We start from the raw sequence: 72,089 nt of genomic DNA, 5'->3' as shown, positions 1-72,089 counted from the left end.
GCAATTCTTCCTCAGTTGGTCAGTTGGTATGGGTTAAGTTAGAAGAGGAGCTTTCCTGGGGTCATATTGCAGGTCCTTTTTCCGAGAAACCTTTTCCTATCATGCATTTGGCACCATTGGCAGTTGTTCCCAAGAAGATTTCTGGGCAGTTCTGTTTGATATATAATTTGTCTTCTCCCTTGGGTCGGTCTGTGAATGATAGCATTCTGCGTAATTTCTGTACGGTGAGATACGCATCTTTCGACAGCGCGTTGGCGATCATTCAGCGTTTAGGACCGGGTGCTCTGTTGGTGAAGGTGGACAAAGAAGTTGCTTTTCGGTTACTCCCCGTGCATCTTGACTCTTACCCTTTGTTGGGTTTTTGTTTTGAAGGCTATTTTTACTTTGATAAGTGTTTGCCGATGGGTTGTTCCATCTCGTGCACCTATTTTGAGACTTTTAGTACATTTTTGCACTGGGTGGCTGTACAGCAGGTGGGTCTCAACTCCTTGGTCCATTATTTAGATGATTTCTTGTTCATCGGTTCTCCAGGTTCTGGGGAGTGTAATGTCTTGAAGTTGACATTTGAGATTCTGGCTGAGGATTTTGGAGTGCCGTTAGCTGCAGACAAGTCAGAGAGGCCAGTCACCTCGCTCGTCTTTTTAGTCATCGAGTTGGACACTGTAGCTATGGTGACCAGATTGCCGGAAATCAAGATTCGCAAGTTGTTGGTTCAGATTCAGCGGGTGTTGGGGGTTAAGAAAGCCACCTTATGGGAAATACAGTCCTTGCTTGGTTTTTTTGAATTTCACATGCAGGGTGTTACCAATGGGAAGAGCTTTTTTTAGGTGGTTGACGCATGCTAAGACTGGAGTATGTCTTGCCAGGCATTTTGTACATATTTCTGCAGGGATCAGGGCAGACCTACAGGTCTGGTCTCGTTTTCTGTTGTCTTTTAATGGCATGCTTCCTATTCAGTACGAGGAGGTGTCTAATTTTGACCTCGAGTTGTTTTCTGATGCAGCTGGTGGTGTAGGTTTCGGTTTGTATTCTCAGGGGGATTGGTGTGCTGCACGTTCGCCCGTTGAGTGGCAAAGTCAGGGTGTCATGAAGAATGTTACTCTGCTGGAGTTATTCCCTTTAGTGGTGGCCTGTGAGCTTTGGCCGGATAGCTTGAGGGACAGGAGAATTCTCTTCTGCTGTTGTTAATAGGCAGACTGCTAAATGTTTACAGATTAATTCTCTGATTAGGGAACTGGTTTTTAGATGTTTGTCTCTTAATCTGCTCATTAAGGCGCTTCATGTGCCTTGAGTTCAAAATGGTATCGCTGACGCCTTGTCTCATTTTAACTTTTTACAGTTCCATGGAGTTGCTCCTGGCGCTCAACTCGAATGCCGGTCCATGTTGGAGCATCTGTGGCAGCTGGTGAGACTTCCATCTGGGACATGCTGAAGCGCTCGGTGGTCTCTTCTACTTGGTCTTATTATTGAGTGGGCTGGATGGCGGTTTCCTCGTTCCTGCAGAGTAAGGGCTGGTCTTCAGGCCCAGTTTCTGATGAGCTGATGGCAGAGTTCATGATGGATTGTTTCCGGTTGGGAGCTTCTTGGTGTTCTGTGGCTGGGAAGTTAGCAGATTTTGCTTTCTTTTGCAAGGCGTTAGGTTGGGGCAATCCTTCATCTGGTTTCTTGGTAAAACGGATGTTGGCAGTCATGGGCAGGCTCCGATCGGTAATTCCTGACAGTAGGGTACCTGTCACCCATGACTTGGTACGGTTGCTTCAGGTCCTGGGGTCAGTAGTCCTCTCCTCCTCTGAAGAGTGGTTGTTTAAGGTATCATTTTCCTTGGCCTTTTTTGGAGCGCTTCGAGTGGGGGAGCTCCTAGCATGTCCCTTGGGTGGCCGGGAAGATATAGGCCTTCGGTTGCACCATGTGCAGTTGGATGGTGAGACCTTGAGAGTGCTGGTGGCATGATCTAAAACAGATCAGGCGGGTCGGGGCAGTCGGTACAGCTTTGGCGGGTTCCAGGCAGTTGTTCATGTCTGGTGACATTGCTGGAGGAGTACTTGACAGTCCAGCCGGCTGGGGGCTCTGTTTTATTGATTCACCATGGTGGGTCTCCACTTACCCATTATCAATTGCTGGCCGTTTTGCGGAAGACCTTGGGGCATTGTAGGCTGAATCCAGCACGTTTTGGGACCCATTCTTTTCGGATTGGAGCAGCGACGAGTGCTAGGGAAGCAGATCTATATGATGGAGTTATCCAAAGTTTGGGGAGATGGGCTAGGGAAGCAGGTCTACATGATGGAGTTATCCAAAGTTTGGGGAGATGGGCGTCAGTCAGGTCTGTTGTAGCTGCACGTGGGGGGGGAGGGCTTTGTTTTGGCTGTTGGGAGTTGGATAGGGGAGCTCTTGTGTTTGCATCCGAGCCTGTTGCTCAGGGCCTGCTGGCATGTGTTCTAACCTAGGCTCATGTTCCCAGTGTTTCAGTAATTTGCTTTGTCTTGTAGGTTTGGCTCCTCGATCCTTTATGATGTTGATCGTGGGGGCATTCATTTATTCATTGGGCCAGTAAGCGGGCGATGGTCCGGCTGGGCAGAGTGCATCTTGACCTGTATCAACAGGGTGTTCAAGTTTGTGGTGGGGCCAGTGGGGTATGTGGTGGAGCCAGCTGCTGCCCTTGATGCACGACCTGCGGACCTGCTCTCGGTGCTCAGACATCTTGGCTATACACCTGGGTGGCAACGATGTGAACTCCTGCACAGGCAAGCAGCTTGTCAATGCAGCACAAGATGATTTTAGGTGCATCATGTTGTGGTTCCCTGCCACGAGGTTGGCGTGGTCGGACATTGTCCCGCATCCTTATCATTTGGGGTCCAAGAAATGGACCAGGGGTTTGTCAAAAGTGAACAAACAAATTGGGTATGGGTGGTGGCTCGGGAGGTGTTGCACATCAGACACGAGTGGGTTGACATGTCCTGCAGTGGTCTGTTTGCTCAGAATGGGTTCATCTTTCGGATGTGGGTCTGGATTTGTTTCTAGAGTACTTTCCGGCATGTTATGAAACTTGTTTGGGGAGTGGGGGTCGTTAGTCACAGCTCTGGTTCTTGGGGGGAGCCTGTAATGGGATTATGGGCTCATGGCGGGGTTCGAGATACCAAAAGCCAGGGCTCATCCGGAGATGATCGGCAGGAGGGCAGCTGGTTTGGAAGTGGGTCCAAGGAGGGCTGGTGACCCGACCAAAGGGGCAGGGTGGCACCTGCTACCCCCCCCCCCCCCGACCCTTGCTGACAGGGGTAGGGTCACGGGGGCCAAAAAGCTGTTTATATGTAGTGTGGTAGCTTGATGGTTGTTTATAATACTATGTTATTTTGTTGTTATAATAAACAGAGCTGCGACTATTTTTCCAAGATGTTGTTGTGTGATCTTATCAATGGTAATTTAAGGAAGAGGACTTGGGAGGGGAGGGAGGATACATGTGTGTGGGGTGGGGAGGAGACCGATGGGCCTTTCCAGATCCAGCTGTTAAATGTTACAACACACTTTAGAGGAAGATTACATTGTTGCAAGTGAGGAAGTAGATACAACAAGTTGAGGATGACTGCTACATTGTCATGGAGAGTGGGTGGAGTCACTGAGCTGAAATTGATTTCTCAAATAGGTGTGTTTTCAGTCTTTTCCTGAATACAATATTTATTTGTATACCGCCATGAAGTTCACAGCGGTTTACATAAGTAATTATGGCAATACAAATTCAAAACTAGTGTTATAATATTTAGGAATTATTAGTAACAAATTCATGAAATAGGTCTTTAGGTCTTTTTTTGAAACATTTAAAAATTAGATTGCTGGTTAATATTGGTTGGTAATGCTTTCCACAGTTTTGCTGCTTGATATGGCCATGTGGAGTTACAAGTTCTATTGCATCTAATGTTCTTATTGACTGGATACCGAAAAGTATTATTGCTTCTTAGGTTCAAAGATTAGAAATTTAATGAGATGTGGCTTATAGGGGTCCTTTTCATTAAGGTATGCTAACCGATTTATCGCGCACTAAATGCTAAGTCAGCCATTATATTCCTATGGGCATCTTAGCATTTACCATGCACTAAATCAATTAGCACACCTTAGTAAAAGTACCACCCAATCAAGAGTTTCTCCAAACCGTATTTTAAATAGAATAGAATAAAATTTATAAAGTATTCTCCCTTCTCTAGGTAGCCAGTGTCATTCACTGAAGGTGAGGTAGTTCTGTTTTTCTGTTCATTGAAAGAGCGTTCCAGGGGCAAGAGTGTAGTGATCCCTTAGATTCCCCAGTAATTCTGGAAATGAACTCGTGTTATCGTAATAAGAGGTGTGATATGTTCCACTTGTGAGACCTACCCTTTAAGTGTGAAAACGCTCTGAATTAACTCCCCAGCCTCCAGTAGTGATATAGAAGCTTTCATTAAACAATGTCTTTTAGAAATAAGCATTAATTCTGAAATTAAATGAAACATGCAAAATAAACAGACTTGATTTGTCCGAATCATTTTTTTTTTTTATTTAAACTCGGTATCATTTCTAACATGAGCTCTGTGCAAATAGCATGGCTTGAACTTGAAAATGCGGAGAAAAAAAGTCGACCATAGAGTTCTTTTTCTCTTTTTTAAGATCTAATTGTTAATTTTGTATAGCGCCCTCATCTGGTAATTCTGGGCAGTATATCTAGTTTTTAAATAAACATAAAGGGCCGGATTCTGCAGACGGCACCTACAGCTGTGGCCGCCTTAAAAATGCCACCAATTGTGTATCATTCATGTTATGGTGCCGTTTAAATTTACACATAGGCACTGGGAATGTAGTCCTGAAAACCCCTAGCCTACATTACTGGCACCCATGTTTGACGAGAATCGCATCTACCGAGGTGCCTAAGGTCATTTCTGGTGTAAAACAAGCCTCCTTTCACCTTAGGTGCCGTTAGCCACCTCTGTAAATGCGATCACAGCATCCTTTTTGGAGGCGCCAACATTTTTGGTAATGATGTTACACGATGTGGTCAATTACCATGCTGATTAATACCAAATTTAATAATAATAATAATAATAACTTTATTTTTATATACCGCAGTACCACAAACAGTTCAAAGCGGTTTACAGTGTAAGAGACTGTACATTTACAGCGAAGATACAATGAGAACTGTACATATTCAGTAAAGGTGTTTATACAGCAAAGAACAGTGTAGATTTACCATGCAGGAGACGGTACATATACAGCAGAGATATGTATATAGTGGAGAGGCAGTGCGAGAGGCTTTTAAAGAACAAAGCAGTGTACAAAACCAATGCAGGGTGGTGAATGTCAAGAAGACAACCAGTATACTCGCTCGAGGAGCGCAGAGAGAGGGGGGACATGATCGAGACGTTCAAGTATCTTACGGGCCGCATCGAGGCGGAGGAAGATATCTTCTTTTTCAAGGGTCCCACGACAACAAGAGGGCATCCGTTGAAAATCAGGGGCGGGAAACTACGAGGTGACACCAGGAAATTCTTTTTCACTGAAAGGGTGGTTGATCGCTGGAATAGTCTTCCACTACAGGTGATTGAGGCCAGCAGCGTGCCTGATTTTAAGGCCAAATGGGATCGGCACATGGGATCTATTCACAGGGCAAAGGTAGGGGAGGGACATTAAGGTGGGCAGACTAGATGGGCCGTGGGCCCTTATCTGCCGTCTATTTCTATGTTTCTCTGTTTCTATGTATCAGTTATAGGATGGAAGTATTTGATTATTTGGTGATGAGGGGGGGTTCAAGAAATTTGTCGTAGAGGAAAGATTTGAGAGATTTCCTGAAGGATGAGTAAGATGGGGCAGATGAGATGAGGGTGGTCAGGCAGTCTGTCCATCTGCCAGCTTGGTATGAGAGAGTTCTATTGAGGAATCTTTTGTAGGTGCATCCCTTTGGGGAAGGGTAGGCAAACAGGTTGGCATTACGCGTGCGAGTGGTTCCAGGGAACACGAAGGTGGAGAGATAGATAAATCGGGGATAAGCCAGTTAAGGTTTTGAAGCAGAGGCAGGCGAATTTGAAGATGACTCTCGCACAACCAGTGCAGTTTTCTATAGTAAGGGGTGATATGGTCTGACTTTTTGAGGCCAAAGATTAGGCGGACCGCGGTGTTTTGGATAAGTCTCAGTCGTTTGATGGTTTTCTTGTAGGAGCCCATATAAATTATATTACAGTAATCCAGTGTGCTTAGGATTAGGGATTGGACCAGCAGTCTGAAGGAGGGGAAGTCGAAGAAATGTTTGATGGTACGGAGTTTCCAGAGGGTATAAAAGCATTTTTTGACCTGGGCGTTGGTGTGGTCTTCGAAGGTCAGGCAGCGGTCTAGGATGACTCCAAGGATTTAACCCCCCCCCCCCCCCTTTTTACAAAACTGTAGCGTGGTGTTTAGCACCAGCCATGGCGGCAACAGCTCCAATGCTCATAGAAATTTTATGGCTGGCGCTAAAAACCATGCTACGGTTTTGAAAGAGGGGGGGTAAGTTAGGTGGTGGTAGGACACCTACATAAGAATAGCCTTACTGGGTCAGACCAATGGTCCATCAAGCCCAGTAGCCCGTTCTCATGGTGGCCAATCCAGGTCACTAATACCTGGCCAAATCCCAAGGAGTAGCAACATTCCATGCTACCGATCCAGGGCAAGCAGTGGCTTTCCCCATGTCTTAATAACAGACTGTGGACTTTTCCTCCAGGAACTTGTCCAAACCTTTCTTAAAACCAGCTACGCTATCTGCTCTTACCACAACCTCTGGCAACGTGTTCCAGAGCTTAACTATTCTCTGAGTGAAAAAAAAATTCCTACTATCAGTTTTTAAAGTATTTCCCTGTAACTTCATCGAGTGTCCCCTAGTTTTGTACCACCACCTAACTTACAGTACCATTTAGAGAATTTGGGCCAAAATGTCTATTTTATTAAAAGCAAATTTCACATAAAAGACATGACATGGCCACCTTTTGCGCTGCTAGTGGCCTTCCTAAAGAGTTGACTAGAATGTAATACATATTTCAACATATGAATAATTAAAAATAGCATATCAGATTAAAGTAATCACAAAACCCTCAGCTAATACAAATATATAAAACTTACATATACACAATATACAATGCAGCCCAGTGGCTGGGCAAAATGTGGCCGGGCAAAATGTGGCCATGTTGGGTCTTTTATATGAATTTCTGTTTGGAATAAACAGATGTTCTGATCTACTTTTGGCGATCTGCTATTGTTTCTGTGCTTTTGGACCATCTGTAGGTCCTGATTACCTCTGCATTGTTTCCTAAAAGTGAAAATGGCATGAAACAAGTAAAAAAAAAAAAAAAAAGGAAATGAAAAACTTGTATACATAATAACATAGTAACATAGTAGATGACGGCAGATAAAGACCCGAATGGTCCATCCAGTCTGCCCAACCTGATTCAATTTAAATTTTTTTATTTTATTTTATTTTTTTTAATTTTTCTTCTTAGCTATTTCTGGGCAAGAATCCAAAGCTTTACCCGGTACTGTGCTTGGGTTCCAACTGCCAAAATCTCTGTTAAGATTTACTCCAGCCCATCTACACCCTCCCAGCCATTGAAGCCCTCCCCTGCCCATCCTCCACCAAACGGCCATACACAGATACAGACCGTGCAAGTCTGCCCAGTAACTGGCCTAGTTCAATATTTAATATTATTTTCTGATTCTAAATCTTCTGTGTTCATCCCACGCTTCTTTGAACTCAGTCACAGTTTTACTCTCCACCACCTCTCTCGGGAGCGCAGTCCAGGCATCCACTACCCTCTCCGTAAAGTAGAATTTCCTAACATTGCCCCTGAATCTACCACCCCTCAACCTCAAATTATGTCCTCTGGTTTTACCATTTTCCTTTCTCTGGAAAAGAATTTGTTCTACGTTAATACCCTTCAAGTATTTGAACGTCTGAATCATATCTCCCCTGTCTCTCCTTTCCTCTAGGGTATACATATTCAGGGCTTCCAGTCTCTCCTCATACGTCTTCTGGCGCAAGCCTCCTATCATTTTCGTCGCCCTCCTCTGGACCGCCTCAAGTCTTCTTACGTCTTTCGCCATTTACGGTCTCCAAAACTGAACACAATACTCCAAGTGGGGCCTTACCAATGACCTGTACAGGGGCATCAACACCTTCTTCCTTCTACTGACTACGCCTCTCTTTATACAGCCTAGCATCCTTCTGGCAGCAGCCACTGCCTTGTCACACTGTTTTTTCGCCTTTAGATCTTCGGACACTATCACCCCAAGGTCCCTCTCCCCGTCCGTGTATATCAGCTTCTCTCCTCCCAGGATATACGGTTCCTTTCTATTATTAATCCCCAAATGCATTACTCTGCATTTCTTTGCATTGAATTTTAGTTGCCAGGCATTAGACCATTCCTCTAACTTTTGCAGATCCTTTTTCATATTTTCCACTCCCTCTTCGGTGTCTACTAAAAACATAAGAACATAAGAAATGCCTCCGCTGGGTCAGACCTGAGGTCCATCGCGCCCAGCAGTCCGCTCACGCGGCGGCCCAACAGGTCCAGGACCTGTGCAGTAAATTTCTATCTATACCCCCCTATCCCCTTTTCCAGCAGGAATTTGTCTAATCCTTTCTTAAACCCCAGTACCGTACTCTGCCCTATAACGTCCTCTGGAATTGTATTCCAGGTGTCCACCACACGTTGGGTAAAGAAGAACTTCCTAGCATTTGTTTTGAATTTGCCCCCCTCTCAACTTTTCCGAATGCCCTCTTGTTTTTTTATTTTCTGAAAGTTTGAAGAATCTGTCCCTCTCTACTCTCTCTATGCCCTTCATGATCTTGTAAGTCTCTATCATATCCCCTCTTAATCTTCTCTTTTCCAGGGAAAAGAGTCCCAGTTTTTCCAATCTCTCAGCGTATGAAAGGCTTTCCATCCCCTTAATCAGTCGTGTCGCTCTCCTCTGAACTCTCTCGAGCAATGCCATATCCTTCTTAAGGTACTCTGTTACAAATCTTGGTATCATCTGCAAAAAGGCACACTTTTCCTTCTAACCCTTCAGCAATGTCACTCACATACATATTGAACAGGATTGGCCCCAGCACCGAACCCTGAGGGACTCCACTAGTCACCTTTACTTCTTTCGAGTGACTTCCATTAACCGAAGGAAGGAAAGGTGACTAGTGGAGTCCCTCAGGGTTCGGTATAACCCCTCAGAATAAAACAAAATTTTTTTAAAAATATATATATATATTGTGATGGGGCCAGGGATAAGCCTAGTGCTGGCAACCCGGCTCCCGCCCCAGGCGCAAGTCTGAGCGCTCCCTGGAGGGCCACACTGGGAAACCACAGCAGACAAGAAACTCCACTAATAATGGATAGTTCAAGTTTTATTACCCAGTTCAATGGCACTGGGTCTCAGGCCGCCACATCGGCTGATTAGGCTTGGAAAAGATTTTACATAAACAATAATTCCCCTTTGGATCATTCGGGAAAACAAAAATAAACCAAAAACTTCTTCCTTTAAAACTTGCTATATTGGGCCTGTGTAGGAATGCCCCACAAAGGAAACACACACACGCAATCTTAGAATTGGGAGGAGGCGCTAGTAAGGGCTAGCTCCGAGTCCCTATTTATTATGCTTTTAAGCTAATGACATCATAGTAACTCCCTCGTTTACACATCTCATGATTGGTGGGTACAAAGGTACATGGTTTTACATTGGTGGATACAAAGATAGGTACATGCTTTTTATCTCATGATTACCTCGTGCTTTTACCTCATGATCATCCTCCAACTCAGCACTTAGACAAAGGCCTGATTAACACGTGGACAGGGCCTGAGTCTTTGCACATATACAATGCCTGTCAGCTAATGTCCTTACCAAATAAGGACAGCTCAAATAAGATAAGCATGTGACAGTCCAAAGGTTATAATGCATGCTCCTTAGCCTTAAGCTGTAGGCAAAGTCTGATTGTTGCCCATATAAGGGATGCTTATACAAGATAAGGAAAAAGGGTAAATGTGTGTCAGGTTAATATGTGACAAAAGTCTTGTGAAAAGATGCTAGTGTTTTTCCTTTACTTAGAATGGCTGCATGGCAAGAAGGGAAAGGGAATGAGAAACAGGGCTTCAGATCCAAATACAGGCCTAGATCCACACACAGGCCTAGATCCGCACACAGGGCCTAGGTCGGTGTGCCAACCTGGCCTGCGTTCAGAACCGCCTGTGTGCTGACCCTGCCCGTGTTCTGATGCCCTGCCCTGGATCAGAACTTATCAGATTTCCATCCCTACATCATACCCATTTGATAACAAACTAATTGATGTTCAGATTCTTTTTTCTTTATTCATTTCTGAAACTTACAGCAAATGTTTCAGAAATACAAACATTACATCTTAAATAATGGTAGATTAGTTAAATAAATGCATCACATAACAGCTGTGCATATCCATTTCTTGACCCCACCCCATCAGTATGGAAAACATGATTTTTATTAATCAACAAGAGTGTACCTAGAAAAGGCAGCATCTTACTTATTGCACTGAGCATAAATTTATTCCCTCCGCACCCCCCTTCCCTAAAATATTGGATGTATAAATATACTATCAGTGGAAAATGATGTGTAATTATTACAATAATTTGGCAATGACTCCCACATCTTTTTAAAATTACTATAATTTTAATGTTCTTATGTGTTACCCATATTCAAACACTGTTATATCTGCGCATGCGCAGATACGTCAGTCTCTCACGCATATAAATTGCAACCGTTCTGCTCTCTTATTTTGTGTATACAACAAATACAAGATTATTGACAGTATTTGATAAACCCTTTGCACATGCACGCTGCACATTCATATTGGCGCAAATCACATTTGAATCATAAGGATCAATAAGTCAGCGCATGCATACTTTGAACAACATGTGCGCATGCACAGTTCGGTCCCCCCCCCCCCGCCCCCATTTAGACCTGTCACCATTTATTCCGAGTTCCCAGTAAATCGGTTTGTCTGTGCGGTTTTGACTTGCGCTCATTGGACTTAAACCCGTCAATTGCGTGCTGGGAAACAAACCTATCAATTGCGCGCCAAACTACAATAACTTTAACATGAGGACAGATGTCATCACTATGCACTAATGGATGCATGATGATGTCATCACGTGTTTCAACACGTATGCGCGCCATGCTAACGCAAATTGTGTTTCAATAAAGTAAGACAAAACTATATACTATACAATTCACACATACTCAATTAATATGCGCATTTCACCACTCCAATGCATGGTTTCAATGTAATAAAATCTATGTTTGACGAGTAACCATATAACACGTGTTTTAGATAACCAATAGCAGCACAGAAAGGGGAAATCTCACGATATTCACACTCAATCAGTCTTGTGACTGGTATACAGTGGTGCCTCGCATAACGGACGCCTCGCACAGCGAACGCTGCGCATAACGAACTTTTTGTCTTGCTCCCTATAACGAACTTCGTTTCACACAACGAAGTCGCCCGAGGGGCCCGGGGGGGGCGGAACTACTCTCGCCGCTTCCTAATGTGAGCCGGGAACAGCAGCACCCTCCTGTCTGAATGCAGTGTTCCATCATCTCCCTCCACCTTACCTTAGATGCCGAGTTTTCCGGCTTTCTTTTTCGGCCAGCCACACACTTTCAAAGAGCAGCACATGCGCGCATGCTCTGTTGTTCAATCTTCTCCTCTGACGCAACCGGAAACCGGAAGTTGCAGGAGAGGAGAACATTGATCAACTTCAGCAGCTGCGCGTGCACAGCTTTTTGAAAGCGTGCGGCTGGGTGAAAAAGAAAGCTGGCAAACTCTGCATATAAGGTGAGGTGGAGGGAGGGAAATGTAGGGCTGCAGAACGAATTATTTTGTTTTACATGTATTCTTATGGGAAAACAGGGCTGCAGAACGAATTATTTTGTTTTACATGTATTCTTATGTGAAAACGCGTTTCACACAACGAACGTTTCACATAACAAACTTGCTCCTGGAACGGATTAAGTTCGTTGTGTGAGGCACCACTGTATAAGCTTTGCAAAAATGTCATAGATTCACAGAGAAGATGACTTCCTACCTAGGATTTCGTCTCGGAGAGAGAAGTACTCCGTTTAACGGAGTACTTCTCTCTGAATGCAAAACTGCTGTTCCCCATCAAGGGGAAACGCCGTAATATTGGCGAAATGGACAGGGCGTGGAGAAAACTCGCGCACCTGTTCAATGCTAGTGCCTTGACACCGCACTCCGTAAGTACTTATTAAATACATTTTATATATATATGCATGTTTGTTGCACAGAAGCCAATAATATGTATGCATATTTTGTCCATACTTCATGAAATCGCGCACTCCGTCATCATCCATCCGTTGGAAAATTGCGCAGTTCATAATTGTGTCCCTCCATCTTTTAGTTCTTTGAGTTAAATACAGGGGTAGGCAACTCCGGTCCGCGATAGCTGTATTCCAGTCGGGTTTTCAGAATTTCCACAATGAATATGCTTGGAATCTATTTGCATGCACTGCTTTCAATGCGTATTTATTAGGGAAATCCTGACAACCCGACTGGAATACGGCTATCGCGAACCGGAGATGTCTACCCTTGCTTTAATATAATGTTTAACATATCCCATATATATCATGCCTCACTCATTTCTGTCCATTATATAATAGGTTGAAGATTTGAAGAAAAAATAAGCTAGGGAGCTTAGGCTCCATCATGCTGTGTGGGTGTGGTCTGTAAGGCAGAATCTGGAGGTGGGGTGTAAGATGTGCAGTCATAATAGCTGTTGACTAATAATTTTTAAAAAAAATTAACAATTCTTCATATACTTCTGACACTACATGCATTTATTTCTTCAGATGACAGTGAGGAGGAGGAGGAAGAGGAAGATGATGCCACTGTCCCTATCTCTGACCACCCCTTCCTCATCCCACGAAGATGCCCCACTTCCCAACCCCCTTCCACCTCTGCCCACTCCCGTCCCACTTCCCAATCCCCTTCCACCACTGCCCACTCCCATCCCAGTTCCCCCCACTGACAACCTAGACCACCCTCCTCCAAGATCCCCCTCAGAAAACGCCCCAAACTCAGCCCTGCCCCTTCATTCCCAATGCCCGGTTCCCCCGCCTTCCCACACCCTACCCCCCGGTTCTGCATAGAACTTTTCCCCCATAATCGTCCCTCCGTCATCAGTTCTCCCTCAGCCCTCCCACATACCTTCCGCAACACTCCCTCATCCACTCTCAGTTCTCCCTCAGCCCTCCCACATCCCTCCAGCAGTCCTCCCTCATCCCCCATCCTGGACAGATTCAGCGACCTCTCTGTCCAGTCCAGTAAGTGTTCCGATATTTTGATTCTGTAATTGTCTTTTTTTTTTCAAATTCTTTATTCATTTTTAAACCTTACATCAAGTGTACAATTAATAAAAACATTTAAGATTAAATACATCACTTGAATTTTCCTAATATAATATCAAGTACATAAGTTTATTCCCTTCCCACCCACCCTTTCCATTCATATTTTCTAATAAACAATTAATTTGGGATCAAATTGATTTCCAGAAGGCCATGAAAAAGGGATAATAGAATAATAAGTGATCTAGAGTCCTTGCTTCAAGTTTACAATGCCAGCACCTATTGGACTTAGAGCTCTCTAACTTTTGTAATCGAACTGGGGTCCAAAATGCTCTATGTAACAAAAAGACACTACACTTCATCCTCCAAGACCAAATTCATGGCCATTGAGACGCAGAAATTTGATGCTTAATCTCAATGCTCCAAATGTCTCTTAGTCTGTGTTTTGTTTTTTTGTTTAAAAATCCTGTTATTAATTTATACCACTGAGCGGCTTGGTGTTAAACTCTATGAAACAAAATATTTCTCTTTCAGCAGCCTATATTTTGACTATGTAATTGTCTTTTCAATTTCCAACTGCTTATAATGCTCTTTTTCATTGCAGATATATTGGTATCCCCCTCCTCTCGCACCCTATCCCATGTGTCAAGATCCCCCCTCCCCATTCAAAGCCCCGCCCATTGTCCCACCTGTTCTACCCCCCTCCGCTGCTCCACCCGAGATTGTGGGACCAACCCCTTACCAGCAACCACCCCTGTTGCAGCGACCACTATTGTGGCTCACGCTGCCACCAACACAGATCCTCCGCCCAGTTCAGTAACAGCGGAGGACATTCATACGGTGGTGGGAATCCTGAATGCGGGTGTGGGAAACATTCAGGACCTCTCCCAGGAAGGGGTCACAATGGTCAGTGACATGACAGGGGCACTACGGACCTTAATGGAAAAACTTGGTGGTGCCCCTCCCACCCCACCCACCCTGTGAATATCTCCCGCTGTTACCGAGGGAGCTGCACCCTCTTCTCACCACTCCTCCCACCCTTCTTCCTCCCCCTGCCACACTCCCTCCCCTCTTCATCCACCCCCCTCCACACTCCCACCCCCTCCACATCCGTTCCCCACTTACCGACCCCTTCTCACCTAAAGCCACTGGTCTCCAGCATGAGGACTCGCCTGCCTCCTACCGTCGCATGGGATCTGCTATCCTCCTGTGACTGTCTCTCTCTCTCTCTTTCTCTCTCTCTCTCTCTGTCTTTCTCTCTCTCTCTCCCTCCTGGTCCCATACTGTTGTTTCTTATCCCTCACAACTGTGTTTTCTTTCCCCTCCAGCCTCCTGTGTTGCTGCAGCACTCAAGTAGCCACTCACTACTACTTGACAAATCAAGTCATCAAGTCTCCAGCATGAGGACTCGCCTGCCTCCTACCGTCTCATCAGATCTTCAATCCTCCTGTGAGTGTCTCTCTCTCTCTCTCTCTTTCTCTCTCTCTCCCGGTCCCAGACTGTTGCTTCCTATCCCTCACAACAGTGTTTTCTTTCCCCTCCAGCCTCCTGTGTTGCAGCAGCTGTGACTACAACTTCAAAATTCAGGTCTCCAGCATGAGGAGTCGCCTGCCTCCCACCTTCTCATCTCCCACATCTGGACTTGTCATGCCAGCTCTTCTTCGATTATCATAACAATGTGACTTCAGTTCCTGGGAAAATGGCAGAAGCACTGATAAAAGAAAGCATTGATCAACATTTTGAAAAACACGAACTTCTGACAGCCAGCCAGCATGGTTTCTGCAAGGGAAGATCGTGCCAAACAAACTTATTGCATTTCTTCGAAGGGATTAACAAACAGATGGACAAAGGAGACCCCATTGACATCATATATCTAGATTTCCAAAAAGCCTTTGACAAGGTGCCCCATGAACGTCTACTCCGGAAACTGAAGAACCATGGGGTGGAAGGTGACATACATAGATGGATCAGAAACTGGTTGGAGGGTAGAAAACAAAGGGTAGGACTGAAGGGTCACTACTCCGACTGGAGGAGGGTCACGAGTGGCGTCCCGCAGGGCTCGGTGCTCGGGCCGCTACTATTTAATATCTTCATAAATGATCTAGAAACAGGGACGAAGTGCGAGATAATAAAATTTGCGGATGACACTAAACTGTTTAATGGAGCTCGGACTACAGAGGAATGCGAAGAATTGCAAAGGGACTTGAACAAACTAGAAGATTGGGCGATGAGATGGCAGATGAAGTTCAACGTTGAGAAATGTAAGGTATTACATGTGGGGAGCAGAAACTCGAGGTACAACTATACAATGGGAGGGATATTATTAAATAAAAGTACCCAGGAAAGGGACTTGGGGGTATTGGTGGACATGACATTGAAGCCGACGGCACAGTGTGCAGCGGCCGCTAAGAGAGCGAATAGAATGCTTGGTATAATCAAAAAGGGTATTACAGCCAGAACGAAAGAGGTTATCCTGCCATTGTATCGGGCAATGGTGCGCCCGCATTTGGAGTACTGCGTCCAATATTGGTCGCCGTACCTTAAGAAGGATATGGCATTAGTCGAGAGGGTTCAGAGGAGAGCGACGCGTCTGATAAAAGGTATGGAAAACCTGTCATATGCTGAGAGATTGGAGAAGCTGGGTCTATTTTCCCTGGAGAAGAGAAGACTTAGAGGGGATATGATAGAGACTTATAAGATCATGAAGGGCATAGAGAGAGTAAAGAGGGACAGATTCTTCAAACTTTCTAATAATAAAAGAACAAGAGGGCACTCGGAAAAGTTGATAGGAGACAGATTCAAAACAAATACTAGGAAGTTCTTTTTTACCCAACGTGTGGTGGACACCTGGAATGCGCTTCCAGAGGACGTGATTGGGCAGAGTACGGTACTGGGGTTCAAGAAAGGATTAGACAAATTCCTACTGGAAAAGAGGATAGAGGGGTATAGATAGAAGATTACTGCACAGGTCCTGGACCTGCTGGGCCACCGCGTGAGCGGACTGCTGGGCACGATGGACCTCGGGTCTGACCCAGCAGAGGCATTTCTTATGTTCTTATGTTCTTAATATACAGTTTATTGAAAATGAGCCACAACTGCATACAGGATCAAACATAAGTGTTAAGTTTACATGGCTGTGATAGAATTTGAGATACACAGAATTTGAGCTAGATAGAATTTGTAAAGCTACAAGTTAGATGGCTTATTTTGTTTAGAGAGCTTTTTAATAGAGTAGGAAACTTATAATTCCTAATCATTTAAGTATAAATTTGATGAAATGTATAGAGGTGATATGTTAATATCTTTCCTTTCGTGCACACACAATGTGATTGCTGTATAAGAACATAAGAACTGCCATCTCCGGATCAAACCTTCGGTCCATCCAATCCAGCGATCTGACGCTACGCCAGTTGTACGCCTGGCGTAAATTTAGTCCCTCTATGCCTCTCATAAGGAGATATGCATCTAGTTTGCTTTTAAATCCCTAGAACTATTTGCCATTAATAAAACAGGGAAACAGGTCTCCTGAAGTAATAGCATGAGAATAATCTTTTCCAGGAGGTATAAATTCACAACCCCCAAATGCACTTCATTATCACCAATAATGAAGGGGTTCAAAGGCCTCACAGGGGAGCGTGGTATGTGTTCCCACTCCAATATTTTTTACTATGTAAATGTAATAGATACTTACTGAGCGAGGGGTCAAAGCACTGGCGTTGAACAGGCATTGGAGTTTCCTCCACTCCCTGTCCATTTCTCCAATGTTCCTGTGCTTGCCCTTGCAGTCATAATATCTCTGTTGACTAATAATTTTTGTTTAAGCATTAACAGTTCTTCATATACGTCTGACACTACATGCATTTATTTCTTCAGATGACAGTGAGGATGGGGAACAATACTTTCTCATTGAACGAGAAGTACTCTGTTAAACGGCGTACTTCTCTCTCGGAGAAGTTGGGCTTTTGCCCACAAAATCCTTGGTAGGAAGCCATCTTCTCTGTGAATCTGTGACAGTGAGGATGGGGAACAATACTTTCTCAATGAACGAGAAGTACTCTGTTAAACAAAATACTTCTCTTTCAGCAGCCTATGTTTTGACTATGTAATTGTCTTTTCAATTTCCAACTGCTCTTTGTCATTGCAGATATATTAGCATCCACCACCTCTCACACCCTATCCTCTGTTTCAACCCCCACCTCCCCATTCAAAGCCCCACCCGGTGTCCCACCTGTTCTACCGCCGCTCCACCTGTGATTTTGGGACCAACCCCTCACCACCAACCACCCCTATTGCAGCGACCATTATTGTGGCTCACGCTGCACACACACACTGACTGAATGAGAGCTAAAGAGTGAAAGCACTGGCATTAAACAGGCACTTGAGTTTCCTCCACTCCCTGTCCATTTCTCCAATGTTCCTGTGCTTGCCCTTGATGGGGAACAATACTTTCTCATTGAACGAGAAGTACTCTATATGCGTATATGTACTATATTTATGTATGTATCTATGTATATAATCTTTTACATCCTCTAGTTCAAATGCTGAAGCTAAAGCTCAAGGCTTAACTATTTTATACCTAAAGCATACAGAATACTTCTCTTTCTGTGAATTTAGGCTTTCGCCCTCATCAGCTGCCTCTATTTTGATCATGTAATTGTCTTTTCAATTTCAAACTCCTTATAAGGCTCCTTATCATTCAATGTTATTATTCACTGTTCACGTCATGTTTACTTGTGTTAATTAATACTTACTTTGCCCTGGGGGACCTATTTTGTCCATTCTATATGTTCACTGTATTATGCTTTGTCAAATAACACAGTTAACCAGGAATAAATACATAATACAGCTACTGAGTCCAGAATTTATTTTATTTTAACCTCAAAAACTACAATGAGATAATGAACTTCTAATGACTTATAATGACTGAGGTTGCCATTCAACAAATTACTTAAAATTCTCTTTTAACATATTGACACACTTATTGTAAGTTTGAAAATTAATAAAGATTTTTTTTTTTTTTTAAAGAGATAATGAACTTCATAAACACTTTAAACATATATTCTGTCATGCAAATGTAATTAGCCATTATCTTAAACACATTTTGAATAATGAAAATAACATAACTTACTGAATGTTACACACCTCTAGTAGGAGGCCTGGTTACATTATCATTTGACCATGAACTAGGAGACAAGACGGATGGATCAGATTAGCTTGGATCAGAGGAATAGACACTGCAGGCATCAGACTAGGAGCATCAGAACAAAATATGGAAAGCACAATATGTCTTCCATCCATTTGACTATGAACCCATTGAAAACACCCACTATGCCCATTTACCTTACACTAGAACTGGTCTCAAAGTCCCCAGTGAATATGAGATCTATGTGCAGGCACTGCTTTCAATGCATGTCTGGTAACGGGACAGAAGCACCTGGGTCAAACGCACGCTTTCTATCACTATAATAATTTAATTATTTAATCATTACAACAACTATAAGCTCACTTGCCGGCGCTCAGTTGTCTCGCGCTCAGATGTCCTGCGCTCACTTGCCGGCGCTCAGATGTCTCTCGCTCAGACGTCTTGCGCTCACTTGCCGGCGCTCAGATGTCTCTCGCTCAGACGTCTTGCGCTCACTTGCCGGCGCTCAGATGTCTCTCGCTCAGACGTCTTGCGCTCACTTGCCGGTGCTCAGATGTCTCTCGCTCAGACGTCTTGCGCTCACTTGCCGGCGCTCAGATGTCTCTCGCTCAGACGTCTTGCGCTTACTTGCCGGCGCTCAGATGTCTCTCGCTCAGATGCCTTGCGCTCACTTGCCGGCGCTCAGATGTTCTCGCTCAGATGTCTTGCGCTCAGATGTCTTGCGCTCAGTTGTCCCGCTCGTGCTTGTTACTGAAAATGATCTGCGCAGAATTGTCTTGCGCTCAGTTGTCTTGCCGCTCAGTTGTCTTTGCGCTCAGTTGTCTTGCGCTCACTTGTCGTGCGCCCGTTTGTCCGCACGCTGTTGTCTTGCGTGCATTTGACTATGAACTGATACAGGGGCATTATAACATTCTTAGTCGTGTTAACCATCCCTTTTTAATAATTCATAGCATCCTGTTTGCTTCTTTGGCCGCCACCACATATTGGGTTGAAGGTTTCATCGTATTGTCCACAATGACACCCAGATCTTTTTCTTGAACGCCGACCCCCAAGGTGGACCCTAGCATCCGGTAACTCTGATTTGGATTATGCTTCCCAATGTGCATCACTTTGCGTTTGTCCACATTAAATTTCATCTGCCATTTGGATGTCCAGTCTTTCAATTTCCTAATGTCTTCCTGCAGTCTTTCACAGTCTGCTTGTGTTTTAAACAACTAAAGTTAGGTATTGGGATGCTGAACCGTAAGTCCGCAGTAAGTGCGAGCACCTACGACAGTTCAGTGGGAGGTGTATTATAAATATTCACTCCTAACTGCTGTCTATAGCCAATTATCAATTGATAACACCAATTAACAGCTAATTTAACAATTAAGTTACACCTGTAACACTATTCTATATCTTGCGCATGAAGTTTTGAGCACTAAACTAAACTAAATCTTGGGTTTATATACCGCGCCATCTCTACATTTGTGGAGCTCGGCACGGTTTACAAGAATTGTAATGAGAAAGGAACTCCAAGGGAGGGAAGGGTGAAGATCAAAGGGAAGGGATATCAGAGGAGGAGGGAGTGTTAGGTTTTTGAGAAAAGCCAGGTTTTCAGATGTTTACGGAAGGGTTCGAGGGCGCTCAGGTTCCGGAGGGGGGAGGCAAGGCTATTCCAGAGCTCGATGAATCTGAAGAGGAGGGAGGTCCCCAGTTTTCCTGGGTGGGAGATGTCTTTTAGTGAGGGGAAGGATAATTTTAGTTTTTGGGTGGGTCTGATGGTATTGAGATTTGAGGAATTCCAGGAGAGTGGAATTAATGGAGGAAGGGTGCCGTGGAGGATCTTGAAAGTTAGGCAGATGCATTTGAAGTGAACTCTGGAAATTATCGGGAGCCAGTGAAGCTTGGAAAGAAGCGGTGAGACGTGATCAAATTTACTTTTTGCAAAGATAAGCTTGGCCACGGCGTTTTGAATCCTTTGGAGTTTGTGAAGGTTTTTCTTTGTTAGGCTTATGAAAATAGAATTGCAGTAGTCCAATCTGGAGAGGATGATGGATTGGACAAGAACAGCGAAATGATTTTGATGGAAACAGGATCTTACTTTCCTCAGCATGTGTAGGCTGAAGTAGCATTTTTTTACCAGGGAGTTGAGGTGGTCATTGAAAGACAATGTGGAGTCTATGATGACGCGCAGGACCTTGCTGGAGAATTCAAGCTGCAGAGTGGAGCTAGAGGACAGTGGGATTGAGGCGGGTAGGTGAGCTAATTTTGGGCCGAGCCAAAGGAGTTTTGTCTTGGTTTCATTCAATTTCATTTGGACGGTGTGGGCCCAAGATTGGAGGTTCAAGATACAAGAAGATATGTTCTCTGAGAGATTGTTGAGGTTCGAGTCGACCTCGAGAAGGACAAGGATGTCATCAGCGTAGGTGTAGATTGTTTCAAGGGGGGATAGATGGAGGAGTTTTAGAGAGGTCATATAAATGTTGAAGAGGATAGGAGATAAAGGTGAGCCTTGCGGGACTCCGCAGGTTGGTGTCCAGGGGGGGGATGAGGTGCCATTCCTGTTGACAGTATAGGAACGGGAGCGGAGGAATTTTGAGAACCAATCAAGGACTGTAGAGGTGATGCCGATCTCGGAGAGTTGGTAGATCAGAATATCATGGTGGACAACGTCGAAGGCGGCGGAAAGATCGAATTGTAGGAGGACAGCGAACTTGTTACGGGAGTGAAGTTGTTGAACCTTGGAGATTAGGGAGGTCAATAGGGATTCGGTGCTGAAATTGGGGTGAAAGCCTTATTGGTAAGGTAGGAGAATGGAAAATTTCTCTAGATAGGATGAGAGTTGGGTCGATATGATGGTCTCGAGCATCTTGGTTAGAAGAGGAATATTTGCTATTGGGCGATAGCTGGATGGTGAGGAAGGGTCGAGGTTGGGTTTTTTCAATAGAGGGGTTAAGGCAATGTGGCCCATTTCTGGGGAGAAAAGGCCTGAATGTAGGGCAAAGTTTAGGAGTATGGTAATGGAGGAGATTGCCTGAGCGGGTATTTCCTCATAGAGATAGGAGGGGAAAGGGTCTAAAGAGCAATTGCATGATTTCAGTTTAAGACAGTTTGAGGATGAGGGATTTGGAAATGAGTTCGAAGGTTGCCCAGAATCTGTCGGCTGGGATATTATTAGAGACCGTTGGGGTAGAGTTGGAATCAGTGCAAACTAGGGAGTTGTAGGAGATAGCAGGTGGGAAGGAGCAACGAAGGGTGGTGACCTTTTCATTGAAGAATTTTGCTAGGACTTCAGATGAGGGTGAGGAGGGGAGAGAGGTGGAGTCTTTTTTGGAGGTGAGAGAGCGCCAGATTTTGAAAAGTGTACTACTCTGGTTGTTGGATTTGGATATGTTCTCACCGTAGTAGTTCTTCCTAGCCTTTTTTAGTGCCGAATTGTAGAGCTTAATGTTGGCTCTCCAGGACTGCCTGTCTATAGGGGAGTTAGATTTTTTCCATATGCGCTCTAGGGTACGGCATTTCTGCTTTAATTCTCTGTGATAAGGGAGGTACCAGGGGGCTTTGCGAGGATAGGAGATGGATTTAGTGGAAAGGGGGGCAAGGGAGTGGTAGGTGGACTCGGAGAGGGAGGTCCAGTTATGCCAGTTGGATTCGGGATCTGCAGGCTTGGGAGTGGAGGAGAGTTGTTTGAGAAATTTTGACCAGAACAGGTCGCTAGAGATTTTTTTGCGAAAGGAGATTGATTTGGAGGAGGAGGGAGGGGTCCCGAGGTGCGACATGAAGATGGGGAGGCAGAAGGTCCCAAGGAAGTGGTCAGACCAGGGGACCTGTTCCCAGCGGGTGTCACTGGCTGTGGTTTTGTAGGCGGTAAGGTCCAGGAAACTAATGAGGTCTAGAGTGTGTCCCTTTTCATGGGTTGGGGAAGGTAAAAGGGGGGAAAAGCCAAGAGAGTTGAGGAAGCTCTTCAGTTCGATCGTATCCTTGTTGGTGTTGTCATCAAGGTGGAGATTGATGTCCCCAATGATCAGAAGTCTTTGAAATTTGAGGAAGGCGTTTGAGATGGTTTCGAGAACGAGGTCGGAGGATTTGTTCCAAGGGGTAGGTGGGCGATAAAGGAGAAGGATACCCAGAGGGTGAGGTTGGAGTTCATCATTAACCGAGGCTAGCATGTATTCTAGAGAGGGGTGGCTGCTCTTTTCAATGAGCTGGACATTGAAGAATGATTTGTAGATTAGTGCCAGACCGCCGCCTTTTCGGTTAGTTCTGGGAGAAAAGAGACCTTGGTATCCGTGGGAGCAAAGTTCATTTTGTGTAAATGAGTCATCTTTTGTGATCCAAGATTCCGTGACGCATAGGAATCCCGGGTCAGAGTCTTCGAGTAGGTCTTTCAGGATTTGGATCTTATTGCAGGCGGATCTGGCGTTGCAATAGAGTGTTGGGACTGGGGTGAGCGAGTCTGAAGCAAGGTTGGGGAGATTTGCGGAGGGAACAGGTTTTAGGGATGCATGGTTGACTCTTCGAGGGTTTTTTTTTGGAGGGGTGATTTCTGGTGCGCAGCAATGTGGGGATTTTGAGGCCAGGGCAGATGCTAGAGTTAGTTGAGGGGTCGGGAAGGTTGGGTGAAGGCGGTTTCAAGCAGGGGGTGGTGTATGGGGAAGAGCAGAGCAGGAGGAGAAGGAGCCACGAAGGCGGCTTCATGATGAAGGTATGTTTTTTGTTGGGTTTTTTTGTTTTTGTTTTTTTTTTTGAGAGCTTTATCGGGGAGGAGCTAGGTAGTTTGTATCAGAGGAGGAAGGAGGTTGGCATGGAGCCAGAGCTTAGAGGAGGGTGTACTAAGATATCTGGACTGGGTTGGTGGCAGTAAGGTGGGGTAAGCATCAGAGCAGCTGGACAAACAAACTTAGGTAGCAGGATGATAACATGTAGGAATAATAAGTGGCAATTAGAAGTAGTGAATGAGTATGTACAGCGCTGGGCTCTCCTGTGTCGGGTGGGGGGCGGAGCAGGGCTCCCACGCTCCTCTCCTTGGTGCAGAGGGGGCCTGATGAAAAGGCAGGCTCCTGGTGAAAAGCAGGAAAACTCGCTGGGTTTCGGGGGCGGAGCAGGGCTCCCACGCTGCCGAAGTCGCCGGTCTCAGTGAGGAGCAGCACCCGAAGGCAAGGGAGCTGCTCCTGGTGAAAAGCAGGAAAACTCGCTGGGTTTCGGGGGCGGAGCAGGGCTCCCACGCTGCCGAAGTCGCCGGTCTCAGTGAGGAGCAGCACCCGAAGGCAAGGGAGCTGCTCCTGGTGAAAAGCAGGAAAACTCGCTGGGTTTCGGGGGCGGAGCAGGGCTCCCACGCTGCCGAAGTCGCCGGTCTCAGTGAGGAGCAGCACCCGAAGGCAAGGGAGCTGCTCCTGGTGAAAAGCACTAAGAGTTAAATTGTAGCCACAAGTTTCTAGATTTCGGAGGATGTGTTTATACAGTATATCTGTAAGGCATATACTCTACTTTGTGGCCACTGTAAATTTACCCCAAAGATTTGTTAAGATATTAGACCACTTGAAGTGTACTTAAAAGTTCTATTTTCACAGAGAACCCAAAACTGATCTAATTATTTCCTTTCCAACAAATTCTACTCAAATTCCTAGATTGGCAAGTCAGTCTACAGAGCAAGACTGAACAGTTGGGTGGGTGTCAGCTGAGGTGGGGTGGGATGTGATAGAGTGAGTTCAGGCTGAGGAGGGTGAGATGGGGTGGGTTCAAGCTGAGGTGGGATGAGGTAGGGTGGGTGTGAACTGAAGTGGGCTGGAGTAGGATGGGTGGAAGGTGGAGGCATTGTGAGTATGAATTTCTAGGAATAAAGCTAGAAAAAGTAAACATCCTTATGGCTAAAAAAGTAAAAGCTAATAAAACTTTCTACAATTAGAAAAACTCCTTTCTGTTAAAAGTAACATAGTAACATAGTAGATGACGGCAGATAAAGACCCGAATGGTCCATCCAGTCTGCCCAACCTGATTCAATTTAAATTTTTAAATTTTTTCTTCTTAGCTACATCCAAAGCTCTACCCGGTACTGTGCTTGGGTTCCAACTGCCAAAATCTCCATTAAAATCTACTCCAGCCCATCTACACCCTCCTAGCCATTGAAGCCCTCCCCAGCCCATCCTCCACCAAATGGCCATATACAGGCACAGACTGTGCAAGTCTGCCCAGTACTGGCCTTAGTTCAATTTTTAATCTTATTTTCTGATTCTAGATCCTGTGTTCATCCCACACTTCTTTGAACTCAGTCACAGTTTTACTCTCCACCACCTCTCTCAGGAGCGCATTCCAGGCATCCCCCACCCTCTCCGTAAAGTAGAATTTCCTAACATTGCCTTTGAATCTACCACCCTTCAACCTCAAATTATGTCCTCTGGTTTTACCATTTTCCTTTCTCTGGAAAAGATTTTGTTCTACGTTAATACCCTTCAAGTATTTGAACGTCTGAATCATATCTCCCCTGTCTCTCCTTTCCCCTAGGGTATACATATTCAGGGCTTCCAGTCTCTCCTCAAAAAGAACCCAGCAACTTAACCAGAAACATTAAAAATTATGACAAAAAAAATCTGGGTTTTTTTTTTTAAGGATCATGAACAGATCCCTTGTTGTAAAAGCCAGAAAAAGACTTCAGCCAAAAATGGAGCAAAGGTGTGTCCAATGTGTCAGGTCTCCTTCAACAGAGGGCAACACAGAAAGGTGAAGTGAAAGCACTTGAGCAAACCAATTGCAGAAGTTGTACTCTCTGAGATGTTTATCGGTAACCTTTCCCTATAAGAATAGTAAATAGCTGCAGGCTAATTTGCTGTAAATATTTTCTATGCTGTCAAATTTGTAGTGTAAAAAGACTGACTGCAGGAAGTAGCAGAACAGTGAGCTGCAAATTTTGGAGGAAGTGAAAGACAGTGAGCAAGGTGTAAACCTGTGTCTCATGTCACCAGATGGCCCAAAAGAGATTTCCTCTTTATTCTTTTGATAAGAGCCCTGTATTCTTTTTTTTTTTCTTCCTTTAGTTAATTTTAGGAATACATTTCAATTATGCAGATGACAAAAGTAACTCAGCGAAACAATACTTAAGTAAAACTTTAAAAACATAGGCGATAATTCACATCTTTCTTAGATAAAGATACAGGGGCCCAGCCAGAATGCAAGGAGATTTAAGCATGGAAAATATTACATTACATGAATTTTTATGGATCATTAATATGCCCCAGAAGGCGTTCAATATGATTTACAATTTAGAAGAACCCGGCGATGTCCAGGATTAATATGAGCGCAACACACAGGGGAAACAAATCCACAGAAAACAGAAATATGATAAGCAAGTGGAATTGTCCAATAAGGAAAGGTGCAACAAATAAAAATGTCTTTCAACTCATCTGGACAATCAGGTAATCCTTTATTCTTCCAAAAATACTCGACCCGACATGTACATGTTTCGGCCCTACGGCCTGCGTCAGGAGTCTATAGATAATGTATAAAATCATATGAACACATATAGAAATATAAACACCATAATGATACAATATACAGTAATAAAAACATTATGCACTTGATAAATATAAAAATTAAAAAGAAAACAGCAATATTCATATAAAAGTTTCTTTAACCAATACAAAACAAAATATATTTTAATAAAACGATACATAAATAAAAATATATAGTAACTAATATCATATAAATTTATCAAATAAATATCATATAAATTTAAAATCAATCATAACAAAAAAATCATATAAATTTAAAATCAAAACATATATTAATATCATAACAACGCGATCTGAATATTTTGTATATTAATAATAGAAATCAATATATTCTTACTAGAAAAATTAGTTATTGATAATTAATCGACCTATAAAATAAGGTGATTAAAAATCAAAAATTAATAATTAATAATTAATCAATGTGTCATCCCTGGGAGTCAATGTATTGTTATCAAAAAAATAAAAAATATATATAAATATGGATTAATATGAAACACTATTTACAAAACCTATATGCGTCGGGAGCAGTGCAGAGCATTCAGCACCAGCCATGTATGTGAGTGAATTTTGTGTTAAACTTGGAAAGAGTTGTAATGAAACTCTTGAAATATTACAGCAAGCATACGTGGTGAAACAATCACATGCCTCTGGCGTACTCTCACAGACATGTCTTCCTCAATCTGCCATGACAAAACATATGAAACCCAACAATGAAGGCTACGGCAGTCCAACTGCGGGCTCAGAAACATCGATGTATGAGCTTCACAAGAACCAGCGCTGCGTTGCCACACCTACTGCTTGGAAGGAAACCCTAAGGCAGTGTCATTACTTTTCAATCAACCCTCATACCATTGGCATAAAATCTAGATTCCAGAATATCTAATTTAGAGTCTTTATGGATCAAAGTTGGTCAAATCCCTTTTAAGTTTATTCACTTCAGCAATGGATAGATGAGTTTCTTGCAAACAGCAAATATTTGCTTTGGGTTTTTTCAAGTACGCCAATATACGTTTGTGTTTCATAGGATACCTGATTTTCAGAGCTCTCAGATTGCTAAACAAAGAGTAAGAATAAAATTATAAAGAGATGGCTGGTGTGATCTTAGGGAAACTTCGATAAAAATCATAATGAGGGTTCTTAAACCAAATATCTATACATAGGATCTCTGCCCAATGAAAACCTCCCCCTACCCTCCATCTGCCCCTGCAAAATACATTCATCCATCTACTCTGACCCATCCCCTCAAGCACACACTAGAATTCTCCAACCGGCGAAAAAGATATTAACCGGGAAGCAAACCTCTCTGACCCTGAATTATTTCTAATTAAAGCAACCTCATAATAAGTTGGATATTTTCAGTGGCTAGCTTTTTCAATTCAAGAAAAGCCCTCAGCTGCTCGGGTTGACAATATACTTATATTATACCAAGATGTTGTGTACGGCTCGACTGCCAAACCCATCTGACTTTTGTTAATGAATCATTGGGAACAACACACTCCACCTTGGTGCTGTCCTGTCTGGTTTATATCCCTGGCAACGACTAGTAGGAACTTCTGCTGCAGCAGTTGCTAACTTTTAAAACCTTTAGACACCGTAAAAAGTAAATATTGTAATTGTCTTTTATTGCCTTTATACATCAGAGAAATTTCAGTATTAGGTCATATAGTCACCTCCACCTCAGCCACCTTTGATTTTCCAAAGAATCCAGACTGCCCAAATTTTGACCTGTTTCAAGTTTAGCTAAAACCAACCCAGAAACTCTTAGGGTTGGGGGGCCATGGCCGGGCATCGGCATTGAATATGCGGGTTTATGCGGTTGGCTATCTCTTATGAGGTTAAGTGTAATATTGAGCACTTAAATCCTACCCCCAAAGTGAAGCCTGGTAAAGATAGGTCTGGTCAACTTAGGCGGTTAAGCACTGGATATTGTCAGCCAGTACTAAGCTCATCACTCACCTGAAATACAAGGAGGGGGGAGGAATACTGCACCCCTCCCGTTTTCTTGTCGAAGAAACACAACAAGGTACCAAAAATAGTTCACCACGTCCCCCCCATCCAGGGTAGAAGATGCACAGTTGTGCTGCATGTCTCCATTTTCCAATGCATTAATGGGGCTTCATGGTTATGGAGCGGCTGGGGCCTGCAGTTCATTCTCTGCAGCTAGTGGCACAGACAGAATGACGGTGATGCCACAGTGGCTGCCAAGGGAGCTTTATGACATCACCATTGTCTCAAATCAAGTGGCCATACACATTTAGGGTTCTGCAATGAGATTTTACTCATGGATGGAGGTAAGATTTTTATTCTTATCTAGAGGGAAGGTCAGAATTATTCTTTGGGGGTGGGGGGAAGAAGACTATCCAGAGCCTAGATAAGCACAGATAACTCAATAGAGTCTCAGGGGGAAAAGCAGGGCAGGAATAATCCTTCAGTGGGCTCTAGCACACAAGTACACTGGAATCTTGCTACTTTTGGGGGTTCCGGATTCTGGAATCTTCCTTATTCTTTGAAATTCTAGAATGTTGCTACTATTTGGGTTTCTGCCAGGTACGTGTGACCTGGATTGGCCAATGTAGAAACAGGACATTGGGTTCAATGGACCATTAGTCTGACCCAGTAGGGCTGTTCTTATGTTGCTGTCTCTTAAAAATATGTTTATAGACTGACATCTTTCAAGTATTTAAACATCTGTATCATATCATCCCTTAACAGCAGAACCTGGAGCGGCCCGCTTACTCAATGAGAACACATCCCCACCAACCCATACCTCTGCTCATTCCCAATGAGATTGTTGATTTTGTCCTTTGATCATATACGTCCAGGGTGGGTGGGTAGATACTTTTAATTAGAGTGCAATTGTTGGATATGTATAAAGGGGGGATAATATATTGTATTTGTCATAAATATAATTTGATAGAAGTTAAGTGTTGTTAAAATGTAAAATGTCTGTAAAATATGTTGCACTTATTTTTGGCTTTAAAACGAATAGATATTTAAAAAAAAAACCCACATATACATAATTTCAATTTGAACTAATTAAACATACCTGCCTGTACAATCATGTATTGTTTTCAAGGCAATAGTGTTGGTGTTTAAGGTCATCCACCAAGGGATCCCATATTATTTGTCACAGGCTATGGCCACTCGGAGCATTGCGATCTGAGGGGGCAGTACGATTATCGCTTACAGGTTTCTCAGCAGCGCCTGGTATACCTGTTTCTAGTGTGTTTCTTTTTGCTTATGCTGTATCTGAAAGGAGGACCCGGGGGGAAGGATGTTCATGGGTTGGGGGGTGGTGGGTGGGGTGGACTCTGTGTGGGGTTTGGTGTTGGTATTCTAAAATATTGAGCTCGCTTTGTATTCCCTTCTGTTTCCTTGTTTGGAGTTTTTGTTCTGCTCAATAAAATATATTTGCACATAAATACCTAAAATAAATTAAATAATAAAGTTTGTGAATTTTAAAAGTACCATCAGCTCCTTCTCTCATATCAAGCAGCTATATGGAACAAGGACGTTAAGCTATTGATAACGACATCTATTTCCTACCTACCTTTAGGAAACAACTGAAAATCTTTTTGTTTTCTAGGTTCTGAGGAATTGATATTTCATATTCAACTATATGATTTTTAACTTTTTGTAAACCGTGTAGAACTTTACGGTTATGCAGTATAGAAACTCATTTTTGTGTTATGTTGTCCCATCCCTTTTATCATTTTTGTCACCCTTCTCTTTGACCCCCCACTCAAGAATGATGAATTTATTTATTTAAGTATTTATATACTGCCTATCAAGGATACCTAGGCAGTTTATAATCAGGTACTCAAACATTTTCCCTATCTGTCTTGGCAGGCTCAGGCTCACAATCTATCTAATGTACCTTACAGGACATTGAGCGAATAGGGTATGGACATTTTAGGTTAGGTAGGGAAAACTTTCAGGTCATGGACCTGGAGGGCCGCCGCGGGAGCGGACTGCCGGGCACGATGGACCCCTGGTCTGACCCGGCAGAGGCAATGCTTATGTTCTTATGTACCTGCGGCAATGGGAGGACTAAGTGACTTGCTCAGGATCACAAGGAGCAGCATGGGTTTGAACCTGAGGCTGTAGCTTTAACCATTGCACCACTCTAAAAATCAAAATGTATTAAAAGGGAGCCAAGTCTAGGGCAATGAAGCCATTGTGACATCACTGATGAGGTTGGCTCTTACTGGTGGAATGAGGTATTATGATATCACAATACCAGCTTTGGTTAGCAGAGGCTGAAACTTTTCACACTGTTCATGAATTTGTTCAGGTAATTGAAACGAACAGGATCCATTTCTTGGTCCCGAAATCGTCCTGCAAACATTCTATCATCTATTACAGATGTCTGGAGGCAATTCCCCTTAGAAAGAAAGATACGCAGACAGAGTTCTAAAGGGATAGCCTGTTTTATTATTAGTCTGCATTCATTTATATATTCTTGAACATGGGTCAGTGGTAACCATCACAGGAAAAGGGGGATGGACAAGAGAGGGGAGGGGGGGTGTGAGCAGGATGAGCCTGTATTGTCTTAAAGATGAAACTTCATTAACATGATTAAATGACCTCTTCCCAAACCATCGAGAGAGTAAACACAAACATTCTGCATCTGATTACCTCCAGCACAGGCAGGAACAAAAGACATAAAATATGTGTGTCCTTTTTAAATGTGTCCTTTCATAGACAGAGACAGAAAACCTATCCTTTCCTTTCAGTACTCAAGCATTTTTCCATGTCTGTCCCGGTGGGTTCACAATCTATCTAATGTACCTGGAGCAATGGAGGATTAAGTGACTTACCCAGGGTCACAAGGAGCAGTGGAGGATTTGAACCCACAATCTCAGGGTGTTGAGGCTGTAACTCTAACCACTAGGCCATTCCTTCCAAGAATGATGATCTAACACCACCCTTCCCAGAAACTTGCCCAATGCCCTGCAAAAGTATTGGCGTGACGCTCAGAATCTGTTTTTTCTTTATTTCTTCTGCCTTTGGTCTTGCCTCATGGTTGGCCTGGCCCTGATCCAAGCGTTTTATTGTTCTTCAGGGTCCATTTTATTTGGCTTTGAAAGGCAAAGCAAAATCTCCCGCTGCATTCAGAGAAAACCTGTAACATTACGCAGCATTCCTCCAGCCTTTCAGGAAGCAGAGCATAAACCCCAGCCCCCCCACAGATAGGAGAAAGGTGAATGAGCCCCAGAAAGTAGAGGCAAGAGAATGTCACCGTTGGGCAGGGGAGTCTCAATCACAATAGAGCTTACGTGATACAGTACGTGCAGGCCAGAAAAAACAGCAGAAACGAGGCATCGCCTCTGCCTTTCCCTCTCTATCCTTCAGCCCCCACCACTAATTCCTTGGATGTGATGATTCCCCACTCTTCACTCTGTCCTACTTTCACCCTGGTCACACCCCTGCTAGTCCTCTGTCTTAATCTCTACTATTACTACTTATCATTTCTGAAGCGCTGCTTGGTGTAAGCAATGCTGTACATTAACAGGCAAGAGAAAGTTCCTGCTCAGTAGAGCTTACAATCTAATCAAAACAGACAAACAGGACAAATAGTGGTTAGGGAATTACTCACAGAGGGAATGATAAAAAAAGATGTGGGTAATTTCCACCTTGCCTTGCAAGCAGCTGTTTCGTGGCTAAAGAATTCTTATATTTCCTGATGTCTCTAAGTAGACTCAAATGAAGATGAAGTAGTTCCAAACACTCAGGCCTAAGGCCTTGGCGGTGGGCACAACCTTCTTCTTAAAATTTCCCTGTAAATGCCTTATCTCATATGCAAGTGCTAAGTATGTCTTTTTAGATCCAGTCCAGTTAGAAGGTTTTTTTAAAAGATAAACCAGTTCAAATAATATCCTAGACTTATTTGGTTATCTTTAACTAGGGAGGATAATTGAAGAAACGTATAGAAATAGATGCCACATTCTGCCTACTTAGTTGTTGTCCCTTTATTAAATTTATGTTGCTATAAGGAAGCTACTGTCGGCCAAATAATGTGGGCTAGATCATTGAATGATTATATTTGCCTCTTTGTAAATGTTTATGATGATACTTGTGGATTTTCCTGAGTTTGTTATATATATAATTTGTAACAAATGAATAAATTTAAAAAAAAAATGTTTAAAGCTGCTGGATCTAACACTTTTGATAATGATCTAATTAAGCGTAATTTGTAAAAACAGAACTTCACCACAGAGTTAAATTTGATCATGAAAAAAAACCTTATGGTCATATACCACGATGGAGTCTCTCTCATTCCCCTCACACACCACGATGGAGTCTCCCTCATTCCCCTCACACACTGCAATGGAGTCTCTTTCATTCCCCTCACACACACCGATGGAGTCTCTCTCATTCCCCTCACACACCGCCATGGAGTCTCCCTCATTCCCCTCACAAACCCCAATGGAGTCTCTTTCATTCCCCTCACACACACCGATGGAGTCTCTCTCATTCCCCTCACACACCGCCATGGAGTCTCCCTCATTCCCCTCACACACCCCAATGGAGTCTCTTTCATTCCCCTCACACACCCCGATGGAGTCTCTCTCATTCCCCTCACACACCGCCATGGAGTCTCCCTCATTCCCCTCACAAACCCCAATGGAGTCTCTTTCATTCCCCTCACACACACCGATGGAGTCTCTCTCATTCCCCTCACACACTGCGATGGAATCTCCCTCATTCCCCTCACACACCGCAATGGAGTCTCTCTCATTACCCTCACACATCGCTAAGAAGTCTCCCTCATTCTCCTCACACACCGCTATGGAGTCTCACTCATTCCCCTCACACACCGCAATGGAGTCTCCCTCATTCCCCTCACACATCCCGATGTAGTCTCCCTCATTTCCCTCACAAACCCCAATGGAGTCTCTCTCATTCCCGTCATACACCGCTATGGAGTCTCCCTCATTCTCCTCACACACCGCTATGGAGTCTCCCTCATTCCCCTCACACACCGCAATGGAGTCTCCCTCATTCCCCTCACACACCGCCATGGAGTCTCCCTCATTCCCCTCACACACCGTGATGGAGTCTCTCTCATTTCCCTCACACACCGCGATGGAGTCTTCCTCATTCCCCTCACACACCGCCATGAAATCTCCGTCATTCCCTTCACACACCCCGATGGAGTCTCCCTCATTCCCCTCACACACCGCAATGGAGTCTCCCTCATTCCCCTCACACACCGCAATGGAGTCTCTCTCATTACCCTCACACATCGCTATGGAGTCTCCCTCATTCTCCTCACACACCGCTATGGAGTCTCACTCATTCCCCTCACACACCTCAATGGAGTCTCCCTCATTCCCCTCACACATCCCGATGTAGTCTCCCTCATTTCCCTCACACACCGCAATGGAGTCTCCCTCATTTCCCTCACAAACCCCAATGGAGTTTCTCTCATTCCCGTCATACACCGCTATGGAGTCTCCCTCTTTCCCCTCTCACACCGCAATGGAGTCTCCCTCATTCCCCTCACACACCGCCATGGAGTCTCCCTCATTCCCCTCACACACCGCGATGGAGTCTCTCTCATTTCCCTCACACACCGCGATGGAGTCTTCCTCATTCCCCTCACACACCGCCATGGAATCTCCCTCATTCCCCTCACACACCGCGATGGAGTCTCTCTCATTTCCCTCACACACCGCGATGGAGTCTTCCTCATTCCCCTCACACACCGCCATGGAATCTCCGTCATTCCCTTCACACACCCCGATGGAGTCTCTCTCATTCCCCTCACACACCCCGATGGAGTCTCTCTCATTCCCTTCACACAATGGGAATGGGGTCTCACTCATTCTCCTCACACACCCCAATGGAGTCTCTCTCATTCCCCTCACACACCACAATGGAGTCTCCCTCATTCCCCTCACACACAACAATGGAGTCTCCCTCATTCCCCTCACACACTGCGATGGAATCTCCCTCATTCCCCTTACACACCCCGATGGAGTCTCTCTCATTCCCTTCACACACTGCAATGGAGTCTCACTCATTCCCCTCACACACCGCCATGGAGTCTTCTTCATTCCCCTCACACACTGCAATGGAATCTCCCTTATTCCCCTCACACACCGCTATGGAGTCTCACTCATTCCCCTCACACACCGCAATGGAGTCTCCCTCATTCCCCTCACACATCCCGATGTAGTCTCCCTCATTTCCCTCACAAACCCCAATGGAGTCTCTCTCATTCCCGTCATACACCGCTATGGAGTCTCCCTCATTCTCCTCACACACCGCTATGGAGTCTCCCTCTTTCCCCTCTCACACCGCAATGGAGTCTCCCTCATTCCCCTCACACACCGCCATGGAGTCTCCCTCATTCCCCTCACACACCGTGATGGAGTCTCTCTCATTTCCCTCACACACCGCGATGGAGTCTTCCTCATTCCCCTCACACACCGCCATGAAATCTCCGTCATTCCCTTCACACACCCCGATGGAGTCTCCCTCATTCCCCTCACACACCGCAATGGAGTCTCCCTCATTCCCCTCACACACCGCAATGGAGTCTCTCTCATTACCCTCACACATCGCTATGGAGTCTCCCTCATTCTCCTCACACACCGCTATGGAGTCTCACTCATTCCCCTCACACACCTCAATGGAGTCTCCCTCATTCCCCTCACACACCCCGATGTAGTCTCCCTCATTTCCCTCACACACCGCAATGGAGTCTCCCTCATTTCCCTCACAAACCCCAATGGAGTTTCTCTCATTCCCGTCATACACCGCTATGGAGTCTCCCTCTTTCCCCTCTCACACCGCAATGGAGTCTCCCTCATTCCCCTCACACACCGCCATGGAGTCTCCCTCATTCCCCTCACACACCGCGATGGAGTCTCTCTCATTCCCCTCACACACCGCGATGGAGTCTTCCTCATTCCCCTCACACACCGCCATGGAATCTCCCTCATTCCCCTCACACACCGCGATGGAGTCTCTCTCATTTCCCTCACACACCGCGATGGAGTCTTCCTCATTCCCCTCACACACCGCCATGGAATCTCCGTCATTCCCTTCACACACCCCGATGGAGTCTCTCTCATTCCCCTCACACACCCCGATGGAGTCTCTCTCATTCCCTTCACACAATGGGAATGGGGTCTCACTCATTCTCCTCACACACCCCAATGGAGTCTCTCTCATTCCCCTCACACACCACAATGGAGTCTCCCTCATTCCCCTCACACACAACAATGGAGTCTCCCTCATTCCCCTCACACACTGCGATGGAATCTCCCTCATTCCCCTTACACACCCCGATGGAGTCTCTCTCATTCCCTTCACACACTGCAATGGAGTCTCACTCATTCCCCTCACACACCGCCATGGAGTCTTCTTCATTCCCCTCACACACTGCAATGGAATCTCCCTTATTCCCCTCACACACCGCAATGGAGTCTCCCTCATTCCCCTCACACACTGCGATGGAATCTCCCTCATTCCCCTCACACTCCGCAATGAAGTCTCTCTCATTACCCTCACACACCGCAATGGAGTCTCCCTCATTCCCCTCACAAACTGCGATGGAATCTCCCTCATTCCCCTCACACACCGCAATGGAGTCTCCCTCATTCCCCTCACACACCGCAATGGAGTTTCTTTCATTACCCTCACACATCGCAATGGAGTCTCCCTCATTCTCCTCACACACCACAATGGAGTCTCCCTCATTCCCCTCACACACAACAATGGAGTCTCCCTCATTCCCCTCACACTCCACAATGGAGTCTCCCTCATTCCCCTCACACTCCACAATGGAGTCTCCCTCATTCCCCTCACACATCGCAATGGAGTCTCCCTCATTCTCCTCACACACCACAATGGAGTCTCCCTCATTCCCCTCACACTCCACAATGGAGTCTCCCTCATTCCCCTCACACATCGCAATGGAGTCTCCCTCATTCCCCTCACACACCGCAATGGAGTTTCTTTCATTCCCCTCACACACCGCATTGGAGTCTCCCTCATTCCCCTCACACACTGCGATGGAATCTCCCTCATTCCCCTCACACATCGCAATGGAGTCTCCCTCATTCCCCTCACACATCGCAATGGAGTCTCCCTCATTCCCCTCACACACTGCGATGGAATCTCCCTCATTCCCCTCACACATCGCAATGGAGTCTCCCTCATTCCCCTCACACACTGCGATGGAATCTCCCTCATTCCCCTCACATACCCCGATGGAGTCTCTTTCATTCCCTTCACACACTGCAATGGAGTCTCTCTCATTCCCCTCACACACCGCAATGGAGTCTCCCTCATTCTCCTCACATACCACAATGGAGTCTCTCTCATTCCCCTCACACACCACAATGGAGTCTCTCTCATTCCCCTCACACACCGCAATGGAGTTTCCCTCATTCCCCTCACACACTGCGATGGAATCTCCCTCATTCCCCTCACACATCGCAATGGAGTCTCCCTCATTCCCCTCACACATCGCAATGGAGTCTCCCTCATTCCCCTCACACACTGCGATGGAATCTCCCTCATTCCCCTCACACATCGCAATGGAATCTCCCTCATTCCCCTCACACACCCCAATGGAGTCTCTCTCATTCCCTTCACACACTGCAATGGAGTCTCCCTCATTCCCCTCACACACCGCAATGGAGTCTCCCTCATTCCCCTCACATACCACAATGGAGTCTCTCTCATTCCCCTCACATACCACAATGGAGTCTCTCTCATTCCCCTCACACACCACAATGGAGTCTCTCTCATTCCCCTCACACACCGCAATGGAGTCTCCCTCATTCCCTTCACACACTGCAATGGAGTCTCTCTCATTCCCCTCACACACTGCAATGGAGTCTCCCTCATTCCCCTCACACACCGTAATGGAGTCTCTCTCATTACCCTCACACATCGCAATGGAGTCTCCCTCATTCCCCTCACACACCACAATGGAATCTCCATCATTCCCCTCACACATCGCAATGGAGTCTCCCTCATTCCCCTCACACACCACAATGGAGTCTCTCTCATTCCCCTCACACACCGTAATGGAGTCTCCCTAATTCCCCTCACACACCACAATGGAGTTTCCCTCATTCCCCTCACACACCACAATGGAGTCTCTCTCATTCCCCTCACACACCGCAATGGAATCTCCCTCATTCCCCTCACACACCACAATGGAGTCTCCCTCATTCCCCTCACACATCGCAATGGAGTCTCCCTCATTCCCCTCACACATTGCAATGGAGTCTCCCTCATTCCCCTCACACACCGCAATGGAGTCTCTCTCATTCTTCCATCACTGACCTCAGACACTTACAAAATGTCAATGTTTATCCCACAGAAAAGGATCTGATTTTTACAAGCATTGCAGTTTAGAAGGCACTTGCTTTATTTTGTCTAAAAATATTTCTTTTCAAATAAACAAGCACCACTTCATAGAGATTATCTCCAATAATAGAATATTATTTTATAATTATACCCTATTCTCCAGGAAGCACATTTGCTAATCACGAGCTTGGCTGAGCAGGAACTGGCGAATGCTTATTTTTCAGTCAACCAAACCGACCTCGGCTGTGAATTGAGCTCTTTACAAAACAAGAGATAGCTGATCATCCAGGCTGGTAAGGGGCAGGACACTTTAGATCCATTTAGGATCTAAGCTGGTCTCATTATCAGGGCCAGACCCAGAGTTTTATCATTAAGTGCACAATCATGATCGGCAAACATCCCTCTCAGACTTCCTGTTTTTACCTATTAAGTATTCCTTCATATATGTATAAAAGTCTTTCACCCAGATAAATGGGCTGTTAAATCTGCAAGGAGGAGGGGGGTGAGCAGTTTTCACAATTTGCACTGATGGTTGTATGAGAGTGTGGGTACTTGTGACCTGGATGGAACTCCTCTCGTATGAGGAAAGACTAAAAAGGTTAGGGCTCTTCAGCTTGGAAAAGAAACGGTTGAGGGGAGATGTGATTGAAGTCTACAAAATCCTGAGTGGAGTAGAACGGGTACAAGTGGATCAATTTTTCACTCTCATAAATTACAAAGACTAGGGGGACACTCGAAGTTACATGGAAATACGTTAAAAACCAATAGGAGGAATTTTTTTTCACTCAAAGAATAGTTAAGCTCTGGAACTAATTGCCAGAGATTGTGGTATGAGCGGATAGCGTATCTGATTTTAAGGGTTTGGCAATTTCCTGGAGGAAAAGTCCATAGTCTTTCATTGAGAAAGACATGGGGGAAGCCACTGCTTGCCCTGGATCAATAGCATGGATTGTATGTACTATTGGGTTTTTACCAGGTACTTGTGAACATGATTGGCCACCATGAAGACGGGATACTGGGCTAGATAGACCATTGGTCTGACTCAGTAAAGCTATTCCTATGTTCTTATATTAATCGAGCCATTGTGACATCATTGATGAGATTGGCTCTTAGGCATTGGTGGAATGAGGCATTATGACATCACAATCTCATCTCTGGAATGTTGCTACTCTTTGGGTTTCTGCTTGGTACTTGCGAACTGGATCGGCCACTGTGAAGACAGGATACTGGGATAGATGGACCATTGGACTGACACAGTAAGGCTATTATATTTTTATTGTTTTGCTTTGACTGTACCTGCTCTTTGACAACTGTATAGACAGGACTTGTATGAATAATTGTTGTCAAAATATCTTAATCTATATGCTCATGAGCTCTCAGAAACCTGCTCTGTTCAATCACAGTTTTATTGAAACAGTATATACAGGTATATGGTGACTTTCATCGAGCTCTGAGTTATATTAAAAGAGTTTTTAAAGTGCTTCATGCGTTGTGCAAAAAAATCATTTTAAAGTGCTTGTTCTATGGTGCAACCTTATAACTAGAAGCCCATCACTTATCTTATTGTTCGTTGCCGGTGCTTCTGCTGGATGTCGGTAGCTTCTTATGGCTTAACGCCCTATGAGACCCGTTTTGCCGTTTTAAAAACACAGCTAGAATATTTAGATTTATTAATCATTCAACATGATGATCATTTTGAGTTTGATACTTATATCAAACCCACAGACAGAAACACGTTTTTAGATTATCGTAATTGTCATCCAGTTAGGGGTCAAATTCAATTTTAGCTACAAACATAAACAAATGATATATGTTAAACTTCTTTTTATCTAACACACAATTATTCTCAACTTTACCCCGTTACTCACTGTGCAGCTTAACTTCAATTCTAAAACATAATGGCACTGGCAGCTAACAGACGCCACGCATGCGCTGTTATACTTCACTGGTGTGATGTCATTCTTCTCTAAGCGCCTGCGTCTACATAAACATACAGCTATTAACACTAATCCTGACCAAACTACTGTGGACATATCTGTTCCATCCTTACTAAAATAAATGCTTAATTGACATGTCTCTTAGAAAACTTCTTATAAAAAAACATCTTTCAAAAAGAAGTTCAAAAAAAGAACTTTCAACAAAACACAAACTATCTAAAAAACTATAAAAAAAAAAAAAAAAAGGGCACCAATCCACTGTCGAGTTCAATCCCCTTGGTTTTAAGGTGTCTAATTTAAAAATCCATCGGGATTCTCTTTGATGCAATCTTCGTTGTCTATCTCCTCCTCTGATGTTATGTGCTTCTTTGTCGATACAAAAACACTTCAAATCCCAAAATGTATGATTCATCTGTATACAGTGCTCTACTAAAGGAGCATTGTGTTTTCCACGTTTTAAATTAGATTTATGTTCTGCCATTCTTGTTTTAAATGATCTAGTGGACATTCCCACATACCATTTATTGCATGGACATGAAATCACGTAAATAATGTGATCAGATGTGCATGTTAAAAAATGTTTAATTTTGTATGTCTTCCCATCGAGAGGATTCACAATTCTTTCTGGGGTATTGTGATTTTGCAAATGCTACAATTCCCACAATTGAAAAAGCCTAGTGGTAAGCAATTGGGTTTGGTTTTCAATGTTATGTACAGTGGGAGATAAAATGTCTTTCAAGTTCCTATCACGTGAGAAAGCTATACGTAGTTGTATATCCTATATAATAAAACGCTAGACGCGCATGCGCACTCAGACCTGCGTGATCTGTAATCCCTGATCTGTGAGATGTAGGTCCGTGGAATTGCAGGAGTGCGCATGCGCGCCCACGGTTCTTTCTTCGCCGTTGTCTTCTTTGCCCCTCCCCCCCCCTATCACCGTTGAGCCTCCCACCCGATCGCCTCCAGAAGTCCGCTCCGCTCCTCCAACAGCGGAAGGCCCCGAGCCCAAGTCGGCGAATGAGCTGGTCCTTTGCCGGCTGCTGCCGCTCATGCTGAGGAGCGCGGTGTACAGGCGCTGAATGGCGGCGGCTCTGGGGCTTCTCCTCCCGCATAGGCCTCTCCCCTCTCCGCCAAAGACGCTCCAAGCACAGCGCGGTGCTGTGTGGGAAACCGAGTACCACGCTCGACACCAACCAAACTCCCACTGGACCAGTCGCGCGAAGCTGCAGCGGCCTTCCTCCCCAGGTTCCATACAAAGCAGGCTGAGCAGCACAACATTCAATAGGATTAGTAATATGAAAAGATGAGCAGACAAGAACAGAGACTGAGAAAAAGAGAAGGCATAAAGGATTAGATAATTGCAGTTAGCTTCAAAATTAAAGGCAGTTATTAAATAACTGAGCACTTTGAAGTAGCTCCCTACTGCTGGACAGAGGGAGCAGGAAGAGGTGCTGATGGACAGGGGGGAAAAAAAGGAAGGGAGGCCTACTGCTGGACAGGGGGAGCAGGAAGAGGTGCTGATGGACAGGGGGGGGGAAATGAAGGGAGGCCTACTGCTGGACAGGGGGAGCAGGAAGAGGTGCTGATGCACAGGAAGGAGGTAAAACAAAGGGAGAAGGGGTGCTGCTGGATAAGAGGAGCAGTGAAGGGGTGGTGGTGGACACAGGGGAGGTAAAAGGAAGGAAGAATGGACAGGAGGAGCACGCAAGGGGTGGTTGTGGACAGACAAGGAAAAAGAAAGCTGCTAAGGAGAGAGAGAGAGAGAAAGAAAGAAAGAAAGACAGACATACACACACATATTCTAGCACCCGTTAATGTAATGGGCTATAAAGCTAGTCTTGGAATATAGAGTTGGTTTGTATATTTTTCCAATTTTCTTTCAAGTTGTTAGCTATTTCATTTCATCGTGTTGAATAGCGGAGTACACATGTAAACGTATCATCATTCCGGTCATCCTCATTACGGGCTTTCTTTTGTAATAACCAATCCCTTTGATAATACTTAGCCCATTTCAAAGCTTTTTTTAAAAACATTTTGAGGTAACCCCTTTGTTCTCATTTTTGTTTCAACATTTTTTATCTCAATTTAAAACTCCTCTTAGTTGAAGAATTTCTTTTTAAACGTAAGAACTGAGAAAAAGGAAGATTACTCCTTAAACTAACTGGATGACAACTACGATAATCTAAAAACGTGTTTCTGTCTGTGGGTTTGATATAAGTATCAAACTCAAAGTGATCATCATGTTGAATGATTAATAAATCTAAATATTCTAGCTGTGTTTTTTAAAAATTCATAGTAAAAACTATGTTTGTATCAAAGCTATTGAGGCAGTTTAAAACATATATATATCTTTTTCATTGCCTCTCCACAGTACTAACACGTCATCAATATATCGGAACCAACTGTGTAAACATGCCCCGAACAGAGAGTGTTTTATCCACATGGATTCGAAATCTGCCACGTACAGATTCGCAACAGAGGGGGTCAAACACCGCCCCCATTGCTACTCCTTTCTTTTGTCTATAATATTTCTTGTTATAGAGAAAAACATTTTTATTTTATGGAAATCCTTGCTAAGTTGGACAAGAAGGTAGTGGGAATGGAATGTGGTCGCAAGCCCAGAGAAATCAATGGTGATCAATCTTTCTAACAGATCTTTGAATGAGACTGAAGTAAAGGTATTAACGTATGGTCTCTCCTTTGTGCCTTCAACATCGTTTGATTCGTTTCAATTTCACATAGACTTAGAGAAGTTGATAAGAAAACTTCAACTAAAAGTCTATTTTTCTACTCAACCTAGTATTCAAGATCGCATGATTCTAGCCCCAAAGTCAACTTGGTCTCCACCCATTCCGCTAGATCCAATAGTCCATGTTTTTAAACAGTATGTATTGAAAGATATCTCAACATGGCACCATTGGACTGACCCAATAAGGCTATTCTTATATTTTTATTGTTTTGCTTTGACTCTGTGCTATAGATGACTGCCATAGGTGTACCTGCCATAGGTGACTGCTTAATGGTTACATGAGCCCTGCTCACTGCCAGAGGCAGCCATCTTGATATTTTGGCTCACCAGCTGCCATCGAGTTGTTTGGCTTTCATTAGCTGTAGTCACCTTGGAAGGATTGGGGGTGGGGGTACCAGATTTTTGGTCCAGAAAAAGAGGGCATGTGTCCCCACCCTGTTCCACATGTGCAGATGCCCTCTAGACGCAGTCCCAATCTCAATGCTCAAGTGCTGTGTTTCGAAAAGCCATCTGGATGCCGCCCTTGACAGTCCTCTAAAAAAGAGGACATGTCTGGGTAAATCCAGACGTCTGGTAACCCTGGGAGGGGGTAAGCAGGGCTCACTCTCAAATTCATATATGCAATGTTCACAAACAATGTTAGGAAATTCTACTATACGGAGAGGGTGGTGGATGCCTGGAATGCGCTCCCAAGAGAGGTGGTAGAAAGGAAAATGGTGACTGAGTTCAAAGAAGCGTGGGATGAACACAGAGGATCTAGAATCAAAAAATAATATTAAATATTGAACTATGGCCAGTATTGGGCAGACTTGCACAGTCTGTGTCTGTATATGGCCGTTTGGGGGAGGATGGGCTGGAGAGGGCTTCAAAGGCTGGGAGGGTGTAGATGGGCTGGAGTAAGTCTTAACAGAGATTTTGGCAGTTGGAACCCAAGCACAGTAGAGCTTTGGATTCTTTCCCAGAAATAGCTAAGAAGAAAAAATTTAAAAAAATTTAAATTGAATCAGGTTGGGCAGACTGGATGGACCATTCAGGTCTTTATCTGCCGTCATCTACTATGTTATGTTACTATGTTATCAGGTCTAGACTTGTTGGCCAGTCTGGTTTTGAATTTACATTCCAAAGGATTATGGGTTATAAGAACATAAGAACATAAGTAGTGCCTCTGCTGGGTCAGACCACAGGTCCATCACGCCCAGCAGTCCGCTCCCGCGGCGGCCCAACAGGTCATGACCTGTCTGAATCACCCCTTGGTTTCTCCTCGAAGTCCTATCTTCCCATCCAATCCCCTTTGTCCCCGCACCCCTTTCAGTACCCTACGATCCCTTTGTCCCTCAGGAATCCGTCCAATCCCTGTTTGAATCCCTGTACTGTATTCTGCCTGATCACTTCCTCCGGGAGCGCATTCCATGTGTCCACGACCCTTTGGGTGAAGAAAAACTTCCTTGCATTTGTCTTGAACCTATCCCCCTTCAGTTTCTCCGAGTGCCCCCTCGTACCCGTTGTCCCTCTCAGTCTGAAGAACCTGTCCCTATCCACCCTCTCTATGCCTCTCAAGATTTTGAAGGTCTCTATCATATCTCCCCTGAGCCTCCTCTTTTCCAGAGAGAAGAGACCCAGCTTATCCAGCCTCTCGGCGTATGGGCAATTTTCCAGCCCTCTTACCAGCTTCGTTGCTCTCCTTTGGACTCTCTCAAGTACCGCCATGTCCTTCTTGAGGTGCGGCGACCAATACTGAACGCAGTATTCCAGATGCGGGCGCACCATCGCCCGATACAGTGGCATGATGACTTCCCGCGTCCTGGTTGTGATACCCTTCTTTATGATGCCCAGCATCCTGTTGGCTTTTTTCGCTGCTGCTGCACACTGTGCGAATGGCTTCATTGATGCATCCACTAGCACACCCAAGTCTCTCTCAAGTCCGCTGTCTCCCAGCAGTGCCCCCCCCCATTTTGTAGTTGAACAATGGGTTCTTATTTCCTATATGCATGATCTTGCATTTCTCAACGTTAAAGCGCATTTGCCATTTGTTTGCCCAGTCTTCCAGCTTGTACAGGTCCCTTTGCAGGTCCTCACACTCCTCCCTGGTCCTAACTCTGCCGCAGAGTTTGGTATCGTCCGCAAATTTTATAACCTCGCATTTTGCCTCCGTTTCCAGGTCATTGATAAATATGTTGAAGAGTAGCGGCCCCAGCACCGATCCCTGCGGCACACCACTCGTGACTCCCCGCCAATCAGAAAATTGGCCCTTCACTCCGACCCTCTGCAGTCTACCCGACAGCCAGTGCTTGATCCATCTGTGTACATCCCCGCCCACCCCGTGGTTCCACAGCTTCTTAAGCAGCCTTTCATGTGGCACCTTGTCAAAAGCCTTTTGAAAATCGAGGTAAATGATGTCCATGGGTTCCCCTTTGTCCACCTGACTGCTTATTCCCTCAAAGAAGTACAGTAGGTTCGTAAGGCATGACCTTCCCTTACAGAATCCGTGCTGGCTTGTTCGCATTAAGTCATTTTTCTCGATGTGTTCGCAAATGTTGTCCTTGATCATCGCTTCCACCATCTTCCCTATAACTGAAGTCAGGCTCACCGGCCTGTAGTTCCCAGGGTCACCCCTCGATCCCTTCTTGAAGATAGGTGTGACATTTGCCAGTTTCCAGTCCTCTGGCACCTCTCCTGTTCTCAGGGATAGGTTGCAAACATGCTGGATTGTGCCCGCTATTTCCTGTCTTAGTTCCTTTAGAACCCTTGGGTGGATCCCGTCCGGTCCTGGTGATTTGCCACTTTTTAGCCTGTCTATCTGTTTGAGGACATCCTCCTGACTTACCTCTATATGCTCCAATTTTTCGGCCTGTTCCCCCCTCATAAGCTCCTCTGAGTCCGGTATATTGGATGTGTCTTCGCACGTGAAGACCGACGAGAAGAACGTGTTCAACCTCTCAGCTACCTCTTTGTCCTCCTTAATCACTCCTTTCCTATCCCCGTCATCCAACGGCCCCACCTCCTCTCTCGCTGGTTGCTTCCCTTTTACGTAACTGAAGAATGCCTTGAAGTTTTTCGCCTCCCTGGCCAGCCCCTCCTCGTATTCCCTTTTTGCTTTTCTAACTTCTCGGTGACATTCCTTTTGGCAATTCTTGTGCTTCTGGTGATTTTCCTCCATTGGGTCCTTTTTCCATCTCCAGAAGGACACTTTCTTGTCACTTATTGCCCTCTTTACTTCAGTTGTCATCCAAACCGGGCTTTTTGACCGCTTGTTCTTACAGCCTTTCCTGAAACTGGGGATGTACAGGTTTTGTGCTTCCTGCAGGGTGTCCCTGAATAGGGTCCAGGCACTTCCTACAGTCTCCATCCTAAAGCTGTTCTTGAGCTTCCTCCCCACCATTTCCCTCATGGCAACATAGTTCCCTTTCCTGAAGTTGAGCGCAGTCGATTCAGTCCTCCTCACTATGGGTGTCCCTCTTTCTAATGTGAATCTGATTGCGTTGTGATCGCTGTTGCCTAGTGGTCCTCCCACTTCTACCCCTCTTGCAGGCCCCCTTAATCCGTTATGTAGTGTCTGATCCTGGCCTTTGAAATCAGTGCCACAGGTCCCATAATGGAACAGGATGGGGGTGGTCAGAAATTAGGAAAGTGCAGAGATAAACTGAGCTGGAAAGCCTGAGATGTCAGAGCCTGTCTGCAGCACAAGAGCAGAGAATGAGAAACAAAAATGCATTTCTTCCAGTACTGAGCAAAATCCAAAGAGAAAAGAGACACATTTCCCAAAGAGAAGGGAGATGAAGAACCTGAGCTGGAAACCCTGAGGTGCCAGAGCAGAGAAAGAGAAGCTGAAATGCATTTCCTCTTGTACTGAGCAAAATTCAAATAGATGAGAGACACATATTCCAAAGAGAAGAGAGAAAATTGTGAGGTCCAGAAGTCCACAGGGAGGTAGCAGAGAAAGTTAGACTAAGATGGCAATGAGAGGATAAAAAAAAGTTTAGGCAGAAGATTGAATCGTTCTTCCTTGGTCCCTAAACTCACCAAGTTAGACCCTGGTGAGACACAGTTGAGGCAGTATCAAGAGCTGTATAAGAGCTGTGGCCAGCTAGATCCAATGGAGGAGGGGATGCCAAAATTGTTTCCTTTTAATTGGCTCCTCTGCATGTCTGCAGTGTAGCAGGTAGGCTGGGACTGTTTCCTCTAAGCTGAGTTTGGAGTCTTCCAACTGCATTGTACCATTAGGGGGTAGTGCTTCAATAATGTGTTTTCAACAAGGAAGGGCATGCAGGTTCTCAAGTCCTGCAGAGTTTGCCTGCCCCATATTTTTGAAAATGATGTAGTGAAACAGCACCCCCCAGTGGAAGGACTGTAGGTGGAGGACTGCCACGCACCTTTGGGGGAACAGTGACCAAGGGAGCATATCACATAGAGTGAAAATCTGGCTCAAGACAGTCTTCTGATTCTATAAAGAGGCACCTAGAATTAGGAATCGAATAGTGTCCGGCAAAAAGGGGCCACTAACATTTTCCTGAGATACCCATATAACTCATAATATTCTAAATAGACTCCACCCACTTCCAATCCAGACACTATCGCTGATATGTATAGAAGTTCACAAAGTATTCTGGTCATTAAAATGCATTTGTGATGCCCAAGTTGTACCCAGTCCACCACTGCCCTGTACAGAAGCCTAAGTGGAGTGATGAGTTGCACCCACTAAAGTGTACAGGCTGAGGCCAAAGAAAAGTAACAGGTTTTTGCTGTTCTCAGCAACCGTCATGAACTTCGAGAAATTTTCATACTTATTTACTTATCACACATACGTATTACTATTAAACAACATTTAATTATCTTAAGCTAAGTTGATATTGCTACCATTCAAAGATCACATCTCTCATGTCGTCCAATCTAGCTTTCTCTCGCTGTCAAATACGTTTTCTCTGTTGTTTTCTTGATTTTAATTCTCTTCATACTTTCGTTCATGCTTATCTCTAAACTTGACTACTGTAATTCTATCTATGTAGGCATAACTACAACTCAACTTAAATGACGTCAGATAATACAGAATACACTTACACTTTCTTTTCCATGCTCGGCATTTTGATAAAATTACTCCATTATCCTTACGTCTTCACTGGTTGCCCTTTCAATTCCATCTTCTTTTCAAAATTCTGTGTTTAAAACTCATAAATCCCTTCATACTGGCCTCCCTTCATATTTAGCCAGATTTATTATACCCACACATCAATTATGATCTATAGATGCGAACCGATTGGTACTTCCTAGTCCACGCTTGGCCTATCACAAAGCCACCCAAAAGTCTGTCTTCTATTTTCTCCCCCTAAATCTTGGAATGATCGACAAACTCAAATACACTTGCAAACTAGTTTTCAAAAGTTTAAATCATTGTTAAAGACCCACTTCTTTGAGCTAGCTTGTACATAAGAACATAAAAATAGCCTTACTGGTCAGACCAATGGTCCATCTAGTCCAGTATCCCATCTTCACGGTGGCAAATCCAGGTTACTAGAATCTTGCTATTCTTTGGGGATTCTGCATGGAATGTTGCTACTCTTTGGGGATTCCACATGGAATGCTGCTATTATTTGAAGTTCCGGAATCTTGCTACTCTTTAAGATTCTGGAATGTTGCTATTATTTGGGTTTTTGCCAGGGTACTTGTGACCTGGATTGGCCACCATGAAGATGGGATACTGGGCTAAATGGTCTGACCCAGTAAGGCTATTCTTATGTTCTTATGTTTACCAAGTACAAAATATTCAAATTAAATTATTGTTTACAGGTCTACATTGCTGTGATATCATTAGCATAAGTTGGTGTCCTGTTTATTTTCTTTCCAAATAATGGTAGTTTTTCCAGTACAAACACTTCTGGTCATGCTAATAAATCTGTAACATCATCATATTTAAAGATAATCTCATACCACTTGGCGCAGTAACAAGTCAACCTGTAAAATTTCAAATTGAAATTCCAAGCGGTTGCTGAGAAAACTGCAAAAACCTAGGGAGGTTTTTTGTTTATTGCCTTATCCTTTATACATCCCAGGTTCCCTTCAGGGTGGGATCCCTTAAGGACTGGTGAGACACTGGCTGTCTATGCACACTTGGATCATCTTATGATTGCGTGAATAAATATAATGACTCATTGATTTACACTGGTCGTCATCAGTTCCAGGCCAACAAAGGCATGCACTGTTCTACTAATTAATATTATGTCAATATTTTGCCTTCTTCTTATTCCAAGGCAAATCATTCCTGAGCGGTGAAAGGTCAGCGGGGATCCCAATCCACTCAGGTAGAAAGGCAGCATCATAGTGGAACAGTTTCAAGAACCGGGAGTCTGGTAGAGTGAAATTGGTGAGGTAAATGGTCTCCCCTCCTGCCAGATAGCCCACCCAGTAACCAAAGGTGCCAATGGTCATGATAGTGTGGTTACAATGAGCAAGGAGGGCAAAGTCCTTCCCAGGTGAGGACTCCACCCCATCCTCGGAAAAGTAGACATCTCCACTAGACGCATCAATGTTCTTCTTACACCACTCCATTCCATTACTGGTCACCACAAAGACGGGTTCCTGATACTTATTACGGAAATAGCTCATTGCCTTCTCCAGGTAGGTCTTGTCTGCCACTACTCCTTTCCATATATTGGGCATTATGTTGACGTAGTCCCCCCTTCGCACATGAACCCCAATGAAGGTAGCATTCTTCCTTGTCCCTTTCACTTGCTCTAAATACTTGTTAGTCTCATCTCTGATGAAGTCATGGAAGGTGAACTCCTGGAGGATCTCCTCTCGGATGTGGTGGTAGAAGGTCCATGAGCAAGGGAAGCCACTGAGTTTCACGTATTTCCCCTCAATGTATTTGTATTCTTCAGACATCCAGTCATGGAGCTCATAGTTCCTCCAGGGCATCTTGAATATCATATATTTACTCAAGACGGGTAAGTTAATCTTGAAGATAGGGGACAGCCAATTATACATCTCTGGCATTATGTATGCTTGGTTGCCTGTGAGTTTGGCCAGCGCATATAGAGTGGCGTACTCACCCATCTGGTTGCCTAGCCTTCCGGCAGATGTGATAGTCCATACGCAAGAGTCTCGACAATTGGCTGTCATTAGATTGAGTTTCTGTGCCATGAATTGATGTCTAAGCAGCTGATCACAGGCCACAGACAGCTGTAGGCTATGCTTCAGCCAGAAGCAGATGTGAATTTGGAACATGTAGAGCAATAAAAGACCTGTCACTGTCATCAAGAAGAGAGCCATGAACAAGATCCTCCGTTTCCGGTAAAACATCTCCATCCAAGCAGTTCTGCCACTTCAGTCACGGAGTCAAATACCACCTCTCCTGCCCCTAGAGATTGAGAGAGAGAGAGAAAAGAAACAAGAGATAGCCATTACAGTGTTTAATAAATTCAGCTCAGCAGCGCTTCAAACCTTCTCCCCATACTGCATTTTGGAAAGAAAAGGGATAACATTTGTGCAATAGCTTTGGTTGGTGCTCAGTCAGAGCCAGTGGTTAGACCTTCTGAGTTATACCCCCAACTCTCAATTACATTTTGGGGCCCCTAGTTTGTAGCCTACCTCCAATACTTTGGTAATTAAACTCAATAATCATGACTGTCACACAAACATCCTATAAAAATGTGAGTTAATTATGTGCAGATATTTTTTTCCAATTTGTGTGGATGTCGAGATCGGTTGTTTTGCTCTAAGTGCAGCTGCTCTTTTTGCTTCTCCCCCCCCCCCTCTTTCCCTTTGACTGTAGGTTGGGCCAGCCCTGTGTTCCATCCTTGCCCAAAATCCTTATACGGTGGAAAATGCCAACAGTGTCTGACTTTCTGGATTATGAAAGCAAAAACCAGAACATAAGACTCATAAGAATAGCACCATGGAGCGATAAGAGGCTTTATAATATTCTTAGCTGAAGTTTCTGCTCTTATAGAAAAGTCCCCTGTCCCCTCCTCTCCCCACCCCCCACCTTTCTAGTCAAAACATAAGAAGAGGCAGAGTTACCTGTTCTTAAAATAATATTCAAATTGTGAGTTCTTTTCATTATTGGCAAGACAAACTGCTTCCACTTCTCAGCACTATGCAACACAAACCTTGCAAAACCTACTAAGTCACATAGCAACAACCCTGTGCGGGGAAAAGCATCACTAGCCCTAGAACCCCAATACATCTGGGGAAAAGTAGGAGCAGCCAAACGGTGACAAATCCCTACACAGAAACTACACACCACACTAGAAGAATCCCTCACCTTGGTCAGACAAACCCCTATGCTGATGCGCTTTGTCCTATGTCTGAACATCCCGTCTTTTGTCATACAATGTTCTAACACACTATCACACTGCTCGCCATCCTGCCCTACTATACCTTACACCAAATGCAAACATGGTACCCTAGCCGAGCAGCCAGGAGGCCAACAGTGGAATCCATCAGAATCTGTATTTAGAATCCATTACGGGTGTCTTTGAAAACCGCTCTGAATTGACTCCCCAGTCATTAGTCGTATAGAAGCTTCCAATAAAGATAAAGATTTACCGTACCATGTTTGCCACACAATGGGGTCCTTTTACTACGGTGTGTTAACCAATTTAGCGTGCTAATGATTAGCATGCACTGAACGCTAACACGTCCATTATAGTCTATGGGCGTGTTAGTGCGTGCTAAATCGGTTAGCGCACCTTAGGAAAAGAACCCCAATGTTTCCCGTTCTGTGTCTTCCATGCCATGTTTCATCATGCCCGCTTGCCTTACCATTTTTGCCAAGTGGTGCCATACTATGTTAGCCATGCTTTATAATTGTATGTTTAACTCCCAAACCTACAACTTCTATCTAACCAACAAGCTACTAGAACCTTCCTCACTAAACAGGCAGACCTCACCAATCATTCTATTCCCAAACCACTTTGAATAGGCAGACCTCTCCAGCACACTAACAATTAACAAACTGTTAAATAACTACTCCATCCCTCAGACCAAGAACTAACTACCTCTATCCCTCCCTCAACACTTACCGACCAACACCTAACAGCCCCAACCTTGACAAATATTTAAAAAAAAAAAAAAAAAAAAAAGGGATAAATAAATAAATAATAATAAACCTTTGTAAATGGCAGGCAGGACTAGGAGCAGCAAGACTTCAATCAAAACAGGCACCGAGAGTACCCAGGGGATGGCTATGGACCAAGTACAGATGGAAGGGGAATCTGGACGGAGGGCAGAGATCTCTGTACAGACCGAGGCCATCCCCTCAAAGATGTCTACAGCCTCAACGCAGACAGAAGGAATGGATCTACCGGACGAAAGCCTTTTGATGGAGCTGAGGAGCCTGAGAGAGGAGGTTCAGCGCTTAAGGAGCATCCGAGACGACGAGACCTTCATCGATGGAGTCATTCAGGAGCTGTCTCAGATCGCTGAACAGGAACCTGTCAAGACCACCCTGGGAACACCCAAGGCATCCAAAACAGCTACCTTGAGACAGTCCGCCGGAATGCAGGAAGTGGCTGAAGACGCTGACTCCTGGCAGCTGGTGACTTCTTCCACAGGAAAACGCAGAGGACCTAACTCTGTCTCTTTTTCTCTCATACAGGACAGCTCTACACCAACACCACAAATCGCCCTGAGGAACAGATATCAGCTGCTACAGGAAGGTCCCGAGAACGAGGAGGAAGTTGTTCAGCAGAAGGTTCCAGCTCCGGAACCAGCAGTACGGCCCACCCCTAAAAAGCGCAGAGTGGTGGTCATCGGAGATTCGCTGCTGAGGGGCACCGAGGGACCAATCTGCAGACCAGACCTACAATCAAGAGAGGTCTGCTGTTTGCCAGGGGCCAGGATCCGGGATGTCACTGCTTGCATTGACAGACTCATCAAGCCCCGAGACCACTTCCCCATGGTTCTAATCCACGTCGGAACCAACGACACCGCAAGGAGCAGCCCAGACAGCATACCTGAAGACTTCAGGGCCCTGGGGGAGAAGCTGTGGAGGATGGATGCGCAGGTGGTCTTCTCCTCGATTCTCCCAGTAAGGGGCAAGGGCAGAGCCAGAGAGGATCGAATACAAAGGGCGAATGACTGGCTGCGAGGATGGTGCAAGGAGATGAACTTCGGGTTTCTGCACCATGGAGAAGCATTGCAAGGACTACAGGGACACGACGGGCTACACCTAACCAGAAGAGGGAAGAATGTCCTTGGACACCGCCTAGCCCGCCTACTCCACAGGGCTTTAAACTAGGTAAGTCGGGGGAGGGTACAGGCACAAACAATATACCAGGCGAACTAAAATGCCAATACATTTATGAGGCTGAGGAAAGTAGACACCAAAATTCTGGGTCAGGGGTGAGTGCACACACTTTTGAGTCGGGAGTAGGGTCACATCATATTTATGGGTCACATTGTAATTCCGGGTCTAGGGGGAGTACACACTGTAGTTCTGGGTATATGGGGAGTACACATTGTGGTTCTGAGCCTCAGGAAAGCACAAATAACACAAACAATGCTAAAGGTGTTCAAATAGCTCAAACAGGAATATCCCCACTTAGACGTAACAAAAATATAACATGGAGGGCTATGTACGTCAACGCACACAGTTTAGGAAACAAGATCCTGGAATTGGAAACAGAAATAAGGAATGCCGACCTGGATGTGGTGGCGATATCCGAAACCTGGCTCACAGACTCCCACGGGTGGGACATGGTCATACCGGGTTACAACTTGCTTCGCCGGGACAGAGAGAGTAGGATGGGAGGGGGTGTAGCATTATATACTAAAGATGACATTAAGGTTACGAGAATCTCAGATGTCCAGTATACTGGAGAATTCCTTTGGGTTAATTTGGCCAGAGGGAAGGACAAATGCTTGTATCTTGGCGTAATTTACAGACCCCCAAGACAACAGGATAACCTGGATATGGAAATAATCGAAGATATAGAAAATATCACCTTGCGTGGGGACACAGTATTGCTAGGTGACTTCAACATGCCTGATGTGGATTGGGTTACACTTACCTCTGCTTCCGGCAGCAGCAGGAGGCTATTAAACTCTATGAAAGGAGCAAGCCTCAGGCAACTGGTGTTGGAACCGACAAGGGATCAGGCAATACTGGACCTGATACTTACCAATGGAGAAAGTGTCACAGAGGTCTCGGTGGGCGACACATTGGCCTCCAGTGACCACAACATGGTATGGTTTAATATCAGGAAAGGTTTCACTAAATCTACTACACTAACCAAAATCCTCAAATTCAAGGACACAAATTTCAAAGAAATGGGAGACTTTGTTCACCAGGCGCTACAAAGCCAAGAAGAAACCGATAACGTGGAAGACATGTGGTCGACTTTGAAAGCAACCATACAAGAAGCAACAAACCGCTATGTAAAATCAGTAAGTAAACGGCGAAGGAACAATAAGCCACAGTGGTTTACTGCGGAGATCTCAGACCTGATCAAGGAGAAGAAAAAAGCATTCATCTCTTACAAACAATCGGGGAAGCAGGACTCTAGAGCAGACTACCTGGCCAAATCAAAAGCCATCAAAACAGCAGTCAGGGAGGCTAAATTCCTCATGGAGGAGTCTCTAGCAAAGAACATCCAGAAGGGAGATAAATCCTTCTTCAGGTATATCGGTGATAGAAGAAAAAACTCAGGCGGGATTGTACGTCTTAGGAAACCAGACGGAGACTATGTGGAAAAGGATTCGGAAAAAGCCCAACTATTAAATGAATACTTCTGCTCAGTCTTCACCCGAGAAGCGCCAGGGCTCGGCCCTCAGCTACAGACAAGGGTTGGCTCAGTTGACCCGTTTAGTAACTTTGAGTTTACGCCCAGCAGTGTCTACGGTGAGCTGTCAAAGCTCAAGGTTAACAAAGCAATGGGGCCGGACAACTTGCACCCCAGGGTGCTTAGGGAGCTGAGTGATGTCTTGGCGGAGCCACTGTCCGCGCTCTTCAACCTCTCCCTTAGTACAGGCAGCGTCCCGTTGGACTGGAGGACGGCTAACGTCATTCCACTCCACAAGAAAGGCTCCAAGATGGAGACAGCAAACTACAGACCAGTGAGTTAACATCGATAGTGAGCAAACTAATGGAAACTCTAATCAAACACCAATTAGATAAGATCCTGGATGAGGAGAATCTACGGGATCCCCGACAACATGGATTTACTAAGGGGAGATCCTGCCAATCCAACCTGATCAGCTTCTTTGACTGGGTGACGGGGAAGCTGGATAATGGGGAGTCCCTGAACATCGTGTACCTGGACTTTAGCAAAGCATTCGATAGCGTACCGCACCGCAGGTTACTGAGCAAGATGAGTTCTATAGGATTAGGTAACACATTGACGAAATGGGTTGGGAGCTGGCTTGGAGGTAGGCTCCAAAGGGTGGTGGTGAATGGCACCCCCTCCGAAATGACGGAGGTGATTAGTGGAGTACCACAGGGCTCAGTCTTGGGCCCAATCCTATTCAACATCTTTATAAGAGACTTGGCAGAAGGGCTTCGAGGTAAAATAACATTATTCGCCGATGACGCCAAACTGAGTAATGTAGTGGGCAAATGCACAACAGACGAAGATTCAGTGCCCGACAACATGATGCACAACCTATTCCTACTGGAGCGATGGTCTAGGACATGGCAACTCAACTTCAATGCCAAAAAATGCAAAGTTATGCACCTGGGCAGCCAGAATCCATGCAAGTCTTATACCCTTAATGGCGAGATCCTAGCAAAAACGGTAGCAGAACGAGACTTGGGGGTAATCGTCAGTGAGGACATGAAGTCTGCCAATCAAGTGGAGCAGGCTTCGTCCAACGCAAGACAAATCATGGGCTGCATACGAAGGGGTTTCGTCAGTCGTAAGGCGGAAGTCATTATGCCATTGTATAGATCCATGGTGAGGCCCCACCTGGAATACTGTGTGCAATTCTGGAGGCCGCATTATCGCAAGGATGTGCTGAGACTGGAGTCGGTGCAAAGAATGGCCACCCGGATGGTCTCGGGACTCAAGGATCTACCATACGAAAAACGGCTTGACAAATTACAGCTATACTCGCTCGAGGAGCGCAGAGAGAGGGGGGACATGATCGAGACGTTCAAGTATACTGGGGAATCCATCTGGGTAAACCTGGCCAGAGGCGGGGAAAAATGCCTGTACCTTGGTGTGGTATACAGACCTCCAAGACAATCGGAGGACAAGGACGCAGAATTAATTGAGGACATTGAGAATATCACCTTACGGGGGGATGTTGTTCTTTTAGGAGACTTCAACATGCCTGATGTAGACTGGAACACTCTCTCAGCGACAACTTGTGATAGCAGGAGGATATTGACGTCCATGAAGGGAGTACGGCTCAAATAAATGGTACTAGAGCCCACCAGGGCCCAGGCCATCCTGGACCTGGTACTTACGAACGGGGAAAGCGTCTCGGAGGTCTCGGTGGGAGAAACGCTAGCCACCAGTGATCATAACATGGTATGGTTTAACCTTAAGAAAGGCTTCCCTAGATCACAAACGAAAACAAGGGTACTCAATTTCCGGGGCACTGACTTCGCACGCATGGGAGATTTCGTCCATCAGAAGCTGCAGGTTCAAGAAGTAACTGATAATGTGGAAGCTATGTGGTCAACCTTGAAATCGACTCTTCACGAGGCAACTATCCGCTACATAAAATCGGTATCTAAACAACAAAGGAAAAAGAAACCCCAATGGTTCACTGATGAGGTCTTGTACCTCGTCAAGGAGAAGAAAAGAGCATTTCTCTCATACAAACGCACCGGGGAAAAGGAAGCAAACATTGAATACAGGACAAAGTCTACAGCGGTCAAAACAGCAGTCAGGGAGGCCAAGCTTCAAATGGAAGAAACTCTAGTGAAGAACATTAAGAAAGGGGACAAATCCTTCTTCAGGTACATCAGCGACAGAAAAAAGAACACAAACGGGATAACACGCCTTAGAACGCCAGATGGGGATTATGTGGAAACAGACTCCGATAAAGCCAAACTACTGAATGATTACTTCTGTTCAGTCTTTACCTGTGAGGCACCAGGGCACGGGCCACGGCTGGAAACAAAGCAAAGCATGGAAGACCCATTTCAGAATTTTGAGTTCACAACTGCTGAGGTTTACAGAGAACTGTCAAGACTCAAGGTGAACAAAGCCATGGGACCGGACAATTTGCACCCAAGAGTGCTCAGAGAGCTATGCGATGTTCTGGCAAAACCGTTTGCCATGCTCTTCAATCTCTCCCTAAGTACGGGGAGGGTCCCCCTGGACTGGAAAACAGCTAACGTCGTTCCTCTGCACAAAAAGGGTTGCAGAGCAGAGCCTGCGAATTACAGACCGGTGAGTCTCACATCAATAGTGTGTAAACTCATGGAAACTCTACTTAAAGGTAAATTAGACACGATATTGGATGAGGGGAATCTAAGGGATCCCTGCCAACATGGATTCACTAGGGGCAGGTCATGCCAATCCAATCTTATCAGCTTCTTTGATTGGGTGACAGGAAAGCTAGACTCGGGAGAGTCTCTGGACATAGTGTACTTGGATTTCAGTAAAGCTTTTGACAGTGTCCCACACCGTAGACTATTAAACAAGATGAAATCGATGGGGTTAGGTGAGAAACTAACTGCATGGGTCAATGATTGGCTGAGTGGAAGACTTCAGAGGGTGATGGTCAACGGCACCCTCTCTGAGACTTCGGAGGTGACCAGCGGAGTGCCGCAGGGCTCAGTCCTGGGACCATCCCTTTTCAACATATTCATAAGGGACTTGACCCGAGGGCTTCAGGGTAAAGTAGCACTGTTTGCCGACGATGCCAAACTGTGTAATACAGTAAGCGAAAGCAATCTCAAGGATAGCATGATGCATGATCTGATCACGTTGGAAAACTGGTCCTCGATATGGCAGCTGGGCTTCAATGCTAAGAAGTGTAAGATCATGCATCTCAGCAGCAGAAATCCATGCAGAACATACACCTTGAATGGAGAAACACTAGCTAGGACTTCAGAAGAACGGGACTTGGGAGTAATCATCAGTGCAGACATGAAGGCTGCCAAACAAGTAGAGAAGGCCTCATCCAAGGCAAGGCAAATGATGGGATGTATCAATAGAAGCTTCGTTAGCCGCAAACCTGAAGTCATTATGCCACTTTACAGAACCATGGTGAGACCTCATCTGGAATACTGTGTGCAATTCTGGAGGCCACATTACCGTAAAGATGTGCTTCGAACTGAGTCAGTCCAGTGGATGGCCACTAGGATGGTCTCCGGACTCAAGGGTCTCTCATACGAAGAAAGACTGGGCAAATTGCAGCTCTATACTCTAGAAGAGCGCAGGGAAAGGGGTGACATGATAGAGACATTTAAGTACGTCACAGGTCGTGTCGAGGTGGAAAATGACATATTCTTTCCCAAGGGACCCTCGGTCACAAGGGGGCACGCGCTCAAACTTAGAGGAGGGAAATTTAGTGGTGACACCAGGAAATATTTCTTCACAGAAAGGGTGGTGGATCAGTGGAACAAACTTCCGGAGCAGGTGATCAGAGCCACCAGCGTGCTCGACTTTAAGAATAAATGGGACATCCACGTGGGATCCCTGCGAGGGTCGATTTAAGGAGCTGGGTCATTAGCACTCGGGCTTAATGGGGTGGGTCAGTAGAGTGGGCAGACTGGGTGGGCTGTAGCCCTTTTCTGCCGTCATCTTTCTATGTTTCTATGTTTCTATGTTTCTAAGTATCTTACGGGCCGCATCGAGGCGGAGGAAGATATCTTCTTTTTCAAGGGTCCCACGACAACAAGAGGGCATCCGTTGAAAATCAGGGGCGGGAAACTACGAGGTGACACCAGGAAATTCTTTTTCACTGAAAGAGTGGTTGATCGCTGGAATAGTCTTCCACTACAGGTGATTGAGGCCAGCAGCGTGCCTGATTTTAAGGCAAAATGGGATCGGCACATGGGATCTATTCACAGGGCAAAGGTAGGGGAGGGACATTAAGGTGGGCAGACTAGATGGGCCGTGGGCCCTTATCTGCCGTCTATTTCTATGTTTCTATGTTTACCGTGCTATGTTTTGCCAAACTATGCTCGTCATGCTATGTCTGACCATACCATGTTTTGTCATAAAAACATGACGGCAGATAAAGGCCAAATGGCCCATCTAGTCTGCACATCCGCAGTAACCATTATCTCTTTCTCCAAGAGATCCCAGGCTCTTTTGAATTTAGACAGTGTCTACAAATCTAGGTGGGGAACAATGTAAACATAGAAAATCAGCAAATAAACAACATAATGCAATACACATAAAAATATATATCAATCATAAAACATCTGAACATCTTTACACAATCATAAAATACATCTTCAAAAAGACGGTTCAAAGGTGGTACCATCCACAGCCTAACACTGAAAGATAGATTGTCATACGCCTACACATGCCAAAAGCGCATGCAAATACAGTTTTTACCTCTTTTCTAAATTGACAAAGCATGGTCAGTTGACGCATAGAAACCGACAGGACATTCCACAGAACTGGGCCCCGAACCGACAACATGGGATTCTGATTGCCAGCAAGTTTCACAGTTCCTAAGGATGGAATTTCCAGTCTCATACTGTCAGCAGACCGCAACTCATAGGTAGGAGAATACCATCGAAAGAGTGAGTGAACAGCTATAGGACAATTGCTTTGAAGCACCTTGAACATCAAACACAAGATCTTAAATTCTACCCGCATCTCGACAATGGGCAGGCAATGAAGCGTGTGTAATGTCGGGGTGATATGGTCGAATTTGGACACATGAGCAATAAGGCAAGCAGCGGCATTCTGTGCCATCTGCAAGGCACGCAAAACACATTTAGACAACCTGAAGTAGGCTGCTGTCGGAGCCTACACCGAGATAGAGACCTCACACTCTATATACTGGTATCAATCAATAAGGATATTTATTAACAAATCAGTAACAGCTTACAAGAATAAATCATTCAGCATATAGAGTAACAGAATGTGATCTTCAGGTCTGAGGATCCTTTGATGTCTGTTCTCCTTACTTCCTCTTAAAGGCCTGTTTTTATACATTTTTTGGTGGTCAGCACCACGTTGGTCCAAATGATAAATCTTTATTGGTTCTTTTCTTACACGTCATTACATCTGTAAATTCATTTATTGGTTTATACATTTGTGTCACGCTATACGTCTGTTCAGTTTACCGTAAGGCCTATCCTTTTCCCGCAAATGTCCCTTTAATCTATCATATCAGCAATTCCGAGTCTCACCCCCCTGCCCTGTTATCACAAGACACGTCTTACTAAATGATATTCTCGAGAATTCTATTTTTGACCATGAGATGTGTTCATCTTTTTATAACCAAAAAACAGCAAGGGAATATATTTATCCAAGGTGATACTTCTAAATAACTCTTTTACTAATCACCTTTCTTTACTTCAAGCACTAATTTCAACACAAAGCTGATGTGGTTAAGTGAACACTCAGACCCGCAGCTGAGGTCCGGTGAAAAAAATCATGGAGCAGCTGTTAAGGAGACCATCATAGTTGTTCACGCACCTCCACCAAACAAAGACTAAATAACAGCAAATCAAACTTAAATAAAATAAAATAATAAATTTAACAACAATTTAACTTTGAATGGTGTAGATGATAAACATAACTGCTCCGGGCTCCTCCATTATTCACATTACCGACCCCCCAACCTAGGTTTCACCCGCTGGCTTCTTCAGGAGGGGTACTAAAATTACAAGATGACTCAAATCAATACTGCACCACACAGCTTACTTTCGTAATAAACTAAACATTTTGAAATACTCAATATACACACTCTCTCTCTGTGACTTACCGGCACAAACACTCCATACTGCACACACACACGCTGCCGACGAAGGGGACTTCCCAGCAGGCCACGCTTTAAATACACTCCCCTTTTACTACCTACCACGTCATCACTCCTTACATCATGAGTGAAAAGTTATAATTGAAACCATTCGATATCATTATTTAATCCTGCGGGGGCCAAGGTATGCCATTGGAATATAAACTTCTGCTCCAAATAAAGGAGATGTTGAGTGATATTTCCAGAATCTTTATAAGAACGCATAAGAACAGTATATTGTAATTCTTCTATCGAATGTTGTTGCTCAATCCAGTGGCTCACCAGGGGGGCAGTTACTCGTTTACATCTTATATTACTCAAATGTTCGGCAATGCGGATTTTAATAGCACGCCGGGTATGTCCTATGTAATATAGCCCGCAAGGGCAAATAATGCAATATATTACTGCAGATGACAAACAATTGGTGCCTGTTCTTAGATAAAATTTCTTACCCCCTGTTTGAGGAATTACCACTTGGTCAGTGTTGAGGACATGAGGGCAATATACACACTGATGACAACGTACATGAGGACCCTGTTGAACAGGGTCATGATGTTTCAAAATCTGACCTAAGTTCCGGCCCCTAGTGTGGGCAAATAAAGGAATGTCATTCAAGCTCTCATGCACCTGCAGCACTGGCCAGTGTTTCAAAATAATTTTTCTAATTTGTTGACGTCGATTGGAGTAAGGCAATACACATACCAAGGCCCCACTTTTCTCCCTTTGTTGGGGATGAAATAACCACTCCCGCTGACAGTTACGGGCTCTCTTCCATGCCCGTTTGACTACCCGGGGAGGGTAACCTCTCTCCCTAAACTTTGTGTATAAAAGCGTGGCCTGCTGATGGAAATCCCACTCATCAGAGCAGATCCTCCGCAACCTTAAAAATTGTCCCACCGGGGTCCCCTGAGGGGTTTTGGATGGTAACTATGGTAGTGTAGGAGCGTGTTCCGATCGGATGGTTTCCTATAAAGAGTAGTGTCATAACACACTTGAGAATTAATCTGAGATTTTACTACTTGGATATCCAAAAAGGACACCTTATCACTACTCACTTCATGAGTGAGAGTTATATTGGAATCTGCCTGATTCAACTCATTTAGGAATTCCTCCAATTCGTCACGCTCCCCATTCCACAAGGTTGGGGGGGGTCGGTATTGTGAATAATGGAGGAGCCCGGAGCAGTTATGTTTATCATCTACACCATTCAAAGTTAAGTTGTTGTTAAATTTATTATTTTATTTTATTTAAGTTTGATTTGCTGTTATTTAGTCTTTGTTTGGTGGAGGAGACTGTGAACAACTATGATGGTCTCCTTAAGTTTCAAGTTTCAAGTTTATTTCTGTTTTTGATTAATCGCCTATTTTAATTTCTAAGCGATGTACAAGTTACAATAAAATACAATAAAGAAACTCAATACAATAACAATGTTTTCCAGTTCTGACTGACATGAGTAATAGGAAGGCGGGTAAAGTTACATTTTTGGGTATGGTGAAAAGATGGGAAGAACAAAAGGAGGGGTATAAAATTTACCAAAGCACGTTTCGTAAACATTAATTAATCATCTGTTATTTAGAGATTAAAAGCATCCTTAAATAAGTAGGTTTTTAAAAAGTTTTTAAACGTTGCCGTATCTTGTTCTGTTCTAATGTACTGGGGGAGAGTATTCCACCATTGTGGCCCCGCAACAGTGAACATATCAGCCCTACGTGTCCCTATAATCCTTAGTGAAGGAACCGTTAATAAACTTTGCTCAGAAGAACGCAGAGATCGTTGGGTTTTATAAGGAATCAAAGATTTTGATATAAATTGCGGTTCGCTAGAAGAGAGGGTCTTGAAAATTAAAAACATAAGTTTATATAAGATCCTATGGCTAATTGGTAACAGCTGCTCCGTGATTTTTTTCACCAGACCTCAGCTGCGGGTCTGAGTGTTCACTTAACCACATCAGCTTTGTGTTGAAATGAGTGCTTGAAGTAAAGAAAGGTGATTAGTAAAAGAGCATCTTTTTATAGCATCATAACAGATGTGAGGCCCTGTTGCCATGCGAAAGAGTTAAGTATTGCTTGTTTGTTCCTCCTTATAAGTTTCGCTTAGTCCAGCAGGTTATTTCCCAACCAGTATATGACAGCTGGCAAATGTAGTCAGAAATGTCTTTTAGATTATTAATATACTGATTTATTAGAGCAGGAGGGAAGAAAGGGGATTTTTCTTATTTGAGGTCTGGTTTCATCACCTTTAGCGTTATCCAAAGGACTTACTGTGCTTCACCTGTATCATACAAGGACTTTATGAGTGTATTTTCCTCTTCCTCCCAAACCCTACATAAATAGAGCCGATGTCTGCGCGTGCGCAGATACCCTCCAGGCCAGCGCGGGGCCTTCCACATCCCAGACAAACTGCCATGTTTTGGAAATCCCTTCAGGCACCTGGACAGTCCTCTAAAAAGATGACATGTTTGGGGTTTCCTGGACAATAGGTAACCCTACTTTAAAAGAAGGCAATATTAATGGTTTAGGGTTTCCACTACAAAACGTATGAGAAAAGACTGGAAGACCTGAATACGTATACCCTACAGCAGTGTCTCTCAAACTGTGTGCCCCAAAGAGATTCCGGATGGGCCACATGAGAATCCAGAATTTTACTTTATTTTTAAAAATTCCCTTCAAAAGTATACACTCGAATAGATGAGGTGGTGGAGACAGACTGGGATAAGCACGTGGGATCTCTCGGAGAAAGAAAGAGATAATGGTTACTGCAGATGGGCAGACTAGATGAACCATTTGGCCTTTATCTGCCATCATGTTTTTAACTTGAGCAACAAAGCAATTAAGGCTTTATTACTGTTTGCATCTTTTTATCTTTGCGAACTTGGACTTTCAGCCCTAACAGAAATTAAATTTTTAAAAAAGAGAACGATTGCAGATGGTGGATGATGAAATGCGTGTTTGCTTGTCGACTATTGAGCTGCGTTTTGAGTTAATTTGCACTCATAAACATACTCATCCATCACGTTGATTAGCGATTCCATTCTATCTACTTTAGTTTCACCGTTGTTACATTTACCCAAACATAGCTTAAAGAACTTTAAATAAAGAACTCAGAATTTAATTTTTTGTTCATTTTGCAATTTTATAATTTCACTTATAATGTGCCATGAAAAACATTTGCTTCGTTTAGTGTGTGGAGCTATTAAAGTTTGAGGGACACTGGTTTTGAGGGAAAGAGGGATGGGGTGATATGCCATAGATATTTAGATATTTGAAAAAAATATTAATATGCAAACAAATCTTTTTCGGAGACAGGGAATCAGTACAACTAGGGAACATGAGTTGAGACTGCAGAATGGAGACTTAGGAGCAATGTCAGGAAATACTGTTTCACAGAGAGGGTGCTGAATGTTTGGAAGACCCTCCTGGAAGAACAGCTGGACCAAATGACAGTACATCCTTATCTGAATGCACATGCAGGGTGGGAAGTCACTCGTTTAAATGGCTTTGAAAATTACTGCCTGCGTGAAAACCCTTAAGGTTTGGTGGATCTGGGGACAGAGAAGATATGGAGAGAAGCCGAGGAGAGAGAGGGAGGGGAGCTGGGCGAAGAGATGTCAAAGGCACAAGAGGGAGGACCAGTTCCTGGAGTTATTATCCCTTGGTAGAACATCTCTAGGCACTGGGCTTATAAATATGTTTGCCCAAGCAGAAAATGAGTGTGTGTGTGTGTCATTTTAAGCACACATGAATTTCAAACAACAGAATTACAAAATCTCACCATGATGGCTATCTACTTTTCAGTGCAGGATAATAGAAGCATAGAAACTTCACACTTCTACCTCTAACCCTTTTTGTAGTTCCTTCCTATTTCTCCTACTGTAAACCGCGTCGAGCTCTACGAACGTGGAGATGATGCGGTATACGAACCTAAGGATTTGATTAGATTAGATTAGAAACATGATGGTAGATAAAGGCAAAAGGATTTCAGGCTCATCCAGTCTGCCCATCCGCAATAACCATTATATCGTCCTCTCCCTAAGTGATTACAGGTGCTTGTCCCTCACTTTCTTGAATTCAGACACAGTCTATGTCTCCATCACCTCTTCTGGGAGACTGTTCCACGCATCTACCACCCTTTCTGTAAAAAAGTATTTCCTCAGATTACTCCAGAGCCCATCACCTCTTAACTTCATCCTATACCCTCTCATTGCAGTTTCCTTTCAAATGAAAGAGACTCAACTCATGCACATTTATATTACATAGGTATTCAAACGGCTCTATCATATCTCTCCTCTCCCGCATTTCCTCCAAAGTATACAGATTGAGATCTTTAAGTCTGTCCCCATATGCCTTATCACGAAGGCCACACACCATTTTAGTAGCCTTCCTCTGAACCGACTCCATCCTTTTTATATCTTTTTGAAGGTGCGGCCTCCAAAATTGTACACAATATTCTAAATGAGGTCTCACCAGAGACTTATACAGAGACATCAATACCTCCTTTTTCCTACTGGCCGTACCTCTCCCTATGCAACCTAGCATCCTTCTAGCTTTCGCCGTCACCTTTTCAACCTGTTTGGCCACCTTAAGATCATCACATACAATCACACCCAAGTCCCGCTCTTCCGTCGTGCACATAAGTTCTTCGCCTCCTAAACTGTACCGTACCGTTCCCTCAGGTTTTTGCAGCCCAAATGCATGACCTTGCATTTCTTAGCATTAAATTTTACCTGCCAAATTTCAGACCATTCATCAAGCTTCGCCAGGTCTTTCTTCATGTTGTTCGCACCATCCGGCATGTCTACTCTATTGCAGATTTTTGTATCATCCACAAAGAGGCAAATCTTACCCAACAGCCCTTCAGCAATATCGCTTACAAAAATGTTAACAAAAACAGGCCCAAGAACAGAACCTTGAGGCACACCACTGGTAACATCCCTTTCTTCAGAGCGATCTCCATTGACCACTATCCTCTGTCTCCTTCCACTCAACCAGTTCCTCACTCAGTCCTGATTTTTTTCCAAGATTATTACAGAGTGAGATTGTTCAGGTTAAGGCACAATAATTTGTATAGATGGCTTGTTTTATCACTGCTTATTCATATGGCAAAATAATTTATTTATTTATTTTAAAAATGTATGAATCGCTTAAAACTAAGCGATGTACGAGAACATTACATACACAGTTTTAAAAAACAATATAATACAACAAATTTCTCTTCATACCAAAATATCAGAAAACAAACAATAAGCACAGAGTTTAGAGAAAGGCTTCTACAAATAATTGCATTTCCAATAATTTCTTGAAGGACATACGATCTTTGCATACTCTCATTGTAATTGAAATTGAATTCCAGATATTTTTTTACCAACAATTGAAAAAAATAGACGTTTTAGATTTTGCTTAACGTATCCCATTTTCTTTTAGACTGATTAGTGACATCAGATTGCAAATATATGGCAGTTTGATAAACTTCTCACAAATTCTGAAAAAGAGTAGGAGAAGGGGAGTACAATATTTGATGAACGACTGATAATGCTTTGTAACGAATCCTCAGCTGAAGAGGTAACCAATGTAGAGCTTTCAAAACTGGAGTAATATGGGCCAACCTAGGGATGGCCATTATCAATCTAGCAGCTGAATTCATAAGAGGTTGTACCGGTTTACGTGCTTTCTTTGTCAATCCAAGATAGAGAAGATTACAATAAGCAATCTGAGACAATAGAAGCACCTGAACAACAGAGCAAAAATCTATGGCCAGAAGCATCGGTTTCAATCTAAATAAAATATGGAGTTGGGCATATCACTTTAGCAATATGCTTTTTCATGGAAAGCTGAAAATCCTACCACACACCAAGAACCACTCTTTGTAGTCCCATAACTGAAAAATAAGTAGGACCAGCCTCAATACCAAGTTCCCCCACAATCATAATCTCAGTTTTATTCATATTCAACTTCAAACCCCATCCACATTGTTGTTATCCCATACATATATCTATTCAAATCCAATTCTGCATCCTGCATATTCCCCATTGGGAAAAAGAACAGAATGTCAACCGCATACAATAATCTATATCTGAATACCTTGTTCCCAGTCCCCCATATTCTGCTCCATGACACTTCCTGATCAATCTATATCCACATAGCACAACCTCAAGAGTATAGGATAACAAGTCCAAGTGTTACTCTTAAGGGAGAAAAGACCTCAGTGTCTGATAGGGAAAATCAAAGCAACCCATATAGACAGGCTAGTTGCAAATATCACTTGCAGCCAGCAGACACATCCTCGGTCAAAAACTCCCAAAAAGTTGAGGACACAATTTCACAGTGAATTTCAACAGTCTTAATTCTAAGTCTCAAAAAGTTTTCAAAAAAACACTTATCTGAAAATTGTTGTCTTCTCAATCAAATTGCAAACACAAGAACGTGATCCTGGAGCTTGGAAGCAGGAGAAAATCACTCCATAGGAGACAAACTCAGAGCATAGCAGCTTCTAAATATCACCACTAGCATAATTAGACTTAGAATTAAGACTGTTGAAATTCACTGTGAAATTGTGTCCTCAACTTTTTGGGAGTTTTTGACCGAGGATGTGTCTGCTGGCTGCAAGTGATATTTGTTATCCTATACTCTTGAGGTTGTGCTATGTGGATATAGATTTATTTAACAGCCTCTCTTGGTTCTATTTATTTTTTGTAATACTTCCTGATCAATGTCACCCGCTCTCAAAACCCAGCTTAAATTCCCTGAAATTCATGGCCAAGTTCTTTTCTATGACTTGAAATGTTTTTGCCGAGGATGTGTCTGCTGGCTGCAAGTGGACTTGTTATCCTATACTCTTGAGGTTGTGCTATGTGGATATAGATTTATTTAACAGCCTCTCTTGGTTCTATTTATTTTTTGTAATACTTCCTGATCAATGTCACCCGCTCTCAAAACCCAGCTTAAATTCCCTGAAATTCATGGCCAAGTTCTTTTCTATGACTTGAAATGTATTTTATTCCCATTGAAATTCCCTGTCTTTTTCTCCTGCAACATCAGGATTCTCCATTCCGTTGCCATGCAAAATCTAGCTATGGCCCCCAGAAGAGAAGCCATCAGTCCCTCTTTAGATGCATCAGCTTCCTTTAGGGGTCATTTTAAAATCCATTTGTTCAAATAAAATAGAATTTCATGAACATAAATTTCCCGGATTTCATGCTCACAAAAAGTCTATCCTGAAACACTTTTAAGCCATGACAAGCAGTGAGGTTGGCCTTCCACTCACACATTTCAACTTTCGAAAATGCATATAAATTGTGAAGAAACTTTTGTGTGCATTAGACAGGGGTCTAAATAGGTGTGGGGTATTTTAGGCGTGTTGTGGACTGCCAGAAGAACTAACAAATCTCATATAGAATCCTATATAATAAAAGGCTAACTCGCGCATGCGCAGTCCTATTTTCGTGTTCCGTGCGCTGTAGGTCTGTGGCCGAAGGAGTGCGCATGCGCGCGAATACGTCACAACCAGATCGCCTCCACAAGCCGGACCGCAGCCAGACGACGTTCTCCGTTTCTCCTGTCGCCGCCGCCGATCTCCGTTTCTCCTTTGCCGCCCACCCCCTTCTCTTCCCGCGGGTCCGAATGGCGATTCAAGCAGCGTGTACATCAGTCTCCACACGCTGCTTCGGGCCCTTCTACTGCCCTGATTTGCTCTGCCGCGTCTCTGATGATGTCATCAGGGACGTGCCAGAGTAAATCAGGGCAGAAGGGCCCGAAGCAGCGTGTGGAGACTGATAAAAGCGCTGCTGGAATCAACACCTTTGTAGTCCGGCCCGCGGGAAGGGGAAGGGGAAGGGACAGGGGCGGGTAGAGGAAACGCTAATGCTGCTGCACAGGGAACTGGGGGGGGGGAAGGAAATGGAGGGGAAGGGAATGCTGCTTTGGACGGACAGACAGACAGAGAGAGGAAGGGAAACACAAAGAAAATAAAAAAATACACAGGGGCAGGTGCTCAGGGAACTGGTGTGGGGGGAGGGGGATGGAATGCTGCTTTGGACAGACAGACAGAGGGAGGAAGGGAGACAGAAAGGAAAGAAGAAAGACACAGGGTCAGGGAGATACACAGAAAGACAGACAGGCAAAGGGGGCCAGGGACAGAGACAGACAGAAAGGACAGCGGGAGCCGCGTCAGGAGGGGTGCGGGATGCGGCAGTGGGAACTTTTCCAATGGGTGCAACTGGGCAGCTGTCGGGAACCTCTGATCAGGGGCAGAGCAAGGTAAGAGTATCATAGGGATAAGAAGGAGGAGGGAGGATAAAAAAGGAAGGGATGCCTACTGCTGGACAGGGGGAGAAGGAAAGAGGTGCTGCTGGACAGGGGGGAGGTAAAACAAAGGGAGAAGGGCTGCTGCTGCATAAGGAGAGCAGTGAAGGGGTGGTGGTGGACACAGTGGAGGTAAAAGGAAGGGAAAATGGACAGGGGGAGCAGGCAAGGGGTGGTGATGGACAGCTAAGGAAAAAGAAAGGCAGAAAGAAAGAAAGCGGCTAAGGAGAGAGAGAGAAAAAAAGACAGACACACACACATATGTTCTAGCACCCGTTAATGTAACGGGCTTAAAGACTAGTCACTTATAAAATAGCTCTCATAATTCAGCAATCAATATCACCTGCATTTCTCGATCGACTTCTTATACCCTACACTCTGTCCAGGACATAAAGATCAAATGAAAATCATCTTTCCATTCCTTCCTTGAAAATCATTAGCACAAGGCGCGCTGCCATTTTCTCAGTTACAGCCCCCCAACTTTGGAACGCCCTACCAGTGTACCTGAGGAAAGATAGATTCAAAGGCTCCCTCAAAAGTTTCCTTTATAGGGATATCTTCGAAATCTAATCTCAAGGATCAAGACCAAAATTCGAATCACTGAAATTTTTGCTGCCATTTTCTCAGTTACAGCCCCCCAGCTTTGGAACGCCCTACCAGTCTACCTGAGGAAAGAGATTCAAAGGCTCCCTCAAAAGTTTCCTTTATAGGGATATCTTCGAAATCTAATCTCAAGGATCAAGACCAAAATTCGAATCACTGAAATTTTTGCTGCCATTTTCTCAGTTACAGCCCCCCAGCTTTGGAACGCCCTACCAGTCTACCTGAGGAAAGAGATTCAAAGGCTCCCTCAAAAGTTTCCTTTATAGGGATGCCTTCTAAACCTAAACTCAAGGATCAAGACCAAAATTTGAATCACTGAAATTTTTAGTTTAAAATTTTTCTTTTTGACAGCCTGTTTCTACACTTCTATTTTTACTCATTCTCCTCCTTGTAGTTTTAACCCTATGGGGCTCATAATCGAAAGAGAAAAACATCCAAAAACCGGCCTAAGTCGGCACTTGGACAAACATTTCTCAAAAACGTCCAAGTGCCAATAATAAAAACGGGTTTTGGACATATTTCTAAATGACCTAGGCCTTCATAGTGCCGCTCAATGTCCAAAGCTAAAAGGGGCATTTCGGGAGGCGTGTCGAAGGAGGGAGTTGGGCGGGACGTGGGCCGGCTTAGACTTAGTGGTACAGCATGTAAAACCAAAAGTTTTACAACAGAGCTTAGATGGAACTTGGACGTTGTGATTTAGACCAGTGTTTTTCAACCTTTCTATACCTGTGGACCGGCAGAAATAAAATAATTATTTTGTGGACCGGCAAACTACTAAGACTGAAATTTAAAAAACACATTCCGCCCCGTCTCCGCAAGCTCGGTCCCCGCAAACCATCTGATCCCATCCCAACAAGCCTCAGTTATGATTTTATATTGAACGTATTCAAGTACCTCCCCTCTTTTCCCCATCTTAATCCAGCAGATACCTTCCATCACCCTACTCCCTCCATTCCTTATTCAGTCTCTTCTCCTTGTCTCCCTATTCCCCCCCTTCACCATGTCCAGCATATCCCCTCTGTCTCCCTACTCCCTCTACCCATGTCCAACATATTACTTCTGTTTTCATACTCCACCCTCCTGTTCAGCATTTTCCATGTCTCTCTGCCCTCTGCAAGGTCCAGCATCTGTCTTTGTGTCCTTATTCTTCCAACTCCCATCTAGTTCCCCCAAGGGGATCCACCATCTCCCTTCTGTCACACCAATCCCCTCCCCTTCCGGGTCTACCACAACACGTGGGAATTCAGCATCTCTTAATCCCTCCCTTGGCTGCTGGTCCCAGGAAAAGTCCCGCGGCTTCTGTGTTTCTTTTTGCTGTCCGCAGCCGATCCTAAGCCCTGAAAGGGAAAGGGGAAGAGATGCTGATGGGAAATTTAACTGCGTCGATCTCGCCGGCCCTCAGCGGACCGGCAGGAATTTTCTACGGACCGGCACCGGTCCGCAGACCGGCAGTTGAAGAACAGTGATTTAGACCATGTAAAACATAGTCTAAGTCTCAAAAACCCACCTAAACTCACCAGATAAGCACTTCAAACACATAACACAGACCCCCACACACTACCCCAGTGATCACCAACTCCCCCATCCTCATAAAAATTTTATTCACAACTTTAAATTTCAGCCTGCAGACCATCATCACCTGGCCGCCTGGCATAGGAAAGCCTAGTCGTCCAGCCCAGAGGCAGCTTAAGTTATCTTGGGGGTGGGTTAGGGACCCATAGAGAGGACCCATGCCCATAAGCCCCTGTAATCACTGCATTGATACTTAAACATGTGCACTCCACTATACACCCCCATATCCCTTTTTTACTAGCATATAAGTGGCTCCTGAAGCCGTAAGGGCTATTGGGGTGGTAAATAAGTGGGTCTAGGGGATTCTGGAGGTGGTTTGGGGGGCTCACCGTGACCTATAAGGGAGCTGTAGGGAGGAGAAGCCACGGCACCCTTTTTGTGAAGTTCACAGCAGTGCCCTGTAAGGTACCCCACTATTTAGGTGCCATGTCTGGGTGTTCAATCCATCACTTTGCAGACCCCTCCCACATCCAACAGGACTTGTTCTAGGCATTTTGGACTTGTACGGAAAGTTGGACGGAAATGTGGTATAAAGATGGACGATTTAGCGGGTTGGACGATCAGATCGGCAGGACGTATAATTAGACGATTTTCGAAAGTAAAAAAAAGTTGGAAGCCTCTTTCGAAAATGTGTCTTAGGCTTTTTTTAACTGTGGACGACTTGCGGGATGGACGTAAACGGACTTATATGTCCCTTTCGATTATGCCCATCCACATGTTTTTCTTTTGCGATTACTTTTGTAGTTCTTCCCCTTTCCCTTCCTATGTCAGTCCAGTATTGTATATCTGTATGAATTTGTTGATGTATGTTATTGACCCCCTCCCCCTCCCCCCCCATTTTAGAATTGCAATCGCTTAGAAATTTTGATAAGCGTGTGTATCAAATTTTAAATAAAACTTGATTCCGGAAGAAATCAACAAAAAACTCGAACAAATAACTGTCTACAGGACAATATGCTTTCTTTAAACATCCCCAAATCTAAAGCGATGCTATTCCCCCGTAACAATGCTGAAAATCTAATTTCCCCTATCTGCTTAAATTCCACTGCAATCTCGTAACTTGTAGATGATAAATTATGCTATGATCAAGAAATCAGTACAGTTCTAATCTAATCTAATGCTTAGTTTTGTATACCGGGCCCTCAATCTGTGAAAGCTCGACTCGGTTTACAGTAGTTAGATAAGATAATAAAAATATAAAACAGTGATTAAATTATACAAATAAACAGTATAGCAAAAATAAAAAAGAAATTAATTACCAAAGTGTACAAAGGCATTTCTACAAACTTCGTATGATTCACTCTCTCTCTAATCTTTTGGAAATGTCTTCTTTAAATATCCTAATACATTCTCTAGTCATCTCTCAGTTAGACTATTGTAATGCCTTATACCAAAAAAACAAGCCAAAAAGAACTTATTAGAAGATTACAAACCAATCAAAATATAGTTGTTAAACTTCTATGCAAAGCCAAAAAATGTGACCACGTAACCCCCCTCCTAATTAGCACTCATTGGCTACCTCTCTCACATAGATTAATTTACAAACTACTATTTCTAACTTTCAAATCAAGAATGACACAAGCCCCAGGATTTATCGACAGATTAATCACTCCATATACTCCAATTAGATCATTACGTTCAAGTAATCAAAACTTACTAGCTGTTCCATCACCACGTCATATAGTATATGATACGACAAGGAAATCAATCTTCTCTGTGACTGCTCCT

The 72,089-nt window shown here is 44.3% G+C and overlaps 1 protein-coding gene across 1 annotated transcript; it reads right to left on the bottom strand.

Annotated features, from left to right (window-relative positions):
- Positions 1-48,228: 48,228 nt before the first annotated feature.
- Positions 48,229-49,314, bottom strand: LOC117368675 (galactoside 2-alpha-L-fucosyltransferase 2-like). The gene has a single exon (XM_033962400.1). It carries the CDS (start codon positions 49,312-49,314, stop codon positions 48,229-48,231), a length of 1,086 nt encoding a protein of 361 aa, XP_033818291.1.
- Between the last annotated feature and the right edge of the window lie 22,775 nt (positions 49,315-72,089).

The sequence above is a fragment of the Geotrypetes seraphini genome, chromosome 10 (genome assembly GCF_902459505.1).
Source record: "Geotrypetes seraphini chromosome 10, aGeoSer1.1, whole genome shotgun sequence".
NCBI lineage: Eukaryota > Metazoa > Chordata > Amphibia > Gymnophiona > Dermophiidae > Geotrypetes > Geotrypetes seraphini.
The sequence above is the reverse complement of the archived record's forward strand: the minus strand, read 5'-3'. Positions and strand labels throughout refer to the sequence as shown.

Bases quoted from the DNA above. Each gene is read 5' to 3' on its own strand.
- LOC117368675 (XM_033962400.1), bottom strand. From the start codon at position 49,314: ATGGAGATGTTTTACCGGAAACGGAGGATCTTGTTCATGGCTCTCTTC.